The 68733-nt window shown below is 56.5% G+C and overlaps 2 protein-coding genes across 18 annotated transcripts in view; both read right to left on the reverse strand.

Moving 5' to 3' along the window:
• Window positions 1–2022: 2022 nt before the first annotated feature.
• Window positions 2023–50182, reverse strand: CPNE2 (copine 2). 11 transcript variants are annotated; one of them, XM_073880256.1, is made up of 15 exons: window positions 36163–36377; window positions 32872–33051; window positions 31090–31164; window positions 29175–29246; window positions 27706–27789; window positions 27319–27408; window positions 26208–26306; window positions 25574–25660; window positions 24069–24128; window positions 22190–22323; window positions 20078–20132; window positions 15120–15171; window positions 13546–13679; window positions 6297–6533; window positions 2394–2575 (listed from the first exon to the last, which is right to left on the reverse strand). In XM_073880256.1, the coding sequence occupies exons 1-15, from the start codon at window positions 36340–36342 to the stop codon at window positions 2498–2500; spliced, it is 1617 nt and encodes a 538-aa protein (XP_073736357.1). In that variant the 5' UTR covers window positions 36343–36377; the 3' UTR covers window positions 2394–2497. The 11 variants fall into 11 exon arrangements, 10 of the variants coding, with proteins under 10 accessions (XP_073736354.1, XP_073736357.1, XP_025744964.1 ...); XM_025889179.2 differs by lacking the exons at window positions 2394–2575; window positions 20078–20132 and adding exons at window positions 4471–5027; window positions 49969–50182; XM_025889180.2 differs by lacking the exons at window positions 2394–2575; window positions 20078–20132 and adding exons at window positions 4471–5027; window positions 45255–45412.
• A 7306-nt stretch (window positions 50183–57488) lies between these two features.
• NLRC5 (NLR family CARD domain containing 5) overlaps window positions 57489–68733 on the reverse strand; it is an 85458-nt gene continuing 74213 nt past the window's right edge. For 6 of the 7 annotated variants that reach the window (XM_073880247.1, XM_073880249.1, XM_073880251.1 and 3 more), the window contains 13 exons: window positions 68730–68733; window positions 67971–68054; window positions 65397–65480; window positions 64058–64141; window positions 63583–63666; window positions 63219–63302; window positions 63002–63079; window positions 62672–62755; window positions 62515–62586; window positions 62167–62250; window positions 59770–59853; window positions 59381–59464; window positions 57489–58580 (listed from right to left, as the gene is read on the reverse strand). The exon at window positions 68730–68733 is cut by the window's right edge and continues 80 nt beyond it. In XM_073880247.1, coding sequence (XP_073736348.1) covers window positions 58469–58580; window positions 59381–59464; window positions 59770–59853; window positions 62167–62250; window positions 62515–62586; window positions 62672–62755; window positions 63002–63079; window positions 63219–63302; window positions 63583–63666; window positions 64058–64141; window positions 65397–65480; window positions 67971–68054; window positions 68730–68733 — 1022 coding nt within the window. In that variant the 3' untranslated portion in view covers window positions 57489–58468. The remainder of the gene's footprint in view (window positions 58581–59380; window positions 59465–59769; window positions 59854–62166; window positions 62251–62514; window positions 62587–62671; window positions 62756–63001; window positions 63080–63218; window positions 63303–63582; window positions 63667–64057; window positions 64142–65396; window positions 65481–67970; window positions 68055–68729) is intronic. The other variant, XM_073880250.1, reaches the window with a different exon arrangement.

Raw genomic sequence — 68733 nt, forward strand, 5'->3', positions numbered from 1 at the left:
AGAGTCAGTGGTGATCATCTCATCGTGTTCATTGTACCTGTTGGTGTAGAGTCCTGGAATGGAGACACACGTGCCGTAGAACCGTAACTAGCAGAGCAGGACCTGGTCTCCCCGGTAGAGGAAGCAGCCTTGAAAAGCATCTAGTGTAGACAGTGTGGTTCCAACCCAAAGAAGGATAGAAAAAACAGGGACTGCTTTAATCCATAAAGTGCAGCCCTCGGGCCTGAATAAATAATTGGGGTTTTATAACTAGGTAATAAGGGCTAAAGACAAAGTGTGTGGTGGGGTTTCTTTAAACCTGCTTACATTGTCCTGAGTGGTAGTATTCTTGCAATTCTTGAACCAGGCAAGGGAGAAAGCCTGTTTGCCAGTTCTGTCTGGATTTTCTAGCCTGTGTCATACCACGCCCTCTCAACCACTTCTGATTTTGGACCCTGTTACCCGCTCGGGTGGGGAGAAAGTGTGAAATTGAAAGCATCCATTTTTCCAAGTATAAAAAGGGGGGACTGATGTGACTGGATCCAGAGACGACCTGGCAGTCTTACAGATGCCTTCCCTGGTCTCAGGACCCAGGAGGAGAGAAGAGCTGGCTTCAGGTGCATCTTAGACTGGAAGTTGGGCCCCTAACTAGGGGTGACCTGGGCCAGCTCTTTGCATCCTTGTTCGTTCCACTCTCCACCTGGGGTTCTTCCCTTCCGGCTACCTCCTTTCTACCCAGGACAAGCTGCTTTTGCTTCAGACTTCTGCCCATTGCTTCTGCTTCTCCCTGGGAACTAAGCCTAGTTCCCCCTTCCCTGGATATGCTGCAGTGATTAGGAGCTTAGAGCCAGACATTTCCTAGCTGGGTCAGTGGGGCAAGGTCCTTAACCTCTCGGGGCTTCAGTTTCATCCTTGGTCAGTAGAAATAATGATACCAACTTTCTAGTGAGGGTGAAAGCTAGTCTGGATTAGGTACTTGGTGTGGGATCTGGCTCAGAGTGTTCAGTAAATGGTAGCCATCCTCAATAGCCCTGATACTGCTGGCCTCTCCTGTAACATTCTGGGTAGGGTGTCCAGAGCTTCTGTTAGTGGTGATGTATGGTAGGTCTTCCCGTCCTACTGGCATTCCTCAGTTGCAGCTAGAACGTCGACATGATGAAGGGTCTGGTCTGGTCGTCAGAGCTCCAACCACCAGCTTCTGCTGTATGCTTCCCTCTCAGCTAAATGTTAATTGCTTAGGCACACCCGGTTCCTTGGCTCGGGTGTCCTACTCGTGGGTATATGGCTCAGCTGTTGTCTTAAGCCCCTTCCAGAAAAACAAAAAGGAGAGCTTAATGGCAGTGCACCATCATTTGGACTTGAGTGTTGTCTTGATTTTCTGGCGTGCCCAGCCTACTTACGCGTAATGGTGTGGAATGTAGGTTCTGCTTGGTGGGAGGCTAGAATCTTGGCAACATCCTTGTAGTCACAGGGTGAACACAAGCCAGTTGCACATTCATGCCTTAGTGACGCTGGCAGGGGCTGACATTTTGCTCCCTTACGTGCTGGAGCTATGGTTTAAGGAGAATGGGAGTGTCACAGCAGTGACAGGCAGAATGTGTCCAGCCTTACAGCTTTGTAGAGAAGGGCAGCAAAACCCAGAGACAGCCACCACTCTGAGCTGCTGGCGGGGCTTCACCCTTGCTATTTCAGTAACAGGCACATCATTATGCCTTCTGTGGATTTGTTTCAGTCATTCGATACTGAGGCTTGCTATGTGTGTGCCAGGCACTGTCTGGGACATTTGTTTGTTTTTTTAAGATTTTATTTATTTGAGAGAGAGAGAGCACACAAGCAGGGGAGGGGTAGAGGGACAAGCAGATTCCCCGCTGAGCAGGGAGCCCGACTCGGGGCTCGATCCCAGAACGCTGAGATCATGACCTGAGCCACACACGTGCCCCGGTTTGGGACATTTGTGGACCATTTTTATGGCCTGTAGTGTCTTTCATCCTAAAAAAAAAGCCCTGTGAAGCAGCCCTTCTCTACATTTGATAGAGAAAATCAAAATTCATAGTGGTTCAGTGACTTGCGTGAGGTTGCAGTTAGTTGACAGAACCAGAATTTTATTTGAGCCTTTAACTCTTTTAAGTTTGGCTTTCTGTGGTTTCAATGAAATTTTTAAACAAATGCTAGTGCCCAGGCCTCAGCAGCAGTGATGGAAGGGTGAAGGGATCTTTCCGATTTCCAAGTTCACTTTTCAGCTTGCTATCCATGTACCAAGAACCAAGTATCAGCATCACCAAGGCTCTGTTTGTTTTTATTGAGATATTATTGATAATAGTTTCAAGTGACAATTCAGTATGTATACATATTGCAGAATGGTCCATCCATTTTTCTTGTGATGAGAGCTTTTAAGATCTACGCTCTTGGCAGCTTTCTGATACACAATACAGTATTAACTATAGTCACCAGGCTGTATATTACATCCCCAGGACTTATTTTGGTTTGTTTGTTTTTTTTAAGTGGTGATTTGGCCTGGTCAGGAGTTTGGGTGCATTCCTTTCCCCTGTGAACTTGAGCCAGCTGGGAGAGGGCTTGCTTGACTGATCCACTCAACCTGGGCAGAGAAGGGGGAAGAAAGCAGAGATGTCGGGGTCTGCTCCCATGAAGCTTGGAGGTGAGGGCCATGGCCACCACACCTGAGGTAGGTGGTCCGTAAGAGTTTGAGCATTTGGGATGGACACCAGCATAAGGCAGGGACTCGACGGTAACATGGCCCAATAGATGTCTATCTTTCCGGTTTTACCAGTGTGGTAAATTCCTCCCGGGGCCGGGGGGGAGTGTAAGGGAGAAGTCTGTATGAGAAGTGGTCCCCCCAATACACCTGTCCCCTGAGGGCTAAGAAGGGGATGTGGGGCTAGGAGGAGAGGCTGCTCCCCTTTAGAGACTTCTGGTCCATCATAGCTTGACAGATTAGGGGGTATGGCTCAGGGATAAAGCATTTGACTGCAGAACTTGACAGATTATTCCAGGCTTGGATGGGTACAAACTTCCCTGGATGTGACATCCAGCTAGACTCACTTCAGCTGCTGAACAGGTGGGCAAACAAGCAGACTTGTGCTGTTGTTCTAACACCCAGTCTTATAGCTGGCCCAAGCAAGGGTTAGGGACGAACCTAACCTGGATGGGATTCCATCCATGTTGCCAGCTGGCCCCATGGGCCACTGTGCTGTGATTTCCCAGAGGTCCTTGGGGGAAATGGGGCGCCATGCAGTCCTGCAGCCCTCTCAGAAGTGAAGGAGTCTCTAAAGGATATTTCAACTCACTTTTGGTGGCTGCAGAACCATCAGGGCATTGGAAGCTGAGGATAAAGATCTCCCTCATTTGCTGTCAGCATGTAGACAGGGGTCCTTGAGGCTACCAGGCACCTGGAGGTGGGAACCTTCCTGGTGGTGCCCAGCTCTAGAGGGCCCCAGTGACAACGACTGACCTGGGAGAGTGGGTCAGGGTAATAGACCTCCCAGATTGAGTGCAGAGAAAGGATGAATTCATTAGCAACTTGAGCAGACTCCCTTGCAGAGTCAGAGGAAGATGCTGTGTAGTAAGCATAGGCTCTGGAATCGGGCAGATCTGGATGTAAGTTCTGGCTCTGCCTCTGTGAGATTTGATTAGCTTCTCTGCTCATTTCCTCATCTCTGAAATGGTCATAGGCATAGGCTCTAGGCTATTGGATGTGTTCGTCAAGATTATGCCTGCAAAGCTCTTAATGTGGAGCCGGAACCAGCGCTTAGTAGAACCGTTATTGGTTGCACAGAAGCCTGGGGCACACAACTCCAATGGGGAGGTAGATAAGACAAAAGGAAGGGGAGAAAGGGGAGAACTGGGAGGACCCCGAGAGTGGGCCCCTGGCTGGCTTCATGAAATGGGGCCTAGAAAGGAACAGCTTAGCATCGTGCAGGCAAAGAAGCTCTCACACACTGCAGACCACAGGGCGTACCCCGAGGCCCGGGAGGCTTGAGAGAGGAGCAAACAGGTGGCGGCGACGGCTACCGTGTGTGTGTGTGTGTGTGTGTGTGTGTGTGTGTGTGTGTGTGTGTGTGTGTGTGTGTGTGTGTGTGTGTGTGCGTGTGTGTGTGTGCGCGCGCGTGTGTGTGTGTGTGCGCGCGCGCGCGTGTGTGTGTGCGCGTGTGTGCGCGCGCGCGCGTGCGTGCAGGACAGTGTGTAGATTAAGAGGAGGGCGGGTACCACATGGTAGTGGCTGGGCCTGGGGACCCCGGGATTGGTGTAGGCTCCGCAGAGGCTACGGTTGCTGGTGGGGGCCCAGGGCATTTTATCTGTCCACAGATATCTACTAAGCCTGTACTCTGGGCCAAGTCCTGTGCCAATTTAACAGGGTGAGTACTATGCGCATGGAACGCTGCCCCACCTTGCTGGGGGAAAGAGCTTTTTATGTTTCCTTCCCCAGATCACTGACCCATCAGGTCCCAGCTGAGGGAGGCGCTGACACAGGGACATTGGAAACTGCTTTTATTACCCTGAGTATAACAAATAGAACACAGTCACAGTATTAAAAAACAGAGCAGGAAGTAGGTGCAGGCAATGACACAAAGTATGCACTGGGGACACGCTCCTTTCAGGGTCTGCAGCTAGTTACTTGGAAAAAGCCAGTTAGGATTGTAAAAATTTTCTCTTTAATAACAATAATTTCACTAAAATTATACAAAGTACATTCAATACTTAAGGGGAGGGAGGAAGCCAGTTTGGCCTGGAAGCATCATCTGTTGACTCCAACAAAGGAAGCCCAGCTGGGCTGGGAGGGTGGAGGTCTGGTTGTAAAAAATAAAAACGTGGATGGGTTAAAAACAAGGCCCCCCCCCCCACCAGGAAGCAGGGTGAGCGTGCACGTTCCTGGGAGGGCGGGAGGCCCAGCCGGCATGCTGCTGCTGGGCCTGGGCTGGTGCTCAGGCGGGCTCCGAGTGGGTGGGGGGCAGGTTTTTATGCTTGAAATACTGCACGACTTGTTGGGGCAGTTCCGCCAGCACAGCTTTGGCCAAGGTCTCTTTCGCTGCCTGCGGGGCCGAGGGGGAGATAGGGTCAGTGGAAGACCGTGGTGAGGGGCGGGCTCTATGCCCAGACTGCTGTAAGAGAAGGTGTCTCTGGAGGACACAATCAGGGCTAAGGGCCAGGGCTGTCTAGAGCTCACGTCCCTTGTCCCAGCCAAGGTCTGAAACCCCACTGCTAGCAGTGCTTTGCCTTTACATGAAGTCTCTTTTCCTTGAGCACTTGAGATGCCCGGGGATCGCGTTTTAAGATGAATATGCCTGTGGGAGGCTTTTCAGGGAAAGAGACAGTGGAGGTGAGCTGCACAGCCTACTCACCTGACATTTCCTGAGCACCTTCTTGGCCCATATAAATGGGCCAGGACTGTCTGGCTCACTGCTGAATGCTCAGCCACAGGCCAGCCATGGGGAGGTGCTCAGTCAGTGTCCTGTGCATGAATGGGGGCCCGAGGCCCAGCATATGTCCTCAGGAAGCTAAGGCTCCAGAGGAAGGAGTCGGACCACCTCAGGCAAACCCAGAGGGCACTGGCTAGAGGTGTGAGCACCACTGGGTATAAAAGTGGTAAGTTCTTGCTAGGACTGGCTTGTAGGATCTGTACCACAAAACACCAAGAGTCCCTATGGCTGAGGGCACCAAGGTCTGGAGAGGTCAGGGACTTGCCCAAGGCCACAGAGTAAGCATCTAGTTAAATAAGAGTTGGGCCCCCAGGTGATGGGACATGGGTGGCATCTGAGACTGCTCCCCCTGGGATCCTGGTGGGTCCAGCTGCTAGTGCAGTGACCTTGTGGGCAGACCTGGGGTCACCTGCAGATAGGCCCAGAGCCACCTCCAGGAACAAGGTGGGGCCACCAGTCCCCCTGCGGGGCAGGCCATCCTAAGATGCGTCTCGTTTTCTATCTGTGAAGGAGGCTGGTTGAGGTGCGACTACCCACAAAAACCTCTCTCACCCCTGGGCCTTTGCTCTCAGCCCCCCGTCTACCTGGAATGCTTTGCCCCACCTGGATAACTCCAACTTCTGGTTCAGGACCTTGGTCGGAGGGCCGGGCCTCCCTGAAACCCTGCTCTGGAGCCCCAGTGTGGGTTGGGCACCACTCCCTGGGTTCCATGAGCTTGCTGAAGCCGGTGCTCACATGGTCGTAGGGGCTCATGTGGGGGTGGGCCCTCGGGCGCAGCACACAATGGAGCAGAGGGCAGAGGAGCCCAAGACCTTCATCCTTATTAACGCTGGTTGCTGGGGTCCCCTAAGCACCCCCTCCCCAGCCTGGGCCCACACTCACATTGCGGAACTCTCGGAAGGGCACGAACTGCACGATATCACGGGCTGCCTCCTCCCCGGTGTGCGAGCGCAGTGTGCGGCTGTCCCCGTCCAGGAACTCCATGGCGGCGAAGTCAGCGTTGCCCACGCCCACGATGATGATGGACATGGGCAGCTTGGAAGCCTGCACCACGGCGTGGCGCGTCTCCTCCATGTCACTGATGACGCCGTCCGTGATGATGAGGAGGATGAAGTATTGCTGCAGGGAAGAGGCAGCCAGGTGCTCTGAGGCCTCTGTCCCCCCTTCCTCGGCCTCCCCCAAACCCTCTGACCCCTGGGAGGAAGGCAGCTCTCCATGCCCAGCTGCCGCCAAATCCCAGCCCCGGCCCGCAGCACCCCACCCCTGCAGGCCTCTCGCCATCCAACCCTGACCTGGTCCCAGCCCGAGGCACAAACTGCTCTCTTCCCCCTGCCCTGGCTGTGACCTTAGACGCCACAGCTCTGTGTCAGGGCCCCAAACTCCAGGCCTGGCCCTCCGGTTGCTCTGCTGTGGGACGCGGGGCAATTGGCTGACGCCATGCCTCAGCTTCATCATCTGCACGGTGGCAGCTGCTGTACCACAGTGGCACTCTGTGCCCGAGAACTGCATCCCTGGCGGGCAGGCCCATGGCCGGGGAGGGAGGCGCGTCCTGGCCGACCTGGACCAGCCTCGCCTTCTTCGCTCCACACCGATCCCTGCAAGCTGCTCCTTCCCCGGCTGCAGGGCTGGCCTCTGAGACAGGCAAGCTGCCTGGCACACAGGCCAGTGCTTCTGGGCTCACACAGCCTCAAGGCAGTGTTACTTCTGCAGTGGTCTTTCACTTCCGCAGACTGTACCCAGGAGGGAGTCTCGGGTCGGTTCTAGTGGGCCTTTAACGCCTCTCATTTGCTCACCTTCCTTATTAACAGAGGCGGGAAGCGCAGAGCTTCAGGGGATGAGAGTTTCTAGCTAGACTTCAATACCAGGTACAATGTTTTTTACCGTTACTCTCTATATATGGCAAGTGGTAACTTTTCACTTAACAGTGGGCTATACAGTTTCCTTATAAAATTACTTAAAACACTGAATAATTAGCATGGGCATGCATGGCCATAGCACGGACTGTGAACGGGACACGGTGGGCACATGAGGTTCAGGAAGGCTCCCTAGATGGCCTGGGCAGAGGCCCCAGAATACCAAGCCAGCTGACACCTTAGTGTCAGCTCTGTTCTTAGCACCCTCTGGCCCCTTTTTAAGGAACCTGGTTTGCCCCATCCGTAAAATAAACAGAAAAGCCCTAACTGGCCCTAATATTCTTTGAGGCTTTTGCCTTCTAGTCTGATCCTTTTGGTTCTCAGGAGAGGAAAAAGGGGGCCAGACTAGTCCAGGTCATAGAGGGCAGAACTGAGCCAGACCCTAGGTCAGCACCTGGCCACCTTCTCACCCAGCAAACCATTTGCTCACTGGGAACCATACAGAGGCTACAAGTTCAGGCCCCTAGGATGCCCTACTCTCCTGCTTGTCCCCCACGCACAGCCCTAGAAGGAGCGGGTGAGCCGCTCGGAGGTGTAGACCCACCATCCTAACCCACCTCCTGCACTGTGCCTTTAAGAGACCGAGCCCTGGATGCTGGGGATACCTGTTGCCATGGAGATGGCAGCCTGGATCCCTGTAGTGGAGGGCAGCAGCTGCCAGCCCCCCATGCCTGTGGTTGGAGGGCCTTATAAGCCCATCTACACCCTTGTCCCCCCACAGCCCACCGTTGTTCCAGCACCCCTTCTGTAAATGGCCCTCTAACCCCACTCCCCTCCCGCCAGAAAGTCCAGGGCAAGATTTCCAGGGCACCTAAGCTGGCAGGAGGGAAGGCACGGAAGGTCCTGGTGAGGAGGAGGGAGGATGCCTGGCCTCAATCAACAGGTTCACCACTCAGGGTGGGACTGGCCTCCCACCCTCCCCACCCCCCATGCGGCCCTCAGCTTTCTCCTTTCACTCAGCCGCACATCTATGCCAGAAGATTGGAGCCTCAGGCCTGGGCCTCCCCCAGGACTTGGATCCTCCTTCCCAGGGAGGCGGGCGCAACCTGGGGCTGGGTTCCTGCAGGACCCTGGGCACCACCTGACAGGGCGAGAAAGTCCCTGCTAATGCACCACAGTGCACAGACCCTTCCTGCCATCCTCACACTGGGATTCTGTTTTAGAGATGAGGAAAGGGGCTGAGAAGGGGGTCCAGTGACTGCTGGGAACCGGCACATTCTAGATCCATACACAAGCCTGGCCGACTCCAGAGCTGGGGCTCTTTCCACAGCGTCCCCCCTCTGCCACCCCCCTCCTGTTTTGGTGGTGCGGCCTCACCAGTAATGGGCCCCAGCAGGAGGAGCTTTCCGCACCCTCTCGCCCCCCTGTCAGACGGTCTCAATGTCTAGGACAGCAGCCCAGGGAAGAGCCAGCCCCATGGCCCTGGCCACGAACCCTCACTCCTTTGCGTGCCAGCCAGCCGTAATACCCACAGCCGTGGGCCTAGCTCAGCTTTGGGCCAGCTGGGCCAGCCTTGGCAAGGGACCTGCAGCTAACACACCCTGTGCTGCTCACCCACCCCAGGCGGAGCCTCTACCTTCCACTACAACCCCAAGGCTCTACAGCCCCACCCCCAAGACAGAAATGGGAGGGGGCCGTAGACGAGAATGAAAGGCAAAACTGGGCAGGAGGAGGTGGGAAAGGGCGCTGCTGTCCCCACAGACAACCCTGGTCTGGTCTCCCCTGCCCCCAAACTTTCCCACCTCCACACCCTTCCTGGTACCCTTCTTCCTGCCTGGCATACCCTTCCAGCCACAGTTCCAAGACCCATCAGAGCATCTATGCCTCCATCCCAAGCAGGTGGAAGGCCATCCCCAGCCCGGAGCTCCACTTGCCCTGCTGGCATTACCCCTTGGCGGGGGGGTGGGGGTGGGGGAGGTCTCCTCTGGAGATTCCTCTCCCCGCCACATACCCCAAGTGCTCCTCCAGGCAGCCCCTTGTAACCCTCTTCTGCATCGCCCAGCTCCGGTCCCCCGTCCCTGCCCCAGAACCACAGCCAGTCACCATCAGGTCCAACCAAAAATCAAAGCACCCAACACCATTCAAAGACGGAGTAGCTTTTGCCTTTACCCAGAGGTTCTTCAGCCTTCTGGGGCTGTAAATAGCCACTTCCCCTAAAGCGTTTAACATATCAGATTTATAAGAAACCAACCACAATTCCAGTCAGAGTCTGGGGAAACTGCTCCCTGGCTTATTTCTGAAGTTGGCTGCCAAAGACCCTTGTTGGGGGGGGGGGATTCCAGGGTCCTGTGCCCCAGCTCCCCCTCCATTAGGACACCAGATACCTAGGTAACCAAGTAGGAATGGGCCGTGGGCAGCAAGACCCAGGGCTTATGGGCAGAGAGAAGGATGGGGGCCCCATAATTGGGATCATCTAGCCCTTTCTGACCCTTTTAATACCCTCAGTGGCTCCCCATGGCCCTCAAGAGAAAATCCAGGGTCCTCATTGCCTTCCAAGGCCCTGTGGTAGCTGGCATTTCCCTACCCCAACTCACCCCTCTCACATCAAGACTTCTTTCTTCAGTTAGGTCCAAACACCCTGCCTCCTGGGCTTTGCATATCCTGTTCCCTCCACCTGGGGCACTCCACGCCCACGTGCGCGCATGATTTTCACGTGGCTAACTCTTAAGCATCCTCCACGTCTCAGCCTGGACGTCACTTTTCCAAGAAGCCTTCCCTCAGCCCTCTGGGTTAGGTGCCACCTTTAGGAGGCTGGGCCTCTGTCAGCACAGGTTTAATCACTGCATCACAGCTGCTGTTTCCCCAGCCAGGTTCCCCACTAGACTGCAGGCCCTGGGAGGACAGAGGCCACGCATCACGGTCTCCCTAGTGCCGCACAGAAATATGCTCCGGAAAGACGGGTGGTGTGTGTGAACGGGAGAGTGCAGGCCTGCCTAGAGCAATGCCTCCTACCATCTGCTCTCGAGTTCCTGTACGTGGGTGTGCACGCGTGTGCATATGTCTATGGCCAGGGAAGGTGAAGCCACACCGAGTATTGTCCACCACCACCACCCCCCCACCGCCAAGCGGCTGTATAAAAGTAGCGCTTAATCCACAAATTATTTCCCTTTGCCTTGGGTCTAACTGTCCTCAGGGGCATCCCCAGAAGTGCTTACTGTGTGCCAGGCACTGTGCTGAGCAATTCACGTGCCAATCTGGTTGAATCCTCAGTGTTTCTAGCAGGCAGCCACTGTTCAGCACCTCCACGGTACAGGTGAGGAAACAGGTTCACAGAGCTTCAGCAAGCTGCCCTGGGTCACACAGCCAGGCAGTGGAGAAGCTGGGGTCTGAATGGGGTCGATGGGCCTCGGGAGCTCAAGGCTGAACCATCAGGCAGCACCACCTCTGGTGCATGGTGAGCTGCATGCAGGCTAGAGCCCGGCCGGAGGTGGAGAAGTGGATCTGCTTGGACATCAGGGTGAGAGGGGCTGATAGACTCTCCGGTCCCACTCCTGCTGGGGGATGGCCCAAGTCACACAGGGATGGGGGCGCTGCATCCTGGAGGGTGAGGGTGCCCAGAGAAGGCTGCCTCCCCAGGTTGGAAGGACCGGGTCATGAACAAAGTGGCTGGGGTACTGAGACCACCAGGGTGCTGCCTAAAAGTGGCTGGGGTATTGAGAGGATCAGGACTGGGCAGAGAAAGGGCCAAGTTTCCCGCTCCAGGGAGCCCTCAGCATTTGTTCCCCAGAACACCAAGATCCCCTTCCTGGCCTGCCCCAGGGCCCCAGGACCCCAGGCCCCTTTCTGCCCGGAGTACACCTCCTGCGCCATCCCACCCTGGTTCCGCCTGGCAAGAACACCGGCCTTACTCCTGTTACCACACCGCCGTTCTTCCTTTTCAACAAGGATGCAGGCCGTTTCTGCCATCCCTTTCAAAACTGGCTCAGGCTGCTAACAGGCTGGGCAGGAAACGGCCTGGCTGACCACAGGCATCCAAGTGGTGCAAGCCCAGGGGCTGTCTCGCCAACCAATTCCAGCCCTGCGCCCCCAGGAATTAAAAACCAGCCCCTCCCAGGCCTTGCCCTGGTCGCTGTCCCATTCAGGTGGCCCCAGATCCTCCCAACACCCCGGGGGGGGGTGCTTTCCTTTGCCCTTTCATATAGGAAACGGGCTCCGAGCAGGAGGGGGCCTGTCCCGGGCCCTCAGCGGCAGGTGCACCTGGCACTACAGCAGATCCTGCTCCCGGAGGCAGAAGAGACCCAGACCGCCTTCCTTCCCCCCCAGCGCTTGCGCCATGACCGCCTTCCTGCCGGCCCTGGCCTCTGCAGTCTGCTCTGCCTGTCCTTCCTCATCCTCCAGGTCTCTCTGGGGCAGGTGCTGTGTGATCTTGCTTAATCTCAACACCTCCTCCTCAGAGTAGGTTTTACTTGTTTCCCATCGTACAGACAGCGACACGGAGGCTCAGGGAGGTTCCGTGCTTTGCCCAAGCTACAGGGAGGAAGGGGTGGGGCCCGGATTCAGACTCTGGCAGCCTGACCGGAGAGCCCCCTTCCACCTCCCAACCAACCAGGCCGGGTCCTGCTGTCCTGCCCTCCCCAGGGCGACCCTGGTGTCCTCTTCTCTTGCTTAACCTCTACGGCCTCCATCTTTGCTGCCATGCCCAGAAGCCAACCTCTGCCTCCCTAGGAATCAGGGAGGGGTCTCGCTCCTCTGGGGGCCCAGTGGAGCAAGGTCCTTTTCCCTCTGGGAGGGGCGCTGGCGGGGGTCCCCGCCCCCTGCCTCCCGAGCCTTGCACAGCACTCCCATGGCGGGGCCCACGGATTCATCCACCCCCCGGCATGGTAAGTGCCTGCCGTAGGCCGGATGGTGGCAAACACGCAACAGCCTGGCCAGTGGGGCTGGCAGTCGGGGGGGGGGGGGACACACCGCGGATGAGGAGACGTGGACAAGGTAAACTAGATGCTGCTGCCATCCTGAGAGTCCAGATGAGAATCGACAGAGAAGGCAGGAGATCAGCCTCAGAGGGGTGGTCGAGAAAGGCCATGGGTGGGGGGAGGGTGGCATCTGAGGGTGACACTGAGGAATGGGTAGAACCAGCCAGGCAGAGTCAGCAGGGCAGAGGGTCTGCAAGGGGTACAAGCTTGTGTGTTTGAGGGACAGGAAGAGGGTAGGATCAGAAGGGGAGGCAGGCGGGGGGGGGGGTAGGAGAGGAGGTCTCTGTGGAAGGGAGCGGCTAGGGAGTGGCAGGCTCGGACCGGACCCCTGCAGGAGAATGGATTGTAGAGGCCAGAGACAGAAGCTGGTGGCCTTGGTGCTGGGAAGGACAATCTGAGATACCATCTTGGGAGGTAGAGTGAAAAGGACAGTCTAGAAGGGACATCAGCCTGGGTGCAGAGACTCTTCCTTTCCAAGGGGGAAGCCCAGAGCGGGCCACAGGCTTGGGAAGGTCTCCCAGCAGGGAGCGGCCAGGCAGGAGGCAGACCTAAGTCTCCTTGGTGGCAGCCCAGGCTCCGCCACCCAGAGCTAGGAGCTGGGTTTCCCGCTTTGGCTGGAACCTGACAAGGTGGCCTGGGGACAGGGCCTGGGAAGGGCTACTTGTGGCGCCGCCCCTGGGGCTGGGGTTGACGGCTTCAGGCTACATAGTCAAGTCAGGGCAAATCCTGGTAGGTGCAGGGGTAAGTGGACAAGGTGACCCTTGGTGACCCCAACACCGGCATTAGGCCTGAAGCTAGAGGGCAGAGAGAAGACCAGGGATGCAGATGCTATCGATGGCCGTCTGCCATGTATTCCAAATGCCACACAGTTGCCCTGGCAACCTCCCGCCAGGCCTGCCTCTAGCCTCATCACTGAGCACTGGGCCAGGGCCAGACAGTGGCCCAGAGGGTCAGCTTTAAGGCTGCAGGGACCACCGTCTCTTGGTTTCCATGTGTCCCAGGAATAACGAACACCGCACCTCCCACTGATTACAGTCCGATGTCCTACTAAGCATGAACGGAATCACTGTGTCTTTTTCAAGTCTGTGCTCCGGAAAGCCAGGACCAAGCGAGTTGAGCTTGGTCCAACCCCCTTACCATACTTGCAGGTAAACCGAGGCAGAGAAAGCCAAACATCCAGTTCACCAGCCCCATGGGGGTGGGCGGATTAGGGATGGACCTCAGTCTGGCCCTCCTGTCAGGCAAGGAGGGCCCAGCCAGGGCCAGCCCTCTCCCACACACCCACGGCGGTGGCTGCCTACTCACCGTGGCCGTCTGCTGCTGTGTGGCCTGGGCCGCAAACCGCGCCACGTGGTTGACGATGGGAGAGAAGTTGGTGGGACCATAGAAACGGATATGGGGCAGGCAAGCCGAGTATGCCTGGGCGATGCCATCCACACCTGCCTCGCGGGGTGGGGGGGGAAAGACTGCATCAGCCTCGGTCCCCCTGACCCTTCACCCACCCTCATCCCATTTGCAGACCCTGCCTCTACTTCATGCTCGCCCCAAATGCCCCTACGGTGGCCAGCGTGGGTCCCGTGAGACCAGAAGCTCCCAGAGGGCAGGGCCAAGATGGTATAAAGCGAAGACCCCTGAATATGGAGTCAGGCAGACCCGAGTTCGAATCCTGCCTTTGCCACTTCCTAGCTGTGGGACCTGAGGCAAGTTGTTTAATCTTTCTGAGCCTGTTTCCCTGTCTGGCAATGGGACTGATAATCTTCGCTCAGGCAGCTGGCCAGAGGAGGGCTCAGCAGGCTCTTCCCAGGGAAGGGACTTGGCAGCCGGCCATCTTGAGGTCCATTCTGGCCATGCTACAGCTTTTGCCGAGGGTTGCTGAGGGTGTGGGGGGGGGGGCGGGACGGAGATGCTTGTATAGCCCCAGCACACAGTAGGTGCTCCGTAAATGGCCACCATTATGAGAAGACTATCCCACAGCCCCGTGGTCCTATCCAGGAGGCCTCTAGCTGGGGAGGAGGTTGACCGACCTCATTTTGGACAAAGTCTCTGGAGACCTGCTCCAAACTAGACAGAGCCCAGGCGTAGTACCGGCTACATTTCTGGCCAACAGATGCCCATGGCTTCTGAGTCATGGCATCGTTCCCAAGCTGGTGACTTGATGCATTTCCCTTCCAAGTACAAACTGGGCCCAGCTTTGGGAATCCCCAGGGAAGGCAGAGGCTCTATCCAAGCCAAATCCTAGGCTGGAAGGTCTCATGAGGGCGGGGCCCACCCTCCTCCATATCCACCTGGAGCCCCCTTCCTCCTCCAGTAGTCTCTTAACGGATTCTGGAGGCTCAGAAATCCTCTGAGGCCGAGGGGGCGGGGGTGAGCACAGGCACTACTCACTGCCTGCCCCTTTCTCCCCCCCACTCCCACACCAGCAACCCTCAGTCCTCGGTTGCCAAGGCTCTTTGTGGAAGGCAAGAGGGAGCAGCGTGGGGCAGAGCTGGGCCCTTCAGCAAGGGCGGGTGGGAGGTGAGAGACAGGTATATTATATCTGCTGCCCTTGACCACCTCCTGTCCTACACGGGGCTTCCTGTCAACGCTTCCCTTAATTCTCACCTGACCCACCCCTTCAGGTGAGCTAAGCAGGTATCACACTCCCCGTGGCAGGTGAGGAGGCAAAGGCCCAGAGAGAGGCAGTGATCTCTCCCAAGGTCACACAACCAGGAAAGGGCAGCGGCTGGCCTTGCATCCAGGACCACCTGACTCCAACCTCCAGCTCTGCCCCATCTGTCATTAGGAGCAAGCATGAGGGAGAGGGAATGGGAGCACGAGACAAAACCTATATGCTGCCCCTCCCTCCGCCCAGGGCAGGTGCAGGCGGGCTTGGCACTCACCTGAGCAGAAGGGGTTGGTGGGGTTGAAGTTGATGGCAAACTCATGGGAGACCTGAAATGTAGAGAAAATGCTGGGCTGGCAGCCTTCTGGGCCCAGGCCCCACCCATGGCCCGGCCAAAGCTCCCTCTGGGGCACCTGGCTTTTCATGCCCCATCCCCACCCCCAGGTCAAGGCTACTGATCCCCTCCCCATCTGCTTTCACCTCCACTGCTGGGGCTGAGCCACACAGAGAGGTCTGACTACTCTCACTCCATAGTGGGTGCACATCACCCCAATCTCTTCTGGGCAGGGGGTCAGTGCTGCCTGTGCCTCCTCATCCCCCTAAGAGAGTCCGGAGTGGGACAGAGGGGCCTCTGGGGGCATCCAGGTGGGCTCCAGGAGCACCTAGACTGCTCCTTTGTCACACACTATCACTGAGGTTCCACTTCTTTGGGCCCCAAGGGCTTTCCCCAACTTCACAGTTGGCACAGCTGCTAGCAAAGGAGCCCACAGTATGCCAGCGAGCCAAACCGGGGGTCAGCGGACAGCCTGCTCAGCCAGCCTGGGGGTCAGGAAGCATCATGGGGCCAGACGGGGCTGCCTCCAGCCCCAGCCCTGTGGATCATCCTGCGCACTCCCCGATTGGGGAACACAGAGGAACACTAACTAGACGCTGGGGCTGCAGTAGGACTGCGGTGGCTACAGAACCCAGGGCCTCGGGGGGCTGGAGCTCAGATGGGGGCCTCCCCGCTCTCCCTCCTGCTGCGGTCTCACAGCCAAAATCCCCACTCAGCCCCCCTCCCTACTGCGCGCCAAACCCCACTTTCAGAGCTTTGCAGGCATCCCCTCGCTCCCGGTCATGACTCAGTGGGGAAAGGCCTCTTCCTACCCCATTTCCAGATGATGAGACGGAGACACAGAATGATCTAGAATGTTCCCAGGGTCTCACATTTACTGAAGGACAACGTTGGGACCAGAACCGAGGTCAGGCTGCCTCCTGAGCCCACGTTCCCTGAACTCACTAACCTCAGAAGGTGTTCCTCTCCGTAGGAGGGCTGACTCCATCTTGTGTCTGCACAATGACCTCCTTCGGGGGCTACGTGTTCTAGGCCCCGGGAGGTTAATGTGTGCCCACGTGGGAGTGCAGGTGGGCTTGTTCTCATCTTCTCTGAAGTGGTGCACACAAGGCCCTACTTGAGCTAACCAGCAAAGATGGCAGGCACACAGGGGGCGCCACTTTAGAGCACCACCCTGTGGCCTCACCACCATGCCCCTTGCTCTCTAAAAGTTGTGGCTGGAGGTCCCGCTTGGGTGGGGGAGGGCTGGCCCCCAGTAAATTACCCTGAATTAAATTGTGTCAATGGAGTGGCTGGCTTCATTTTTTGGTCTGAAAGTGGCTTCTTAGTCTGGAGGACATTTACTGACCCTCCTCCATCTTCTCACACTCTCCCATGGGTTTTAAATTAGGAAGATGAAGAGGTTTAGGGGAATGTCTGCCAGGTGAGAGCTTTATTCTGCGCGCAAACACTCCCAGACATTACAATGTGTGTGCTGGAAGGCCCCACCAACTCCAACGTGCCCATTTCACAAGCAAACAAACTGAGGCCCAGAGAGGGAAAGCCAGGTGCCAAGGCCACACAGCAGAACAGGCCTAAGACCTGAGCCCCCCCGTGCCTTGAGAGGGTGTTGGGGTCCTGGCCTTGCTGAACCCTCCTGGGCCAAGAGAGGTGAACTCTCCAGCACAGGGAGTTCACCCCAGCAGGGCCCTAGGGGTGGGGGGGATGGCCTGAGAAGACCCTTCCCTGTTCGGGGCGGGGGGGGGGATAGCTTTTCTGTTCTTTGCTCCCTCAGCCCTAAGGGCTGGCATGGAGCCGGTCCCCTGATGTCCTTCTTGGGTGCTCTCCCTGCCCTGGGGCCCTCTTCACCCTGTTCCCAGTCTGGGCTCCAGGGGGGTGAGGAGGCACAGGCAGCGCTGACCCCCCCCCCAGAAGAGATTGGGGTGATGTGCACCCACTGTGGGGGCTGGAGGTCCTCACTGCCATGACAACTTGATGAGCCTCTATAGAGACTAAGAGGGGGGCTTGTACCGAGGGGCTGAGAGAGGAAAATGGTTGCCAAGGAAACCGGCCTCCCTGGGCCAATGACTTCCTGCAAAATCAGGTTTTCAGAGATTTTAGAGACCACGGGGGAAAGCCCCCTCCTGGTAAGGATGGAGCAATATTCTGCTTTCTGGGCCACCCAACCTCTTCATTCCTCACTCCTTCCCCCACCCCCCGCCTTCTCTGCGGGAAGGCCTGGTGGTCCAAGCGTATGGGGCTGTGAAGGTCACGCATCCAGCCCAGAGGCCCCTCGGGTCATATGCTCCAGCAGCTCCACTGCACAGGTGGAAAGACAGGCTCAGAAGAGGCCAGGGAATGCCCGGGTGACACCAGTGAGCCACAGCAGAGCCAGGCCCAGATCTGGGAGACACGGGCGTGTGCCTTACAGCAGCCCAGCCCGCTCCCACGCCTGCTGCCCTGGTTTGCCTGAGAAATGCCAGTAAACAGGACAAGCTTCCTAGGGGCCATAAGCCAGATTAGGGGGCCGCTGGGGACCTGCTGGCCACAGGTCTTTGTCCTGGGACTCCCTGCTGCCTTCTGACAGTCAGTGCTTCCGGTCACCTAGCCGGGCCCCTGGCCTCTGGGTTACTTAAGACGCTGCTCCCTGTGGCCCTGGTGGGGGAGGGCAGGAGGGAGGAAGCTGAAGGGACCCCAGAGGGACTGTCCTCTCCGAGTCTCAGTTACCCCAACCTTACGGTGGGGAGAGTCACAGCCTGTGCTGTGGGCCCAGACCTTTCCTCCCATCCGACCCCTCTCTTCATCAGACCGACTCGGGCTCATTCTGAACGTCCAAGGCTTCATGCCATCTCCTCAAGGAAATGCTTTCTGAGTCCCTCAGCCACTGACCAGGGCAGGGGTCCTTTTTGGGTGCACCTGGCCCAGCCCCAGGGAGGAACGACGGTCCCGAGGGCAAGCAGCTGAGTCGCATGTTCCTTCCGGGTTCCCACCCTCAGAGAACCAACACCTCTGTCTCCTCAGGCTGCTAGGCCCCAAATTCACTCTGTCAACAAACAAGTACACACCCAGTGTGTGCCAGGAGCCAGGACACACACAGGAGGAAACCAGGGGCCCTCCCGGACTGCTGAGCTCTGGAGGGAGGCGACAAATGAGCAAACCCACATATACAGAGGGGACCGTAAAGTTCTGTGAGGACAGAGCCCAGGACGGGAAGAGGGGCCCCCCATGAGCTCCCTCGGGGAAGGCCTCCCAGAGGGAATGCCCTTGTGGCCTCTAGAGTGGGGGGAAAAAAGTGAAAAGGAGTAACAGGCCAGGGGAAGGCCATGTGCAAAGGCCCTGAGGCGGGACTGAATGAGAGAAGGTTCAAGTGGCAGGAGCCAGGCAAGTTAGAAGGGGAGGGAGATGAGGGGCCATGAGGGGCCGGGCGTGGCAGGGGAGGTGGGATGCACCATCCGCCCTCGCCTGGCCTGGCAGCCCTCCTGGCACCACCGGGCACTCCAGCCTGGCCAAGCCCTGTGTTGCCCTGTGACATTTCCAAGGAGGCTTTGAGCAAGAAAACATCTCATTCAGCCAGAGTTCTTTCAAAGCTGGCGGTGTCCTAGCAACGGGTTCCTGCTGGGCCTGGCCGCACCAGCCTGCCCCGCCCCCATTGGCATCGCCGTCTGCCCAGAGGCCCAGCTCTGGTCCTGCAGGGTCCCGCCCCCCCCCCCCCCCCCCCCGCCCCACCATCCGACAGCCGGCAGGCCACAGAGCCACTCCCTGAAATTCGAGGTGAAGATCGTCCCTCCCCAGCTCACTCTGGAGAACAGCATGGGGCACAGCAGGGCAGACGAGAGGGGGCACTAGCTGAGACGCACATGCAGGCTTAGGAGCCCTCTGTGCCCATCCCCAGGCTTCTCACTGGAGGCGGAGCAGATTCTGAGAATAAACTTAAGGGTCCGCTTGCCCAGCTGGAATTAAACATGGCCTTGGGCAAGTCCTGTGAGCCTCTGTTTTTCCGCCCGTAGAATGGACATCACTCCTTCTCTTCATCCCTCCGTCCTGCCCACCCTCACCCCAGCCAGTCCCCACACAGCAGTCAGAGCGGCCCTTCAAAATGGCAGCTGGCTGAGAACACCCCACCCGGACCCCGCCGTGGCCGCCCTTTGCTGTTTAACATGCATTTGAGGCCCCTGCATGGCTGGCCTCCCAGCCCGCTAGTCGTGGCTCTCTCTATCTTCCCTAGGGAGGCCAGCACGCCCTCTCTCAGTTCCTACACCTGGCCCTGGCCCTGGCCCTCTTCCTCGCAGGCTTTGCCCGGGTTCTCTCTGCTTTGAACACCCTCCCTGCCCCATCACCACCTCTAGTCATTCTGCAAACTTCTCCTTTCCCTTCCCTTCTTGACTTAGACCATGCCTCCTCCAGGAAGCCTTCTCTGCTACCCCCAGGCCGGGTTGGGGCCCTCCTCTGGGCTCCTCCCAGGCCCACGCTGCCCCATCTCTGCACTGATGACCCTGCCTGTCTTTGGGGTTGCCGGACAGAATATAGGATGCCCCGTTACATGTGAATTCCAGATAAACAATGGGTAACTTTTTAATGTAAGTATATCCCAGGCAGTCCTTAGGATATACTTATACTTAAGAAATTCGTTCGTCTGAAATTCAAACTTCACTGGGTGTCCTGGACTTTTGTTGGCCAAATCTGGCACCCTACTTGTCTTCCGCACCTGACTTGAATACCAGGGGACAGAGCCATAACTGTCCCGCTCGTTCTTACGGCCCCAGGGCAGGCGTGAGGTTCAGGCTGAGCCATGAGTGTGGGTTTGGGGTAAATGCAGAGAAGGCAGGGAGGCTGGGCCCCCAGCCTCTTCCAAAGCAGATTCAAGAGAGGCCATACACAGAAATCTCATCTCGACCAAAAGGAAAGAGCCCAGCTCCACTCACCTTCCAGTCTGGGGGTAACTGGGCCCCAAAGCCCAGAGCCGGAAACATCTTATCACTAATACAGAGAGAGGAGAAGAAAACCACTATGAGACAGCAGGGCAGAGGCCTCACCCGCCCACACTCACCCCTCCCAGCCCCCACTCAGGGCTGGGCCCACTCGGCCTCGCACACCTCCAAGGACAGCAGGAAAAAGCTCACCACCTCTGGAAAGAGCTCTCTTTGAATGATCTACTGAGCTCACACCCACCTCTGCGTACCTGGTGAATGTGAGGCTTGACCCCATCTGCACCTGTGGCATACATGGCTAATCAATCACAGCACTTTTAACCAGTGGGCCTGGGTGCAGCAGCATCTAGATCCTTCTCACACTGGGACCTCGGGCATCCACTAAACCACAGTCTTTATGGAAATATACCGCCTGTCTCTCAACCTCCCTTTTGTGGCTGGGAAAAATTTTGAGAACCCTGGCTTAGCTTGAAGACACTTCATCATCCAGCCCTAGAGCCTACTCTCGTCTGCTTCCACACCCTGCCCTCCCTCACAACCCACTGCCCCAGCCCTGGCAACAGACCACTAGCTGTGGCCCAAACACACAGGGCACCCTCACGCTCCAATTTCAATCATGTTGTGCCCTCTCTTAAACTACCTGTCCCCAGTCTGTTCCCTGTGGTAAACTGCTACCCGTCCCCTATGGCCCAATTCAAACGGCCCCTTCTCTCTGTAGGTCTGTCTGAGACCCGAGAATCCCTCTCTCTCTGGTGGTCCTGTAGCTCCTGCTGTACAGGTGAGCTGGTCTCTCAGAACTCCAGGGACTTCTCCCGTCTTCCTCCTCGAGTGGGAGCTCCTGAGGGCGGGGATCGCGTCTCACCTGTTTGTTCCCTCAAGGTGTACCCTGAGGAACCCCCTGGCTGTTGTGCGGAGGACAAACTGCCAGGGGCTAGGACAGACGCATGGAGACCAGTGAGGAGCTCCAGAAGTGATCTGGAGAGGAGGGGAAGGTGGTCTGAACAGGCTGGTAGCAGCGGCGGTGGGAGAAGGGGTGCGACTCCAGTGTTTTGAGAGCGGGGGAGATGAGGGAAGGAGAAAGGGAAGGGTTTGGGGTGAGTGGTGGTGCCTCTCACTGAGATGGGGACGAGCACTCACTGGGGCCTTCCTTGCTAGGTCTGAATGCCCGTGAGAAGGCTCAGTGAGGGACCGAGTGGGCAGCTGGATACAAGGGACTCCTGGAGCGGCCACAGGAGGCTCCTCCACCCAACCATGCAGATGGGGGCTTTCACCTCCCTTCCCCCGTGTGCTGTACCTCTCTTAATGTGACCAGGGATCCCAGCCACACCCCTCAGGCCCTGGGAGTCAGACCCTGCTCGTCAGGCTGCCTCTCTTAAGGAGGCCAAGTGCGCAGGATTCGTGAGCCTGCTGTTCCTGCCAAATCTCTGGCCCCTGTACCTTCCTTCCTGGTCTCCCGATCCTTTCACCCGCTGGCCTAGGAGTCCCAGTAAGCTCCACCCGTGGCAATGATGCCAAAACCTTCAAGTGACTTTGGATCCTCCCGGGCCATACCCCCTACACAGCCTTCCGCCACTGACCTTCCGCTGCGCCCCCGACCCCCAACCCAAAGACCTCCAGGAAGCAGGGTCATGGGAAGCGGGCCCACACCTGCCGGCTGCTCCCTCCACGTTCCCAGCGGGAGTGAGGCTATTGGGACACTGGGTGTCGGGCCCAGGCATCAGAATGCCTGCAGACTAGTCCCCCTGATCTGTTTGACTTTGGATCACTTCTCTACCTGCATCCCCGGCCTACACTTCCCCAGCTCTAAAAGGGAAAGTTGCAATGATAGCAAACAAGTTTCATTTTCCGTCTTGATTCGTTTTTCTTACTGGCTACTTGGTGTATCATGTGGAGGAGAATTCCAGCGTGGACCCAGCTCAGTAGGGAAGAGGTCAGCAATCGACTAGCAATGTCTGCCACAGGTGTAGGAGGGGGCAATAAGGCACATGTACCATGTGTCGGCCATTCCCAGGTTTGAGGATCTTTGGGTCCCTTCCAGCTCCGACAAGCTGAGCTTCCCGGTTGGATGGAGCCGGAGCTGGTTCCAGAGTCCCCCCTCAGGCTTACCTGTCGTAGTCCTGAATGATCTGCCCGACAGCCCAGATGGCCGACAGATACTCGTTGGTGCCCATGGGGTTGATATAGTGCAAAGAGGAAGGGTCAAGGGGATTCCCGTTGGAGGCTGTGAAGTCTATGCCAACCTGTAGAGTGGGGAGAGAAAGGCCACCCAGGGTGGCCAGAGAGGCTCCAGCTCCCCAGCTCATCCCAGGGAACAAATGGGACATGGGAAGTCACTCATCTCCCAGTGCCAACCCACCCTTCCATAAGATGGTCTGAAACCAAGAAACTGACCGTGTCACTCCTTTGGCTCCAACGCCATCAGTGGGTCCCTACTGCCCCAGCATGAAGTCTACTGACAAAGTCAACGCACACTCCCAAATTCCTTTGTCCCCCTCACTGTCATGACCCACACACTCCTCTGTTTCCATTTCCAGGCCTTTATTCATGAGGTTCCCTCTACCTCAAGAGCCAGGCCATCTCTTCTCCCTCTCTCATTCTCCTCTAACATTCAGGCCCAATTCAGAGGTCCCTGCCCCACTGAAGCCTTCCCAGACACCTCAACCTCACCCCAAGCCACACTGTCCCTCAGGCCCCCAAGGGGCTCTGGGACCTGGGGCTGCCTGGTAGGCCAGTGCCCATCTGCCCAGAGTGTGTGCTCACTGTAGGCAAGACACGTGCCCCCAGAGCCAGGTCCAGGGCGAGGCAGAGAGCACCAGAGAAGGTGCTCCACAGGGCCTGAAGCTGAGATCTGCTCTCTCAGACCCCAGAAAACTCCAGCCCAGCCCCTGGAGGGGTAGCACCGGCGGGTAGGGGGGCAAGCCTGCCCAGCAGGGGAGGGTTAGGAGACGGATCTAGGGAGACAGATGGCCACCTTGGAACTTGGTCATGTGGGGTGGGTCTGGCACAGAGGAGGTGCTCGGTATCCGTTTGTTAAATGAACATGCACACACATGCAGAAGGAACGGGAGAGCCCAGCCTCTCGGAGTGAGGGGGGAGTGGTGACCAGTGGGGTTAGAGGTCAACAAGGCCAATCCCCTGACTCCGTAGAGTCGCGCAGGTGACCTCCAGTCCCATGGGATCTAAAAGTGGTGGCAAGGCGGGGAGGTGGGCAGAGCACGGGACCCAGCACCTCCTTCCCCTGGGCCGGAGGTCCCCTTCAAGTGAGGAGCATCAGACCAGATGAGCGGCTCGAGTCTGGGGGGCATACACTCCAGGCCATGGACAGAGGGACAATTCGTTTACCCAACACTTACTATGTGCCAGGCACTGAGTGATTTGCTGAGGTTGGCACACAAACAAAACAAAGTCCCCGCACTTGGGGCACTCACAGTCCTCGGGGTGGGACAAACAGGGACAATAGAAAGATACTTAAATAACTTCAGAGTGGTCAAGTGTTCTGAAGACCACAAAGTAGGGGAAGTGACAAGGACGGACAGGAGGGTGTCAGGGGAGGTGTCCCTGAGGAGGTGACCTCTATGCCATGGCCCGAAGGGATGGCAGGGCAGCAGCTGTGAGAAGGTTCTGGAAGGAGCGTTCCAGATAAAGGAAACAGCAGATGCAAAGCGCTCAGACAGAAAGGCGCTTGGCATCTTGGGGCAACAGTGAGGACCCGTGTGGATGGAACTGAGTGAGCAAACAGGAGGGGTAGCAGAGGACACAGGAAGGCCTTCTGACGGGCAGGGAGGAATTTTGGCTTTTTTTTCTCTCTGCAGGGGTGTAGCCAGCAACACTCTGAGGGCTGGGCAGCCAGGCCCCGACCTACAGCTAAGCCCTGACTCAGGCTCAGCCACCTATGCCCTCTCCTCTGGGCCAGACACTCCCCTTGCCCTCGGGAAGTCCTTCCTGAAGTTTATCCCCCAGTCCGTCCGGAGGGAGGGAGCCTTACAGTGAACATGAGCTGGCAGCCTCCCAGGATGTAGTCCAGGAAGGAGTAGTCCCGGTTTATCTGGAAGGAATCAGAATCAGGGGAGTCAGTGGGTCCCTGGCCTGCACCTGAGGGCCGGCCCTCCACCTGGCCATAGTTCCCAGGGGGAGCTGGGGGGCTGACTGCTCTGTGCCCCGAAGCCCGAGTAGAGTCAAGGAGGCCAAGGGAAGACCCGGGCTGATTACAACCAAACCCGAATCTCTCTATAACAAAGCGCTCAGAGCAACAGTTCCAGTGGGACACGCATACACGCGCGCGCGCACGCGTGCTCCTTCCAGGCAGGGTCCCTGGGCCTAGTGTCCGTTGTACCTACCAATTACACAGCAGAGAAAGTCTCAATTTGTTGCTGTTCAGTCCTTAAGCCCTCTTTGGCCCTGACGGACCTCCGCCCTGAGCAGAGAAAGACCAGGCCTCCGGCCCAAGGCCTTCTGCTATAATCAAGCTGCTAACACCCCGTGTTTGTTTTGATGGCCTTTTGCTCCTCTGGCGAAGGTAGTTACTGGCCTTCCTATTTGGGTGGAGTTATAAGGGGGTTCCTTTCAAAATAAATGTATTGAAGAAAAAAAAAAAAAGAAAAAAACCAAGAATGGGGGGTAAAGAAGGGCTGATCACAAAAAGTAGTAAGCAAGGCGGGTGGCAAAAATCATGGAGGGGAGTACGAGTGACAGAAGTTTCAGGAACAAGGACCCCATGCCACCAGCTGCCAGCTTAGCTTTCCCAGGGCGCTTTGGTGTCGTGACCTCACAGAGCAAGGAGTCGTGGAAGCCCCCGCCAGACTGCGCAGTCTCCAGACCAGGCCACAGAGGCCCGGGGGCCGGGGCGCTGCCAGGCTGCACAGGGAGGATGCCGGGACTTACCCGGACCTTCAGGCCCAGTGTCCAGGCCGTTCGCTGCCTGGGCCTAGGCTGCCTTCCTGAGCACCCTGCCCGATTCCAGCAGATGCCGGCTCCTGGGCATCCAGGGGCGGCCCTGACCACCGCTGCTGTGAACTTCATTCCCTTTCCGAGCCTCAGAGGCCCCAGCGGCCCCAGCTGCACCACGGGAGTCACAGTGACCTGAGCCCTCGATGATGTTGCTGGGCCCCCGCCAGATGTCCCTCTGCCCGTAGGGTGCCAGACACGCAACGGGCAAGCCGCCAGCACGGGAAGCAGGTACCTTCCAACCAGGAGAGGCCCTGGAAGGTCATCTCATGCCCTCCTGGACCTCCTTATATCCCAGGAATATGATATGAGACGAACCCTTCACCTTTGTTTTTTACCTTGTTAACATCCCCATTCTACAGACGAGGGGACTGAGGCCCAGAGAGGTTAAGCTCAGCAGATCCCAGAGTCAGGATGCGGCAGAACCAGGATTTGAATCCAGGCCCTGCTGGCTCCAAACCCAGTGCTCTGTCTATCCCTTCTGCAGTGATGGGATATGATCCCTCCAACTGGGCCCCTGCTCTGGGCCCACCCCCGCTGGCTCACCTCGCAGGAACGCAGGATAATGATGCCCGAGTTTTTATAGTTCTTCTTCTTCCTTTGCTTCTTGGGGTTGATGCACTCAAACTCCAGCTGGACAACGTAAGAGAAAGAGAAGCTCAGCCTGGGGCTTCCCTGGGGGACTGACCCTCTCTTGAGCCCCAGGATTCCCTCCACAGTCCTGATCGGGGGGTAGCATGCCTCCTCCAGGAAGCCTTCCTAGATGTCCACACCCAGACAGTTTCTGGTTACCTCAGGCTCACACCAAGCTGTGCTTGCCCAAGGTAGGAGGACCTGCATCTGTTTCCCACCCCAGATGTTGACTCATCTACACCATGTCCACTCATATACCCAGAACCATCACCCAGGGCCCAGCTTCTTGTGGTAAGTTCATTTAACAGCTCTTGAGTGCTCCCCACGTGCTAGGCACTTTACCAGGATCATCTCATTCATTTCCCAGTCTCCCCCTCTGCCCCATTTGACAGATGGAGAAGCTGAGGCTCAGAGAAACTAGATGTCTTACTGAAGGTCATAGAGCCAGAGAGGTGGGATCTGAGCCCCAGCCTGGCCAATTCTAAGCCCGTGTCCCTCACCCGTCCCCTGCTGAGGTTTCAGGGTCACACACACAGGCCCATCTCACCGGGACGCCATCACGAGCCTCACACATCTGCGACACCGACGTCTGGAACTCGCCGATGAAGTCATGGCCCCCGTCATTGTCATAGTCGTAGCACATGACCTGGGGTGGGTCCACTGAGGTCACCCCAGAGCAGCCCCCAAGGAGGTGCTCTCTGGCCCCTCTCAGCCACCTGAGCAAACCCCAGGTCTTCCTTTTGCTGGTGCCTCCCCCTGTTCTCCAGCATCTGCCTTGCTGGCCTGGGACGATGCCGTGAGCTCCTGAACCGCCTCCCGCAGGAAGCCTTCCATGATTACTGGAAAAAGGAGCACCCCAGCAATGGAGGCTGTACACTCTGGAGCAGGAAGCTCGACCCCCACATCCCTGTCACTCGGCTTCTCAGCTGTCTGGGGCTGTGGCCCACCTCTCTTGGCGGGCCATGGCCTGGGGCCCTCCCCAGGGGCATTCCCTAGGGCGACCCTGGACATGCCTCTTGTCTCCCTAGACTGTTCCTTTCCTTGAGATAGGCACAAAAAATCCCAGCTTTCCATGCTCGCTCATCTAGCTGCCAGTCCTAGGAAGAAGGCAGGAATTATCATACCCATTCCACTGACGGATAAGCTGAGGCCTCGAGAGGGAAGCCCTTGTCCGAAGTCTCACAGCTGCAGCAGCAGACCCAGAACTAGAATTTAGGTTTCCTAGTACCCTGTTCAGGGATCCCTGCCCCGGCCTCGCTCATTCCGTCTCCCCCATCTGCTCTCAGTCACCGCGCCTGGGGACTGAGGTTCTGTAGCGCCCAGTAGTCACTGTCCTCATCACAGTGACAACCCTCGGTCGCTTGCACACCTGCTGTCCCAGGTGGCAGTGCTGCAGCCCTCTGGCAAGAGCCGGGCAGTCATTCTGTTCCTGTTTCAGGAAGGGCTCACGGAGACGGGGGCCTTGCCCAGATGGCTCAGAGGGTCAGGCACATGTGAGACCAGAGCCGAGGTTCCCTGTCTCTCCCCCTACCTAGGCTTGCTTTTCCATCTTAATAAGAAAGAGCTTGGCCAGGGCATCCCCAGCAAGGCTGGGGGGACCTAGGAGGCTGGACCTGGCAGGGTGGGGCACAGGGCTCCCCGAGCCCGAGCCCCCTCACCTGGATGGGCTTCTCCACGTCCCCATCACACAGGGATACCAATGGTACAGTGAATGGTTTCCACACAGGGTCCAGCGTGTACTTGATCACCTGCAGCACAGGGAGGGCCAAGGCTGAGTGTAGGTCCAGGGCAGCAGTGCTCTGGGCTTGGGCCAGTCTGATGGGGGTGGCAAGGCAGAAAGGCCCACAGCCACGCTCCTGGGGATGGCGTGAGCATCCCTGTGGCAGGAAGGGAGCAAGTCCTTGAGGCGCCACGGTGGCTTTTCCCATTCCCTGCACGGCAGTGACCTCACAGCCCTGTCCTGAGGGGGGGGGGGGGGGGAGGGAGAGGGATGGCCGGACTACAGACCCACTGGCTTAGAGACCCCCAGAGCCCCGTGCACCCACCTCAGTCCTGTGAACCAGCATCCACTTGCCATCATCTCCTGGTTTATAAAACTCAAGAAATGGGTCTGACTTTCCGAAGAGGTCCTGGAGGAAGCAGGCGGATGCAGGTGAGGGAAGCATGGCTCTACCAGATTCAGAGGAGGCAGTGGCGGGGGCTGGGGGGGGGGAGCTGCCTCCTCCAACCCCGCATCAGGGGTGGGAGCTGTGGGCAGAGCCAGCCCCCTGGGGCCAACCAGCTCCCGCAGGAGAAACTGCCCCATCCTGGGGTTACCAAAGGCTGTGCTCAGAGACCCTGAGACCTGGAGCCTGCAGGCACTACAACTTAGATGGGACAGGGCTTCAAAAGGGTGATCGATGCCCGCAGCAGGATGTGATTTTATTTTAGTGGGGATTTGAAAAACTGAAATTATCCCAGCACGTCACAGAAGGGATAGGATGTCCTTAATTTTATTATTATTTTTAAAGATTTTATTTATTCATTTGACAGACGGAGAGCGTGCGCAAGCAGGGGGAGTGGCAGGCAGAGGGAGCGGGAGAAGCAGGCTCCCTGCTAAGCAGGGAGCCCAATATGGCGCTCGGTCCCAGGACCCCGGGATCATGACCTGAGCCAAAGGCAGATGCTTAATGACTGAGCCACCGAGGAGCCCCGCATGTCCTTTAAAAATCCATTTATTTAAGTTAAAAAAAAAAGTGTCAGGAGGGGCTGCCAGGTGGCTCAGTCGGTTAGGTGTCTGCCTTTGGCTCGGGTCATGATCCCAGGGTCCTGGGATCGAGTCCCGCATCAGGCTCCTTGCTCAGTGGGGAGCCTGCTTCTCCTTCTCCCTGTGCCCCTCCCCCTGCTTGTGCTCGTTCTCAAATAAATAAAAATAAAATCTTAAAAAAAAAAAAAGAGTGTCGGGCGCCTGGGTGGCTCAGATGGTTAAGCCTCTGCCTTCAGCTCAGGTCATGATCCCAGGGTCCTGGGATCAAGTCCCGCATCGGGCTCCCTGCTCCTTGGGAGCCTGCTTCTCCCTCTGCCTCTCTCTCTCCCTCTGTCTCTCATGAATAAATAAATAAAATCTTAAAAAAAAAAAAAAAAAGAGTGTCAGGGAATATTCAGGGAAAAGAACATCCCAGGCAGAGGGAATAGCAAGTGCAAAGGTCCTGAGGCAGGAGGGTGCCTGGTGCAATCCTGAGACAATGAGGAAGCTGATTTGGCTGAGGCAGAATGAAGGTGGGAAGAGCAGAGGGGGTGAGGTCTGAGACAGGGAGTCCCCAGGAGTGGTTTCCAGTTATGTCTTGAACACCTCTAAATAATGGCAAACTCATTACCTCAGTGGTAAGGAGGTCCGAATTTGCTATGGACTTGTGCCTGGGGGGGGGCGGTGATGAAGGTGCTGGCCGGAAGCACCAGGACTAGGCCCCACAACCCTGGGCTGGGGGAGGGATACTGCTCCCTGATGGAGAACCCCCCTTCTCGCCTGCCTCACCTTCTTGTCCAGCTTCCTGCCCGCCAGACTCAGTGTGATGACCTGGTTGTCCGACAGCTCCTGGGCGGCGACCTGCGAGGCCGGGGGAAGTGAGGGTTGGGACCTGCCCCTGTGACTCCCCCTGGCGTCCTGCCAGGCAGTGAGCACGGGTACCCAGGGCTCAGCTCTCCGGGCCGGGAGGGGGGAAAGGAGAGGAGGGATAGTGCCGGGCGACCCTGGACGTGCCTCTCGTCTTCTCAAAACCTCCATGTCTAGCTTCTGGAAAATGGGGTAACCCATGTGAATCTGAGGGATCAGAAGTGACCCCATGTGGCTCGAGAGGGGAGGCCCTGTGAAACAGTTACCAGATATGAGGGGTGGTCTCGAGCCCAGGGCAGAGCTTCTGGCCAGGGAGCAGCTCGATAGGGCCCCTTGGGCCCCCACTGCAGACCCCGGGAGCATAGCCACCTCAAAACGCCAAGGCATGGGGGCATTCCAGGAACTTCACTGTGCAGCCAAGGAAACTGAGGCCCAGGGCAGGGACAGGAGTCACCTGAGCTCCCTGTGCTGTTGTCAGCTCATACTGTCATCTGTCTTCCGTGCCTTCGCCCTCAGCCATGGCCCTCTGGCTCCAACCCAGCCAGCGATGGACCAGCTGAGCGACCTTGGGGCCACCTTTGCCCTCTCCGGGTCTCTGTCTCCCCCTCCCCACAGAGGGGCAGGGAAAGCCCTCGGGCCAACAGCAACACAAGTGGGCTGGGGCCTCTCTCTGCTAGGGCTACCTCTTCCCTCACACCTGTAGGACAGCCTCACCTACAAGCTAATGGACCCTCTAAAACCCCACACAGAGCTAGGCGGGATGCTAGGCTTCCTTTCCTTTCCTTTCCTCCAGCAGAGACTTGCTCAACAACCTTGCAAGGTAGATCCTATTATTGCCCCCATTCCACAGAAGGACCTGAGATCTGGAGTGGCACCGTGGCAATGCTGAGGGGGACAGTCTCCCAGTTCGGCGGGGGGGGAGAAGCGGGAGCCGCTGGGTTGGCTTCCAGGTGGAGGGGAGCTGGCTAGTGAAGGTATACAGATGGTACATAGATGGGGAGGTTCTGAACCCCAAGAGGTGGCGGGGGGTAGGTTGGGAGGGAACATTCCAGGTGGCAGAACAGTAGATGAAGATCTGGGATATGTGTGGTATGCTAAGAATTCAGTTTGCCTGGAACCCAGAGTATGTACACAAAGGAAAGCAAGGTGGGGTTCGTCACAGCCTTGAAAGCAAAGCTCCAGGGGCAGTGGGGAGCGGGGGAGGCTCCAGAGCAGGGGGGTGACTACATATGAGCACATACAGCTTCGGCCTCCTCCGTCCAGCCGGCCATCAGGCCAGTTCCTCCTGCAGCACACGGGCTCTGAACGGGGACAATCCGGGGGGGGGGGGCTCACTAGCCTAACTGCCCCAGGGCATTGCCTCTCTGGGCTCCAAGTCCCTCCTCTGTAAAATGGGTTTCCCTGCCTTGGAGGAGTCTTCGAGGACCCAGGACTCGTCCGCACAAAGGGCCTGCGTCAGGCTGGGATCACTGCGCACTGTAACCCTGTAACGGTAAACAGAGCTCCGCGGGCAAGGCGCTTCTCAAAGACCCCCTAGCGAGGGCAGGCAGGGGCCAGGCGGGGAGGGCATGCTGGGAGGGCTGCGGTGACCTTCGGGGACTGGGAGGAGGAGGCCACCAGGGCCTCTGGCAAGCCCCCTACTACCAGCTTGGCGGCCCCCAACGCATCATATGTGGTGCCAAGAGCCCGTTGCTAAGAGACCTGTTGCTAAGTTGTAAGTTGGGCCTTTTTACTCCAAACAAAGCTGGTGATTATCTGCCAGGGAAACAGCCCATTGATGGGGGAGGGACTCGGGCAGAGGCGGAGGGGTGCGGGAGAGCAGGGAGGGGGCTGGTACCGTAATCAAGCCCTTTCCTGCAGGCTTGTCATTCATTAGCAGCAGAGGCCGAGTGATCTTCTTGCTGGAGACGATCTGGGGGGGCGGGAGAGAGGAGAGTGGTGCTCCTGAGGGTTGGTGGGGAGGAGAAATGCCCAACAGCCACCACTCACAGCACGCGGCTCCATGCGGGTGCTGGCTACACCCCCCCCCCCCCCCCCCCCCCCCCCCCCCCCCCCCCCGCGTGACTGTCCTCCCAGGGAGCAGCCAGCAACCGTCGTTAACCCCACTGGGCAGCGAAGGAGACAGAGGCCCAGAGGGGTTAAGACACTTGCCCGAGGGCCCACAGCTGGTGTGGAATCCCGCCAGTCGTACCCCCACTGACCTGCTTGCCCCCAGGCAAAGGCTCTTGCCAAGGGTCACCTTCCGAGGCACCTGCAGGGAGTCTGCAGGGAGTCGAGCCCCCTCACAGCCTCCCCTAAAGCCATCTACAGATACCGCCCCCACCCACAGGGTGTGATCCCTGATGGAGAGGATCAAATCCTGACTCCTCTTCTATTTTCATGCTCTGAATAGGGAAGACGTTCACACAGCGCTCAGCCATCAAGACCATATAGACAGGGAAAGCAGAACACACTGTAAAGCTGCCCTCCACCATCTCTGTACACCCCATTCCCACGCTTTTCGGGGGCCACCCTGGTTCTCGGCCTCTTGGGGGAAATGCCAGTGTTTGTGCTCATCTGTGCACGGTCCTATCCACCCCCATGCTGGTTTTCCTCCCTAGCCCACTTTCGCCCTTCACCACCTGCTCTGGGCCCTGGTGGCCTTCACCGCCGGCACCCCTGTCCTGCCGGTGCAGCCACTGGGGGCGTCCAAGGTCACCGGAAGACCAGGAGCAGAGAAAGGCCGTTTGGCACACGCGACCCTCCGCGGGGGGCCTTCGCTCTGGTCCAGAGGCCTCCCCACCCCCACCCTGTGGCCGCAGCTCTCCCCAGGCCCTGGCCACCGGCTGCCAGCCCTGCCCCTCTCTCCTGGCCAGGGGCGGTCGCTCACCCTGCAGCTCCCTTCCGTTACCCCTGGAAGGAGGGGACCCCAGGCCGGAATCCCAAGACATGCCCTGCTTCTCTCACAGCAGCGGGCCCAGGCTTGGTCCATCCCTTCTCCTGGAAAGTCCAGGCCATTTCGGTGTGCACACTTCCTCCACCATCACTGTGGCCAGGCGGTCATCATTAGCCCCCAGTGAGATGGGGGGAGGGGAGGCAGAGGCCCAGGAGGGGGCGGGGCTCGGCCAAGGGCACACAGCCATAAGGGTGGTTGGAACTGGTGCGAGGGCCTCCATATGCTCACCAAGGACGAGCTGGATGGGGGGAGTGTGGCCCGAAGTGGGAAAGGAAGTTGCCCAAGTTTACACAGTAAGCCAGCCACCAAAACGGACTCCCATGGGTGCCCTGTTTGCTGGTCAGATGCTCCTGCACCAGAAGTGAAGACCACATCTGATTTACTTCTAACAGTCAGAAGTTCTGGCCACACAGTGTCCCCATTCCTCTGTGGCAACAGCTTGCTGACACTGCTGTGGGAACTCTCCAGCCTGCCCCCAAAGGCTACTCACCCCCTTTTGTACCTGCTGGCCCCCAAGGCTATCTGCATTTTCAACGCTACCTTGGAAGCCAGCCAGGAAGACGAACTAGGGAAAGCAAGCCGCAGAAGAGACTTGCTCCAAGGCACTGCCCCGTCCTTGGGAGCAGCGTGATGGCGGGCGTGGGGACTGCCTTGCCCTTGGCCCCCTGGAGGGGCCCAGCTTACCGTGCCCAGGCTGCAGGAGAACTGGCCCAGGAAATCATGCTCTTCCAGCTGTGTGCTGGACTTGTCCTGGTCGAACAGGGCGAACTTGAGCTTCTGCACTTCCTCGAAGTGGTAGTCAAGGACGAACTTCTTGGAGAACGCGGGGTTGAGGTTGTTGACCGCGGTTTCCGTCCTGTCATACTAGCAGAGGGTCAGGGAGACAGGACCCGGGGTCAGGCAGCTGGTTCAAGCCTTGTCAGGCTGCCTGGAATCATTCTGCGAACTGGCTGAACACCTACTCATGGCCAGTTACCACTCCCAGCTCACAGATGAGGACGCTGATGCACAGAGAGGTTAAGGGACTTACCCAGGGTTGAACAGTTAGAGGGGCAGTGTCAAGACCTGAACCCAGGTCTGACTCTAGCGCTGACACTCTGAACTCTTTGGCCGGGGCGCCATACCAGGAGCCAGGGCAAGAGCTCGAGGTGTGTCTCTGCCTAGGTAAGTGACAGACAGCAAGTCCCTTTTCCTCTCAGGGCCTCAGTTTCCAGTTCCGTAAAACGACGGGATTTGACTATCAGTGGTTTCCATCCTTTTTCTCTTGGAAGAACCCTTTTTCCAAACCACATTTCACATGGAAGCTGAGAGAACAGAAAAAAGGAGGGGTCCGTGGGGGCAGGTGGGGGCAGATGTTTGTAGCTGGGCCTTGTGCAGCCCAACACCCCCCACCTACTATGGAAACCAAGGCCGGGGGAAAGGCTGGGCCTCGTATTGTGGGTCAGGGCTGGGGCTGGGACAGGAACCCCGCCTCCTGGCCTCTCTGCACGGGGCCCCAAACCGCGGAGTCCGGGTCATGGTCTATTTTGGGGCCCGGGTTATGTTGATTTTTCCTCCCACCCAGTCCATTTCCAAAGGCTGGAGGAGCAGGGATGGAAGAGGTCTTGGCCCTGGGCTATTTTTAGCAAGGGTGGCCAGCCTGGGTGAGAGAGAGATTGTCTGGGGGGTGGGGGTGGGGGTGTGTGTGTGCCGTGAGTGAGGGTGGGGTGTAGTGGGGAGGACACTGTTCCCTGAGGGGTAGGTGGGGGCTCCAGAGACCTGGCAGAGGGGACCAGGATGCTCCAGGCACACTGGCTTCAGTCCCTGGCTGACCCCACGTCCCACCTCCCGCTTCTGGCTGGGCACTGAGTGACACAGAGGAGTCTCTACCCATTCCGGGGCCCTAGCTTTCCCTCCGTAAAATGGGTCAACAACCTCAGCACCATTTCCTTGGCATCATAAGAAGGAGCCAACACCTGTGGAAACTCTTTGTAAACCACAGTATGTTCAGTGGTCTGTCCACTGTGGCTCAGTTGAAGAACTATTAAAAATAGATACATAGTTTGGAAATTTTACTTGCATATAAAACCACCTCAAAGGGGACGCCTGGGTGGCTCAGTCGTTAAGCGTCTGCCTTCGGCTCAGGTCATGATCCCAGGGTTCTGGGATTGAGCCCCGCGTCAGGCTCCCTGCTCTGCGGGAGGCCTGCTTCTCCCTCTCCTGCTCCCCCTGCTTGTGTTCCCTCTCTCGCTGTGTCTCTCTCTGTCAAATAAATAAAATCTTAAAAAAAAAAAAAAAAAAAAACCTCAAAGGCCGGATACCAAACCGTTAACAGTGGTTCTCCCTGACACGCAGGTTTCCCACTGTTGTTTTCTTTAGGTTTCTCTTTTCTAAATATACTACAATGAACACAGACCCCTTTTAAAGTAAAAACAAAGCAACTTATAGAACTTGAAAGTGTTAATAGTTTGGATTTCTCAAAATCCTTCCTCAAGCTGCATCTCTCCCTAGCCCTCAGGCTCAGAAGTCCTTGGCACCGTCCACATCCCTAGTTCTGGGGCTCTGCAAGGGAGACAGGGGGAAAAAAATCCTCATTTCAGAGATAAGGAGACAGGTTCAGAGAAGGACAGCCACTTGCCCAAGGCCACACAGCAGGGAGTGACAGACCTGGGTCTTGCTCCAGCTCTGGGACCAAAGCCTGAGTTCCCCATTTCTCTGTCTGCTCCTCACTGACTGTGCGTTCATTTAGGAGTAAATGTGGAAAGTTATTTTAAAAATGGAAGCAGGCATTTTGTAAAACTCTAAGGTTTTAACTATATATTATAGTAATTAAAAATATTGCAATATATGGGGTGCCTGGGTGGCTCAGTCATTAAGCGTCTGCCTTCGGCTCAGGTCATGGTCCCAGGGTCCTGGGATCGAGCCCCGCATCAGGCTCCCTGCTCAGTGGGGAGTCTGCTTCTCCCTCTCCCACTCCCCCTGCTTGTGTTCCTTCTCTCACCGTGTCTCTCTCTGTCAAATAAATAAAAATAAAATAAAATATATTGCAATATAAAACAATATAATTATAAATCTCGTAATCATAATAGCTTAAACACAAATATTATTTTAAGTAGTTATATACATACATTTTATTTATTTTTTAAAAATTTTATTTATTGGGGCGCCTGGGTGGCTCAGATGGTTGGGCGTCTGCCTTTGGCTCGGGTCATGATCCCAGGGTCCTGGGATCAAGGCCCGCATTGGGCTCCCTGCTTGGTGGGGAGCCTGCTTCTCCCTCTGCCTGCCGCTGCCCCTGCTTGTGGTCGCTCTCTCTCTCTCTTTCTCTGACAAATAAATCAGTAAAATCTTTAAAAAATAATAATAAAATAAAATTTTATTTATTTAAATAATTTCTACACCCCATGGGGGGCTTGAACTCATGACCTTTCCAAGATCAAGAGCCGCATGCTCCTCTGACTGCGCCAGCCAGGTGCCCCTAAATACATTTTAAATAAAATTTAATTTTCTTTTTTAAGTAGGCTCCATGTCCAACGTGGTGCTTGAACTCACGACCCCGAGATCAAGAGTCACATGCTCCACCGACTGAGCCAGCCAGGTGCGCTCTAAAATTTTATTTTAAAAGCTAACATCTTCGGGCGCCTGGGTGGCTCAGTCGTTAAGCGTCTGCCTTCGGCTCAGGTCATGATCCCAGGGTCCTGGGATCGAGTCCCACATCGGGCTCCCTGCTCAGCGGGAAGCCTGCTTCTCCCTCTCCCACTCCCCCTGCTTGTGTTCCTGCTCTCGCTGTCTCTCTCTCTCTGTCAAATAAATAAATAAAATCTTTAAAAAATAAATAAATAAATAAATAAAAGCTAACATCTTCTAAGTAATCCCTGTCGCACCCTCCAACTCCCTCCAAGGGCATAACCTGGAGGTCCCAGGATCCAGTGGGAGTCCCTCCCCAGCAACCTAGCCACGCCACACCTACCCCAGACGCACAAGGAGGGCTCTCACCTCAATCCACCTGCCGTCGCTCTCTGTAAAGAGGACACAGAAGGGGTCAGACTTGGAGGTCACATCCCGGTCCAGCAGGTTCTGGCCACTCACTGACAGCTCCACCTTGCACACGCAATACTGAGAGCCCACGGGTGCCACCCCCGCGGCCGGGGCGCCCCCACTAGGGATGTAGGCCATGGGGGTTGGTGGTGGTGGCAGCAGTTCCTGGCGGTCTAGGGGGATAGAAGTGGGGGTCAGAGAGGGTACAGACATGGGGCTGTACCACCCCACCCTGAGGAGGTGTCACCCCCTGACCTTCGAGATGGGGGTAGAGAGATGGAAGGACAGGTGTGTTGATGCCAGGATGACAAAGGCACAAGCTTGACAAGAGGAGAATGAAGAAAAATGAGTCTCTGGTGGGCATGTTTAGTCCGAAGTTATTATCTGTGTTGGTCAATCTTTACCTATGAGACACGCACAAGGCCAAGTCGCCCCTGTCAGATTAGTGACAGATCACAGTGGACATGCGCATCTAAGACACTCATTTTGCCAGGAAAACCTGGGCTTCTCCTGGGCGATTAATATTTTGGGATCTTGTGGCTAGAGTGGAGCTTATGATAGCTCGGGTTTCCCTCTTTGCTTTGGCCACTAGGAAGCTCAATCTTGATAACTTATCCGAAATTTGACCTTGTTCATTGCAGCCTCGTTCATCTTGTGCGTCCTGGGCCTAAGCACAGTGACTGATGCACAAGGTGTATGCTTGCTGAATCAAAAAGATGAGCGTAGAAATCAGTGAATGGACAGACCCTCCACATTGCTCAGATCCTGCCTGAGTTGGTCCTTATCGTCAACATAGAATTTACACTTTCATTCGCATATGACTTCCCCCACCTTATGTACCCCTTCCACTGTCATGGCTAATTACTGGCATTTGCTTCCTCTAAAGCAGTTCAGTTTTCCTCCAAGTTCATCTGAAGCAAGTGTGGAGAGACCCATCTCAGGGCATGGAGGGGAGCTCTGGGCTCCACCCATAATAAGGCCCCACGGACAAGCCCTCTGGCTCTCTGTGCCTTAGCTTCCTCATCTGCCCACAAGACTTCACGACACAGCCCTCCCAGACTCCGGTGGTCGGGTCTTATTTCCAGCAGCTCGTGCATAGTTCACAGAGGCCCCATCACCGTGTGCATGAGTCCAGCTCCCACTTACCCACATAGGCCTTGACTAATATGTCACCCCCTCACTGCTGAGTGGGTGACCGGCCCTGCACTGCCCCAGAGCGGGGGATGCGAATCCAACTGGCTGTGCTTCTGAGCATTGACTATGAGCTGAGCATGTGACCTGCTCATCCTCATTCATTCACTCTAGAGTGTTTACTGAGCATCTACTAGGTCCCAGGCCCCGGGCTGGGACTGGGACCCAGGGCCTGGGATCCTATAGCAAGAAGGCCGCCCAGCCCAGTCTCAACTCTCACAGGCTAGCTGACAGCGCGGGGAGAGCCGCCAGGTCCTGGGGGGCACTGGGGCTTTATGCTGAAAGTGATGGAAGTCTCGGAGGGTTTTAAGCAGAGAGGTGACAAGATCTGATTTGTGTTTTGAGCAGCTGACTCGCTCCTGTCGGCAGAAGGGTATGTTAGTATGGAGAGGCAGCCTCTGGCGAGGAGGTGGCTGTCAGCCAGGGAGGAGGGACCAAGCCGCAGTGGCCATGCTGGGCCCAGCTTTCTCCCTCGGACCCGGGCCATGGCCCGCATCCTGAGTGCCAGCCCGCCTCTGGCTGGGCAGATGGAGGCCCCGGTCTGCACAAAGCCTGGGCGAGGGTGGGGCTGGCGCCAGAGGGCCCTCTTGCTCTCCAGACACAGTGCACCTCAGGGCATGCCTGACAGGGGAGGATCGGGGACACTGACAAAGCCAGTCCTCAGCCCCCTCCCTCCCACCGTCTGTCCCTACAACCTCATCATCATCATGCGAACCCAGAGCATCAGGACAGCACTGCAATTTGCCTGCAGGATTCATTCCTGTTGTGTAAAAATTAGTTTCCACTGAAAGGGCTGGGGAGACTGCATTCACTCTCCCTGTGTACAGCTGGGTGGCCCTCCATGTCGGGGAGGGGGAAGCAAGTCCTCAACCCAGTCTGGAGGGCAGGCGGGGGGGAGGGGCGGGGGGGGGTTGGGATGTCCAAAACGGACACCTTGCCATGTGGCTGAGGGAATCGCCTGTTTATGCTCACAACCACCCGGAAGTGGGGTGGCCCCCAACAGGGACCCCCATTTTACAGATGAGGGAACAGGTCCAGAGAGTACAAGTCACCTGCCCAAGGTCTCAGGGCCAGGAAGCCACAGAGGCAGGGTATGAGCCGGGTCTCCAGGCCCCCCAGGCCCATCTGCGACCTCTGGCCAGGGCTGGGGCACGGCTGAGGACGGTGAAGGAACTAGGACCTAGGCGGGGACGAAGGGGAGGCAGCATGGCCAAAGGGAACCCCACTTCCTCGGGACTCTCACTGCCCCCATCATCTGGGGTCATCCCTGATGGGTTGGGTTCCATCCAGGCTACCTGCCTCCTCTCCACCTGATGGGCCCCCTTCATGACACACTGGATGCTACACCGTTCCCCCTGCTGCCAAGTCAGAGGCATCTGCTTTCATCCCGAGGGGCGTCAGGGACTCCCCTGTGCATGCACACACAGTGTATGGTCACATATACACACGCGTATGCGTGCTCCCGGTGACCAGCGGCAAAGGCACGCACGCATATGAACACCCAGGGCGGCTTCTCCCCTGCCCCTGCCCTCCCCCACGTCCAAGCCACCGCCATCCCTCTGCTGTCCTCCCACCCGACACTGGCTCCGGCCTGGCTGAGGGCATGGCCGGAAGGGCCAGGTCCCAGGGGAGGGTCAGGCTGGGCCGAGCTCCTTGGAGCCCGTGGCAACTCCACCTGCTTTAGCCGGCAGGCCCCAGCTAGAGTGAACAAGAGGTGGGCAGGGGAGGGGTACTTCTCCCCCAGCTCGGGGCGGGCAGGTTCCCCATCCCCAACTCACCCTCTGGGAGGAAGCTTCTGGATCCCCGAAATGGGGAGCACATGATGTCCAGAGTTGGGGCAGGCGAGGGTGAGAGTGGGCCCCTCTGTGCCAGCCCGGCAGCGGGCAGGCGGGCCGGACCCTGAGGCCTGACGCAACGGAAAAAGAAATCACAGCTTATGCCGGGCCGGGCCCCCTCCCCTCCTACTCCAGCAGGAGGGCAGGCGGACAAGGTGTCATTAAGGGAGGGTTGGGCCTGCCATGCGCATCTGGGCCAAATGGAAACCTCCTTAATGCAGCATCCGCCCCACAGGTAATTTGAGGTTATGGGCTGCAGAGGGGGCATGGGGAGCCAGGGCCTGCTCGCAGATCGTCCTGACTCTTGGCCCAGGTGGGCACGGGTCTTCTAGGGTGGCCAGATCCTCAGGGAAGGGGCTGGAAGGGGGAGATACAAAACTAGTAGTCTCTCTTACAGATGAGGCAGAGAGGGCAGGGCTTGGGAATTCCCATTCATTCCTTCCACAAACACTCCCCGAGTGCCCTGCAATGAAGAGCAATGAACAAGACACAGAGGCTTCAGCCCCCCACAGGGTCCACTGGCCCTCGCTCCTAATACATCTTGCCCTTCAGGTGGACAGAACAGGATCTGGAGACTTGGGTGCTGAGCCATGGGCGTAGAGGGTTGTAGAGGGAGGGAGAAAACCCACCATGCATGCTCTTTAATCTCAGAGAAATGACAACCACCTCTTCCTGACACACATCACAAAGATCACAAAGTCGTGACTCAAACCCTGGACCCTCATGATTGCTCCAAGAGACCAGAAGGGGAGGGTTTCACATCCCCCTTCACAAGGGTGGAAACTGAGGCCCCGGAGGGGGCAGTGGTTTCTCCAAAACAGGGAAGTATGATGCTGAGGCCAAAGGCCTGGTTGCTTAACTCCATCCTTCCGCCCACTATTGGCCCCAGTGGCTCAGGACCCAGGAGCTTGGCTGTGCACCCTACTCACTAAGGGGAGGAGATGCCGAGGCCTGGAGGGCTCCCAACTCAGAGATGGGCAGTGTCAGGGAGGCACCAAGAAAGGCAAGCAGAGGGAGATGGGCAGTGGAGCGGGGGGAGGCAGACGGCTGAGCTGGGGGAGCCCGCTGGGGAAAAGAGGGGATGGAAGGTGAAGGGCAGGGCTGAGGTGCCCAGGGAGGCAGCAAGTCCCTACTCCGGAGAGTCTCAACTGGTGGAGAGTATGGGGCAAGTGTAACAACAGGACAGCCTGTCAGGACTTCTGGTGGAGGTCAGCAATGTGCCCCTTGAAAAAGCGTGTTTAACTTGATATTTAGAAGATGCAAAAAAGAAATGCCGTTTTCAGTGCCCACTATGGAAAATAACACTCCACAAAGTCTGGTCGGTGGCAGTAACAAGGAGGGGCTCAGTCTTCTGATCGGTGCCGGCGACAGTGAAGACCACAGGCTCTGGACTCAGAAGGCCTGACTTTGAATCCCTGGTTCTGCTATTTACCCGCTGTGCGTCTTTGGGCGAGTTACTTAATATCTCTGGCCTCAGTTTCCTCCCTCTACAAAATGATGACAGTGAGAGAGCTCTCACTGGGTAGGGTGAGGATTAAGCACTTAGAATGACAGCTTGTAGCTGGTGCTATTATCAGCAATTCTTGATGGCTGCGGGCAGGCGGAGCAGATAGAAAGTTCGGGAGATGCATGAAGTGTACGGATTACGTAAAAGGGGCCGAGAGTTGAAACTGGTTGAGAAATATGGCTCTAGGCTCCCCTTTTCAACCGGAAGACACCGGGCTGGGATGCCAGTGGCCAGCAACATGGTGGCTGGGGGGCCAGGGAGGGGATAACGGATTGAGGCCCCACCAGGGGCATGCCTCAGGGCCTTTGGGTCCTCACGCATGCAGAGAATCTCGCTCCGTGGGGTCTCGTCATTGACAGCAGAGACTCCAGCGGTGGTGGCCCCAGGCTCTCGCAGTTCCACGTGTGTTTCCCAGGTGGGCCACCTCAGCATCTCCCGGGAGCTTGTCAGGAATGCAGCATCCTGGGCCCCACCAGACCTGCTCAGTCAGAACCCCTAGAGTGGCACTTAGCAACCTGTGTTTTAACAAACCCTCCTGGTGATTCTGCGGTGGGCTAAAGTATACACAAGGGCCAGTGGGGTGGCTAGGTGGGGCATCGTGCTAAAATGCAGATTCTGATTCAGCAGGTCTGGGAAGGGACCTCAATGTCTGCGTTTCTAACCAGCCCCCAGCATGCTGAGGCTGCCCATCTGGGACCATGCTTTGAGCACTGAGCTCCTAGATCCAAGGTTGCAATACGGCCACCTCATGGCTGGCCACGTCCCAGGGAGGGCTCTGAGTTAGCCCGCACTTGGTGTAATTAGGCAGATGTCATATTTGGTCCTCATACCAGAACTGTTCCCAGCCAGGTCTCTGCAGATCTCTGAGTTTGCGATGTCCCGTCTAGAGGGTGACACTGTTGGCCAGAGCCCTCGGAGAACGAGATGCCTGGTCCCCACTGGCCCTGATGGCTACACTGGCAGAATTTCTGGGGTCGGATTGTGTCTTGACTGTGTCCAGATCTAAGTCACCTCCTTTGCCCCATTTCCTAGACACGATGATCCAGGAAGACAAATGGCAACTGTATGAGTCTTCCCCAGAGAAAACAGAACCAATAGGATAGCTATATATAGAGAAAGAGATTTTAAAGAATTGGCTCATGCAGTTGTGGGGGCTGACAAATTCTAAATCTGTAAGACAAGACGGAAAGCTGGAAATTCAGGTCAGAGGTGACATGGCAGTCCTAAGTCCAAAATCCACAGGGCAGGCGAGGCAGGCGGGAAACTCAGCAAGATTTCTATGTTGCAGTATATATATATATATATATATAAATATATATATTTTAATATTTATATATATATATTTTTTTTTTTTTTTAAATAAAGTCTGCCCCTGACGTGGGGCTCGAACTCACGACCCAAGATCAAGAGTCGCATGCTCTACCAACAGAGACGGCTGCCAGGTGGGTGCCCCTCTATGTTGTAGTCTTGGGGCAGAATTCCTTCTTCTTGGAGAAAGTCTTTGCTTTTCTAAAAGGCCTTCAATTGATTGGATGAGGCCCACCCACATCACGGAGGGTAATCTGCTTTAATAAAAGTCTACTGCTTTAAATGTTAATCATATCTAAAAAATACCTATACAGCGACATCAGACTGGTGTCACCATAACCTCGCCACGGTGACACATAAAATTCACCATCACTACAAACTTCAGCTCCTAGGAGACCCGCACGGGACAGGAAAACAGGGTGCTGGGGCTGGAGTTCTGGGCCAGCCCTTCCTAAATATGGAAGCTAGGTGGGCCTACCCCTATCTGTCAGCTGGAAGGGAAAAGAGGAGGCTGCTGTGGTTTTTCTGACGGAGAAATAGTAATAAACTGAGAGTCATCATAACGCTTGCCCCAGGCCCTGTGCTGAGTCCAGTATGGACTTTAACTTCTACAGCTCCACAACATCCTTGAGCGAGGTGTTAGCACCACTCCTGTTCTCCAGATAAGCAAACTGACGCTTGGAAGGTTTTGCATTCCAGAGCCTCTGCTAAGATGACTCCGGATAAGTCCTTTGGTCCTTCTGGATCTTAGTTTTTCTTAGCCATCGACTAGAAAGTACAAAAGGCCTGACACACTGTAGGTGCTGGCTCAAGATGAGAAAAACCTCTCCGTGGCTCCAGGCTGTTCTCAGGACAACACCCAAGCTCCCTGACAGAGCCCTCACACTTCTGTCTCCAGCTACAAGCTGTCCACGACGTGGAGTTCCAGCCCCACGTCCACGTGCCTCTGTCATTTTGCATACGCTTTTCCACCTGCCTGGAGTGCCCTTCCACCTCGTTCACTGCACTCTTTCATTCTTCAAACTGAGCTCGGCAAAACCGAATGCCGTCGGTACCACGGTGTCCCCCTCACCCCCCTCTGCCACCCCCAGGCCGACAATACCAAGAGGGTGACAAGGGTCCCTGGAAGTCTCAGGCTGCCAGTGCGAGTGTGGACTGCTGCAACCACTTTGGAGGAAGATTCAGCAGGTCTACAGAAGCTACATCACAGGGGATGCCCCGGCAATGCCTGGCAGAAACATCATGCACGTAAGTTCACCAAAGGCCCCTCGCAATGACTCTCGCGGCAACACTATTTCTAGGAGCCCCAGGCTGGATATGCCCCGAACGCCCACCATCAGGAGGCAGGCCAAGGAAACGGGAACGCCCACACCGTGGATTATACTGCGGGTCTCCTGGACATGCCGAGCACACAGGGCCAGACATAAAGGAGTACACGGTCCTGTCTGATTTCCTTTATAGGGAGTGAAACAGGCAATACAGGTCTATGCTGCTGGGAATCGGAAGAGTGGTGGGACGGGTAGGGGGCGGGGTGCTTGTGACCGGAAGGGGGCACTGGGCCGGGGAGAGGGGGGTTCCGGAGACGGTCGTGTTTCCATGCCTGGGTCTCAGGCGCCGCTGACAGATGCTTTGGTTTGTGGACCGTCCCTGAGTCGTACCGTGGGACGTCTGCTCCATTTTTGGACGTTTTATACTTCAGGGAAATGTCGTAAAACCAAAAACTCAGGGACTCCTCTACAAAGCCCCTCCCGAGCCCCTGTCCTTGGCGGGAGGCAGTGACATTGTCACCGTACTGTCACCACTGGCTTAGGAAATGTCACCGTCCTTTGCTGACGGTGAGGAAAGGGGAAGGGGACTACAGGTTCTCAGAACACCAGGGTTGGCGAATTCTGGGACCTCAGAATCATGATCTGTGTCTGAATCTCCCAGCTGAAAGGCTTTAGAGCGTGTCTGGTCTCACCTTCCAGGCACACCCCAACCCCAGCCACAGCCCCAGCTCTCTGGGGACGGGGGTCCAGCCCTGAGCTGCTCGCACCCCTAGGCCCTCCCTGCAAGCCCGGGGCTGCACCAGCTCCCACCAGGTGGCACGCAGCCCCCAGAGAGTGGGTCCGGGCTCTCGCCAAGGCGGGGGGGGGGGTGGCATCTCGACACCAATCACTTCTCTACCTTGGCTAAGGCTCCGCACTCCCGACAGGCAGCCGGGCCATTATGGGTATAAATATAACCACAGACGCACAGCGAGGGAGCTGCAGCAGGGGTCTGACACCCCCGCCCCCAGGCCCCCAGCTTCCACCAGACTACACCCAGAGGGAGGCTGTTCTCTGCAGCGCCCCTGCCACCGCCGCCGCCAATCACCAAAGCTCTGGTCCCTGGGGAAGGGGGCCTCCCCGCTTCAGCTCAACCTTGGTCCCAAGGCCTTGGCCCGTGTCTCCCCAGCCTATCACCAGGCTGCCAGGTGGCCCCCATCCTCCCCACTCACCCCTCTGGGAATCCAGGCACTGGGTTAAGTCCTGCTTCTGCCGCCTCCTCCTTCCTTGGCCTCAGCTCCTTGGTCTGCAGAGGAGCAGGGGCCTGCCTGCCCTGCCGCCTCCCGGGAAGCGCGACAGGGGATGGGTGTGGATGTACTCTGGGATGCAGAAAGTACTTCAGGGAACTTGGGGGTGGGCCTGGTAACGAGCTCGGAGGCTGGACCAAGCTCATAATGGAGGCGGGAGGGCATGGTGATGGTGGCCACCGGCCAGAGCCATTCCAACCTGGCTTCATTCGAAGGGGGCAGTTTCAGGCACGGAAGCAGCCCTGGGCCCCCCTTCCCTGTGGTGCCCATGCTCACCCGGGGACTACCATGGGGAGACTAGAGACAGGGGCTCCCCAAAAGTGTGTTAACTCTTGGAAGTCCCTTGCCCACTCCGTGCCTCAGTTTCCCTGCCTGTGAAGGGCTTGGGCTCCTTCCGGCCTTGAGGAGTCTACACACACCCCTCAGTCTTCCCTGGGCTGCTCTGGGCCTCAGCCCCAAGCTCCCACCCAGAGTCTCTGGGCTGACGGACCCTGAAAGTCACCTGGGCTCAGCCAGTACCGAGTCCCCTCATGGGTTCCTGCACGGGTGGCTAGGCACGGCTGCTCACAGCCCTCCACATGTGGGGCTCTCCCCGCTCCACGTGGACGGCTTCCTCCTGCTCTGTAGTTTTCATGCTGCCCAGCCCACACGCTACCTCGCTGCAGGGCCACCCTCAGCTCGACAGCGGGGACGGGTCTCTCTGAGCCAGAGAGCAGGTGCTCTCTCAGGCCCACGCCTCCTCAGCGAGTCCCTCTGGTCAAGGACATCACCCTCTGCTCTTGGGCTCTGGGTCCCAGCTCCCGGAAGTCCTCCCTGAGGAGAAGGAGAAAGTAGCACGGGCTCAGTGTGCCTGGTCCTGTGCAGAGCTGACAGCATTCCACTGAGGCCTCCCTGCGGTCCCAGGACAGGTGCCCTCTTACTAGCACCCCATTTTACAGATCGGAGAACTGACGCACGGAGCGGTTACGTAAACCGCCTATTAGAGGTTGAATTATGTTCCCCTAAAAGCTAAGTTGAAATCCTAACCCCCCAGGACCTCAGAATATGATCTTTTCTGGAAAGACAGTGGCTACAGATGTAATTAGCTAAGATGAGGTCAGACGGGAGTAGGAGGGGCTCTTAATCCACTATGACTGGGGTCAGGGCCCCGAGGGAAGGAGACAGTGGAGGGAGTGATGTTGCCACAGCTCCCAGGAGCTGGAAGAGGCAAGGAAACACCCTCCCCTAGAGCCTTTAGAGGAGCAAGACCCTGCCAACACCTTGAATTTGGACTTCTGGCCTCCAAAACGGAATATATTTCTGTTGTTGTGAGCCGCCCGGTTTCGGGTCCTGTGTTACTGCAGCCCTAGAAAACTAATACACTACCCAAGGTCATCCGGCTAGTCCATGGCAAACCAGAGCGTGACACCAGGCAGCTGGGCTCCCTGCGTCCACGGTGCAAGGCACACCCTTCTCCGAGGAGCCACAGGGGTGATTTGGAGAGATGGCTGCGGGCCCCAAAGGAGGGAGGGGTCAGATGGTGTCATCTGCTGGGAGCTGAGCATGCTCTCTCCTGCATCATGAGGAGGGGACAGCCAGGTCACAGCGGGCAAGGCAGACGCCCCCAGCAAGATACAAGGACCACCAAGGCAGAAAGAGGGCTCTTGGAATACACTAAGCATGTTCCTACCTTAGGGCCTTTGCATGTGCTGTCTCCTCGGTCTGCGGCCCACCTCCCTCTTTCATTCCTTCAAAAATATCCACTGAGCACCTGCTGGGCACCAGGCACAGCTGGGACACAGCCATGAACCAGAGACCACTGCCATGGATCAGCATGCCCGCTCCAACGTCACGGCCTCCTCCTTGAGACGCCTCCCTGATGCCTCCCACAGCGCCCCCCCCCACCCCACCCCCCTCACTTCATCTTCCTTTATTCTCTTTGAGGCATTTTCTGCTATCTGAAGTCTTCCTGCCTCCTTGCCATTTGCAGGACCCTCTCTGTCCCCCCATTCCACTCTGAGCTCCATGGCGGTGCCCTAGCTTCAGCACCGTCCCTGGCCCAGAGCTGCTCAATAAACCCTTGCTGAGTGACAACCAGGTGGCGCACAATGAACGGAAGGTGGGGCCCAAAGCCACGGTGGAAGAAGAATCACGGCCCTCTCTGGTTTACAAGCCCTTTCAAAGCTGCCTGAAGAACCCCATGAAGAAAGCAGTGGGGAGAGCTCCTGGTAAGGAGCCCCATTTCCTAGACAAAGAAACTGAGGTCAGAGGGGTTAAGAGCCGTGGCCCAGGTCACGCGGGGAGTGGGTGACCCTCCCCAGCGCACCTCAGTCCCCTGGGGAGGCAGCGCACGGCATCAGCAGCCACCTCCGCCTCCTCCAGCCCCCAGTCCCTCGGTGCCAGGCAAATCCCACCCTCTCCGGACGCAACGTGGGCGGCCCCAGCCATTCATCTTATATTTACCGGGCACCTCTCTAAGGGCAGGGAAAGGGCCCTGAACAAGATGGGCACCGTCCTGGCCCGTCCATGGGGCTGCCCCTCTTTGGGAAGAGGGGCAGATAATAAGCTGATACACAAATGAATAAATCAGGTGAGCGCAGAAGGCGGCTAACGCCCTGAGAAAAATTAAGCAAGGTGATATCCAGTGAGTGAGCAATTAGCAGCTAATTAGCCTCATCTCAGACCCTGGAGGAAGAAGGTGAGGACAGAGCTAGTGGGGAAACTCTCCAGAACACCAAACAGCACCGAACAGCACAGTCCACTTGACTCCCACCCCGGAAGCAGGGGCTGAGTGGCTCAAAGAGGGGTGAGGGCACTGGGCTGAGAACGAGGAGGCGCCTCAGACCCCCACCCTGTTCTTAGGCAGTACAGGACCTCAGGAAGCCGTGACTCCCCTTAGGGCCCCAGAGTCTCCCTCTGGACAGTGGGTGTGGGACATGGCCATCCTCTTCTCCAGCCGCTGCCTGCCAAGATCCTAGGGTGACCCAGCCTCCGGGCTCCCAAGGAGCCCATCCTGTGTCCTACAGGGGGGCTGGGCAGGACAGGAGGGGATCCTGCCCCCTTTCTGAGGCCAATTCTCCAAAGGAGAGGGAGCTGGATTCCTGAAATGACTGCCCCTGATCCAGCAGCCCCTGTAAGGGTTGGGGGTTGGGGGGGAGAAAAAGGGGGGAGTTCCATCGGGCAGCTGGGACCCTGGCCCTGGGCTGAGGGCTTCTCAGTAGGAGACCTTGCCTGGGGACAATGCTCCCGGCTTTGACAGGAGTGAAGGAATTCTTAGAGAATGTTCTTCTGTTCTTCCGTCACTCCTTAGAGCCCTGTGAGGCCAGCCCAAGGTGCAGGGAATGGGAAGACAGTCGGATCTACCATCCCTCATGGTGTCCTCCTCACTGGGGTGGAACATTCCCACTCAGGACACTGCACTTTGAACAGTCTAGAAGGCTTCTGAGGCTCTTCTCTCCAAGGAGGATGCAGGAGAGGGAGCAGCAGCCTGGCCTGAGAAAACCCCAGAAGGAATCCTAAATGCCCTCATCGGGCTGATGGGTATTCCCAGGAACAACGATACTGACAGTTAACAGTGACCGAGTGCTTGTCACCAGACCAGTCCCAGTGCTGGCACGTGAGCCCTTTGTTGCCTAATTTAATCCTCACAACTCCCTTGAAATAAATACACAATTACCCTAAAAGATTACAAAGGTATACAGAGTATTGTTCTTACTACTTTACACGTATAGAAACTGAGGCTCTATCCCTGGCCCTCTGTCCCTGAGTTTTTAAATTTTCATGGCCCCTGGGAGGGGGGGTACCTTGAAACACCACACATGCCATTCATGAAGCGCGCCCCACTTTGCAGAACCCCTGTGCCCGGCTGCAGCCTCCCAGCAGCCCTATAAACTGTAATGTGTCATAGTTTGCTTCATTTTACAGATGGAAAAACCCCCGAGCCCAGTGAGTGAGAAGGCACACAAACAGGAAGTAGCAGAGGGCAAGGAGAATCCAAGTGTCAACATTCTCAGTCCCTGGTTCTTTCCATGGCCAGACCTGCGGGGGGGGGGGGGGGGGTCAAGGGGGACCCCTCCCACCGCCGCCAGCGAGGCTGCCTGCCTGGGGCAACATCAGAGCACACTGGGCCCTACATCAGAGGGATTGCAATAAAACCACTCCTTTATGTTTGCACCCAGCCTCCAGGCGCACAGGTCCTTGACCATCAGCCCATTTTACAGCTAAGCACGGGGAGGCTGGGGGCGGGGGAAGAGTGGCCCCGCAGCTCACTGCTGGGTGAACATTCAGACCCAGGTCTCCCAAGGCTGCCCAGCAAGACTGGCCACAGGCAGGCTGCAGCTGCTGAAGGTTACAAAGGGGTTCCTCCCCCCAGTTACTGAAGCTGTGGGTACCCCAAGGAACAGAAAAAGCACTCCACCCATGGGTGACAGCCCACACCCCTAAGGCAAGCAAAAACTAAGGGCAGACAAAACAAAGGGCCGCTCATAATTCTCCCAGATCCTTCGCCGGTGTCACTCTCCCCAAATACAGAACAGGGCTGGGAGAATCACAGGCAGCCGGATGAGCCCTCAACTGGCTACCAGAGCCCCGGGGTCCAGTTCCCACTTGTGATCTTGGGCAAATCACAGCCCCCTTCCAAGGAGCCCCTCTCCAAGGAGCTTGTCCAAGAAGGGGGGGGGGCAGAGGGCGGGGCTGAGGGATGGGATGGGATGCCAAGAGCGGAGTAAGACACCTCTAGTCTCAGAAAAGCAGGGCTGCAGGGAAACGGAAAGGAATCAGGAGCTTAGCTCTTTCTCTCTCCCCATGTCCCCCCACCCCACCCCCTTAACCACAAAGGTGCCAGACAGCTTTTGCGAAAAAACTAGTTTGCAAACACACTTCGACTTCTGGGAAGCTGCCCAGCTCCACTCCCTCCCTTCATTCCCTCTTCCTGGGCTGGGAGCTGGCTCTCCGGCAGGGCGCTGGGGCGGGGGGACTGGGGGTTGACAGCAGGGTGCGGGGGGCCAGGGGCCATCCCGACCCCAAGGCTTCGGCAGCTGCGACGGTGTCGAGGACTCTACCTTCCCGACGCCCCCAGGCTCCCGGGGAAGGTAGGAGAGTCCCTAAACAGCTGGGCTCGAACCCTGAGGGGCGCCACCGTCCCGCACCCTCCCCACTTTGCCCCGGGACGCAGCCGGAGCGCCCCCGCGTGGCCGGGTCGCAGCTGAGTCACCCAAGCGCCCGAGCGTGGGTGCGCGCGGGTGGCGGGGGCTCGGGGCGCTACGGCCCGCGAGGCGGAACCCAGCTTCCTTCCAGCCCGCCACCGGCGCCAGAAGCCGAGCCCCAAGGCCGAACTTAGCGCTCGCGCCAGGGCGCCCCGCCCGCCCCTGGGCCGCCCGGGCCCCACTCACCGCGGGTCCCGCGGGCGCCGCCGCCCTCACGGCGCGGCCGCCGCTGCCGCTGCCCGCGCTCCGGGCCGCCGGGGCATCCCGGGGCGCTCCCCTGCTCGGCGGGGCCCGCAGGCGCGGGACGGACTCACGGCGCTGTCCGCGCGGCCCTGGCCAGCTCGCGTGCGCTCGCAGCCGCTCGGGGTCCCGCGCTCCTCCGGGGCGGGCGGCGGCGGCGGCGGCTCGGGCTCCTCCCTCCGGCCGAGAAGGGGCGGGGGTGGGGAGGGAGGTGGGGAGGCGAGGCGGGCGCTTCCTGGAGGGGCGAGCGCTCCCCACGGGCGGACCGGGGGCGCTGTCCCGCCCGCCGCCCGCGGCTCCGAGTCCGTGGCCGGCGCGCCCTAGCGCTCCGGGCTCTCGGCGCCGCGGGGGCCGAACACCCGGGGTCGGAACCCGAGGGTCCGAACGCTCGAGGCCGGAATCCGAGGGTCCGAACGTTCGAGGCTGGGACTCCGCGGATCGGAGCGCCGCTGGTTCGCACCCTCCCTGGCCGGCCTCGCCGGAGCCGCGGGCACCTCCGAGTTCCGAGCACCGTGCGCTCACGGCCGCGGATGCGGGAACCGAGGGGTGGGCTCAGCCCGGGGCCTCGACCCCCAGGACCCCGCTCTGCGCCCTCGGGGGGTACACCGCAGGGCTAGGTTCTGGGCCGCATTGAGCAGCACTAGGACCGCAGTGTCTCTCTCCCGCCCCCCCCCCCCCGCCCCTTCCGTAGTAAAAGAGCTCGGCATTTTCTTGTCGCCAGACACTGAGAAGATGACACATATTTCTCTGGCAGAGACGGTAGGATAAAGACAGTTTCAACAGTGCCTGGGGCTAATTAGTGGAAGCATAATTAAGGGGGCCTTGAGGCCCTAGCACCGAGTCCCCCCTTTCTGAGAAGGCCTTCTTTTACCCTAGAAGAAGCTCCAATTCTTAAGAAATGCATCTGTCACCGGGCGCTCCTGCTGCAGACCACTCCCCACCCCCAATTCATGGCCTCGGTCGACTGAGCCTCATTTAACCAGATTGTGGGAGATCTGGCGGCCCCGTCCAAAGCCCTTGGCCCTGCGGCTCAAGGACCGGGCACTTGGGTTGTGGGTCTTCCATTCCAGGTAGGAGAGGGTTAACTAGGAGACTCAGGGCAGCCTGTGAACCTCCCTCCAGTCTGAGTCACAGGCATTTGGCAGCCTTAGAGGGGCGGCCACTAAGAAACCCCAGGGCTCTGAGCTTTGTTCTCTGCCTGTCTCCCATCCATCCTTCCTTTCTCCAAGCTCTCCTCACCTTTCCTCCACGGAAGTCTTCAAACCCTCAGCCCAGCTGCGGGGCAAACCAATCTATAGGCATACTTAGACCCAGCTCCAGCCCCACCTCCCCCAGGAAGCTTTCCTGATTGATCTGGCCCCCTGCATCCCTTTCCTCTCCTTGCTTCAGAGCCACAGGAGGGGCAGGTCCTGGGATGAACAATGGTGAACCCTAGCACAGTCCCTCCCCTCAAGTTCCTCGCCTCTCTGGAGCAAGCCCATGTCCCAGGTAATTGTATTATTTTGTGAAAAGTGCAAAAGGTGGAGGTGGGGTGGCACAGAAGACCTAACTCAGCCATGGAAGTCAGACTTACCCTGGGATCCCTGAAGGATGAGGTAGTTGGGCCTGCCTAGGGTGAAGAAGATCCTGGATCCCTGACCAAAGGGACAGAATATAATAAAGGTCAGGGATCAGAGCAATTCCGCTCCTAAGTAGCTGCCCAGGGGAAATGAAAGCCTATGTCCAAACAAAAACTCCTACACAAATGTTTGTTCATTGCAGCGCGGTTCAGAATAGCCAAAAAGTGGGGACAACTCAAATGCCCATTAAGCGATGAATGGATAAACAAAATGTGGTCTATCCATACCATGGAATATTATTCAGTCATGGAAAGGTGTGGCATGCATACGATCTGGACAAACTTTGAAACCATGATGCTAAGTGAAAGGAGCCAGTCACAAAAGACCACATATTGTCTGATTCCATTTCTATGAAATGTCCACAGTAGACAAGTCCACAGACACAGAAGGCAGCTTAGTGGCTCTCTTGGCCTGGGAGGAGAGATTGGGGAGTGATTGCTATTAATGTGGGGTTTTGAGCACCTGGGGGGCTCAGTCTGTTAAGCGTCTGCCTTCGGCTCAGGTCATGATCCCAGGGTCCTGGGATGGAGCCCCACATCGGGCTCCCTGCTCAGTGGGGAGTCTGCTTCTCCCTCTGCCCTCCCCCCTGCTCATGTGCTCTCTCTTTCTCGCAAAAATAAAATCTTTGAAAAAAATATGGGGTTTCTTGAGAGATGATTAAAAATGTCCTGAAAGTAGATGATAGTGGTGGTTGCGGACTGTAGGTACACTCAGCCCATTGACTTGTATACTTTAAAGGGGTGAATATTATATCTCAAGAAAGCTGTCTAAAACGAAGTCAGGGATCAGGAGAGGCCAGAGGTCAATTGATGAAGGCCAAGTGTCCATCATGTGTTGATTCTACACTCTGTCCTTGATCCACACACAATGCAAGGCTGTTACAGCAAAATGTTGAAGGGAGTCTTTCCTTGCCCTGGTAGAGGTCTCTCTGCAAAACCAGAAGGCCTCGATTTCCTGAAATAGGTCTATATTGTGTGTGTGTGTGTGTGTGTGTGTGTATAAAGCACCTGCTGTCTGGGTGTTTATGTCCACAGTTCAGGCTGTCTGGACAGACAGATGAGAATAACCAGGGTTGCCTATACACTTCAGTGTGCTTGTGAATTAAAGACACTCCAAAAGAGTGTGGTGTACCAGGCCCTGGCTGGCCTCAGGCATGCGTGAGGGGGTTGAGGATGGAGAGTGTCCTGGTTATTGATGCTGCATCCCACAAATCACCCCAAATCTTATTATCTATCTCTCAAGGCTCTGGGGCGGGGGGCGATCACCTGAGCTCAGCTGGGGTGGTTCCTGTTTAGGATTTCTCAAACAGTTGCAGTCAAACCCTGACAGAGGCTGGAGTTCTCTAGAAGGCCTACGTCTGGCCGTTGATGCTGACTGTCAGCTGGGACCTCAGCTGGAGTTGTCCACTGAACACCTATCCATGACCATTCAGGTGGCCTGGGCTTCCTCAGAATATGGCAGCTGGTTCCCAAGAGTGAGCAGCATCCCAAGAGAACCAGGTGGAAGTCTTGTTATCTTTTATAGAACCTTAGCCTTGGAAGTCATAATCCGTCACTTCTGCTGTAGTTACCAGCTCGCTCATGGGCCCGCCCCTCAGTGAGAGGACTGTCACTGTCATGGGAGATATGGTGGTGGCCATCTTCAGAGAATACCGTCTGCCACAGGGAGTTGATATGGAGATATATCCGTGATGGAGACATCCCCTCAAGAATCTCCAGATTTGAGGCATGGAGTCGTAGCTCTGGGTTTGAATCCCAGTCACTCTAGTTACTGCCTGGGTGAGATCACTCAATCCTCTGGGCCTCAGTCTCCTCCTCAGTAAAATGGAAGGATAGATTTAGTATCTCCTTCTTGGGATGCTTGTGGGAATTCAGCGAGACCCTTATGTGGTTGGAATAGTACCAAGCATGCCTAGACACCGGGACTATCTTTAAGTTCCAGAGTTGTGGTCGCTGTAATGCAGGGATGCCCCCTTCTAGGGTCAGGATGCCCAGGCACCCCCTGCCCTTCCAGTCAGCCCCAGACACCTCCATCTGCCCCAACCTTGCGCTGAAATATTCGCGGAGGGGGGTGGGGACCCCGGTTGGCCTTTGTTCTCTAGTGAAAGCACCTTTTCTGTTGCCTCCTCCTCAGGGCAAAGGTCACTTTCTGGGCAGCCAGGGCAGGGCTGGAATTTGTGTGGGATGAGCCACAAGGTACAGTTTCCCAGGGCCAGGGCCAGGGAGGACTCCAGTTCTAGAGGCTGGAAGTCACTTGGGCTGGGGGCGGGGTGCTTCACTGGCTGGGGAGGTTGCCGGGCCTGGGAGGCAGACCAGTTGTCCCCAGAACTTCCTGAGCCCAGCCCAGGGAGGATCTTTACCAAAGCAGCTGTGCAAGGTCTTTTCCTGGAAGCTCAGGGATGTGTCCAGAGGGTGTGTCCAGCTCCGGCTGGGGTGGGGCCACTGCCCTCTGGCCTGGTCTTGGCCTTTGCAGGGGGGTTGGGGGCAAGAGCAGCTCTAGGTAGAATGCACAGCCCTCCAGACTTGGGTGGGGGGCTCTCTGAAGAACACACAGACCTGCAGACCAGTTAAACCCCCAGCCAGGACCACCTCAACTCTCTTCCCGTTCCATGACTGGAATTGCAGCTCCACGGAATACCGGCTGTGTGACCTTGGCAAGTCTTCTTCCTCTCTGGGCCTCGGTTTTCTCCTTTGTAAAAACAGGAGTAGACTCTTGCTCCGATGATGGCTATGGGTCTGCAGCAGGTCACGGATGGTGGAAGCCCTACAGAACAATAACCAGGCAAGGCAGGTGACAGAGGATTCAAAACCCTCCCCGAGGGAGTATTAACCAGAAGGTCACCTTTGCAGCACTGATAAAAATGGGTCCTTGTGCCTTGTTTCAGTTTGCTCATCCCCTCACTGTACAGATGAGAAAACTGGGTCTTCCCCTGTGGGACTGAGTCGCAAAATTTGCAAGTGGTTACGAGAGTAGATCCTAAGAGTTTTCTCAAGGTAAAAACCGGTTTTTTTCTTTCTCACTTTTTTTTTTTTTTTTTTGGTAACTCTAGGAGATCCTGGATGTTAATTAACTTACTGTGGCCATCATTTCACGATATACGCGAGTCGAGTCCTTAGCCTGTACACTCGAACGCCTACAGCGCAGTATGTCAGGTAAATCTCGCTGAAACTGGAGAGAAAAATGAGCGAACATAAAAAGTCATGAAACACAGGCTTGCTTCCTGGTGCGAGCCCTTACTAGCTATGTGCCTTCGGAGAAGTCAGGAAAAATCTCTGGGTCTCAGTGTCCTCCTCTGGAAAGAGAGGGTCACCAGGAGCCTCGGGACAAAAGAAGGGGACGGGGTCGAGCCTTCCCGAGCTTTCTCAAGAGGCCTCACATTCCACGCCTGTGAGTCTCCACCTCTGGCTGCACATCCGCTTTGCCTGGGGCGGGGGCGGTTCAAAATACTCTGGTTTTTTAAAAAGGCGTTTGAAAAAGCTCCCCGGGTGATTCTAACCTGCAGGCAGGGGTGAGCCCCACTCCCTGGTCAACAGCCTTGCCATGCTAAGTGTGGTCCAGCAGGACAGCTATCACTTGGGCGGGCTGGGGAGTTGGGGGGGGGGGCTTCTTAGAAATGCAGAATCCTAGGCCCTGCCCGACACCTGCTGAACCTGCATCTGCGTGTTAACAAGATGCCCGGATGATTGCATGCATGTGACAGTTTCCATAACTGTGATTTTATAGTTCAAGAAGTATCAGCCTGGGCAGTGGATTTCAGATGGGTGTGTTTGGGGACAAGATGGAAGGGGCAATCTGGGAGGATTTGAGGCCTGTGGGGACAAGCAGGGAGACTGTGACTCCCATCATAAAGGACAGAGGCCAAGTGACAAAGTAGCAAAATGAGCTTCTCCCAGCCTTGCAGACGGACATGGGCACTTACTGGCCCAATCACATTCCCGGGGAGAAGACTCTTGTCCAGAACCTGGGAATGCCATTTTCATTACACTGCTCACTTGGCCACAGCCTTACTTTTTTCTTTGAATTGCGTTTGTTTCATGTAGATATTTAAACAGCTTACTGTTCAGAGGAAGGGGGCGGGGACACTGGACCTCATCTGTGTTGGCGAGAAACAGTCCAGGCCTCCCAGCAAGCAGGTGGCAAAAGAGGAAGATGAATAAAATGAGCAAGGTGAGTGGGCCCAGCCGGCTCTGCAGTGCTGAAGAAACCGTTTATCTCAAGGCAGCTGCTGAAAGTTTCTTGGGCTTTAGAACCTGGGCAGAGCAGAAGGGGAAAGAAAGAGGAACAAGTAAAACGAACAAACAGCAAATGGAGAGTGTCCCTGAGCTTGAGGCTCTCCCGGTGTGCATTTCACCTGGCCTAGGGCTTCTGCTTGGTGCTCTGTTCCTTCCTCAGCCATGACTTCCTTGGGCAAGTCATCTTCGGGCTTGGAGGGACTCATACTCCAGCGCTGGATAAAGAGACAAGACAGCACAGGGCCCCCTCGGTAGGAAGGTGCACCCCGAGGGCCCATGGTCACCTCGGCATTATTTCCTGGGGAGGCAAGACAGAATCTGGGGCTCGAGTTTTCCGGGAACACTTGTTAGAACCTCTGCCTGCCTCTCCCCTCCCCCACAACCAGGCGGATGACACCATTTGGTGCCAGGTGTGCCCTGACCTGGGCCTGATAAGAGTGTCCTCCTGCGGGGTGTGGGTGCTTGGCACTTGGCCGGAGGACTTTCTCCTCTCCTCGTGCTTGCCGGGGGACTGGGGACAATGTGGAGGGCAGCAAAGGTCAGGGCTGAGCCATCCAGGTAAGCCACCAGCAGGCAGGACATCCCAGGCTCCTGGGCCAGGTGGGAACAGCTCCTAGCATCACCTCTTAACCTCATTCTGGGCCCAATGGCCAAGGAAGCCATCTCAGGAATCACCAGTGGGGCAACCTGCCCTCTAGTGGTGGTAGGCCAGAACTGCACCCTGCCTGCCTGCTTTTCACAATGGGGTGTGGCTCTGGAATAAAGCTTGGCCAGGGATCTACTTGTTCAGTCCACAGGCGGGTGACAGGCAGTGGGTGCTGTTCTCCTGCCATTTCAAGCATCTCTTCACCTCATATGATATTCAACCCTGAAAGGGGAAGGGAACTAGCATGGAACCGGTACCTGCTGCCCACTAGGGACTTTGTATACTGTGCTTCCTGGACACCTCCGAAGGTCCTGGGGGCCAAGGGACATTCCTAACCCATGTCCAGAAGTAGTTTCTGTCTTCGAAGACAGGCAGCAAGGAGTCAAGTCACAGTCCACTTCATGCCCATCTGACTTCCCAAGCCATGTTTTTTATGTACCACCCACCAGTGGCCCCCTCCAGGTCAGGAGATTTCCAGGCCTTCACAAGGACCAGGCAAGCAGCAAAAGGGAGGGGGGTACGTTAGGGAGTGGTGGGGACTGTGGCAAACGGAGATGTGTGCCACATCTAAAGAGCACGGTCAGACGACTCCACAGATTCCCCGATTCCCTAACACCTAACGAAAGCTGAAAATCTGGATTTTCATGTAAAAGCTCTCACTTTTAAATACTGACGACTGATTCAGAAAAGAGTTTCAATATCATGCAAGTCAAACAAAGAATGTTTCTAACACTTTAAGCTTCTGTAATACCCTCATGGTGCCACTGACTCCGGAGTGGGGAGGCAACTTGTCCACGAGCCTGTGACCATGCAGAGACAGGGTCTGGACTTGACCCCATGTCTCCTGACCCCCAGGCCAGTGTTCCTCTCAGGTCATCTCTCTGTGGTCTGTCCTGCTCTCCAGGCTCTGGGGCAGGGGGTGAAACACTCCTGACCTTAGTGAGTTAGCAAGACACGTCAGACTCGGGGTAGAGGCTGGGATACCATCCACATTTATTGGTCACATTTGGCTTCAAGTGTGGCAGGGCCATCCTCGGGCCTTTTTGGAAATAACAAGAACATCAGGTAGCACATGCAGCCCCTGCTGGGAGCTCACCCGGATCCTGCTGAGGTAGTGTCTAGACCCAGTGGCCTTCCCTGATTATCTTGGGAGTGCCTACCTCCACACCCTTAGACCTGGCTTTTTCCGTGACACAGGTCAGACTGGGCCCGTCCATTCCCGAGGACCATACCTAGATCTGGGCCCAACGTCTTTGGAAGCTCGGGTTTAAGAGGAGGGAGCCATCCCACTTACAAATGGGAAAACTGAGGCTTGAGGCAAGACAGGACTCATCCAAAAGCCTCATGGCTGAGTCCTGGCTTGGCCCTCAGGCCACTGGGTTAGTCAGTGCTTGGATACTCTCCCTATCCCATTTCTGGATGGAGAACACTCCCTGGCCATGCTGCTCTGAAAATGCAACGTATAAATACTTACTTGGCTTTAAAAAGTAATAAATTAGATTTTATACCAGCCTGAGGGTATCTGGCCAGCCACATGTTGTATGATATGAGCATCTGTCACATGTCCTCTGTGAACCACAGATCATATGCCCTGCCACGGTGTGGTGCCAGGACCCATGCCACTGACCCCCAGGCCACGCCGAAAGTTCCACAGAACGTCACATAGAATTCTGCCGTGTGTGACCTCCTGTGTCACATATCACATCATGACACTTTCATTGTGTGACATGTCCCCAACTGGGCACACCTGTCACATGCAATACAGGATAGTCTTTTGGCCATATGAGGCTCCTAGTCCCTTCCTGAAGACCTTGGCAGGACAAATAGGCCCCTCCTTCTTGGGGCAGCACGCAGGGGCACCCAGCTGAGGCTCTTTTCCTGAGCCCTCTGTCCTGGTGAGCGGAAGTTGGCTTCACTTGGCTGAATTCGAAGGATCTCGAGGGGGGCCATCAACTACCCCGAGGGGGTTGGGGCTGCTTGTCGAAGAAAGCGAAGTCCAGCCTGGGCTCCTGGCTCTGCAGACGCTGGGCCATGTCGGGGGAGATGGGGTTGTTCCAGAGGCTGCAGGGCACAGAGACAGGCACTCAGCTCTGGGAGTGGCTTGCTCATCCTCTTGTCTCCATCCCTTGTCCCATCTACAGATGCAGAGACCCAGGCCCAAGAGGGGAAGAGCCATGCATGCCCAGAGCTACCTGGCAGAGGCAGCTTAGACCAGCATGGCTCCCCTAGGGGGATGGTGTCCTCCACACCCAGCTCCTGACTTCTCCCACTCAGTCTTCATCCCTAGGAGCTCGTGATCCCAGCCAGGACCGTGCTCATATGACATGTTTGTGCAAATAAGGAAAACGCTCCCCTTCTTCCCGACACTCTACTTCCATCATTTGAAATTGTCATGAAATATTGATTTCTCTTAAACAAGCCACTTCACTACATTTATTAGAACTCCAGCATATCTACTATGTGAATGATGTCCCGTAGAGGCAATGACCTTGTGCAGTGCACAACCTATACGGCTGTATGTGGTAGCTCTGATTATACCATTTTTAAGTGCTTACTATGTGCTAGGCATTGGGCTCAGTGCTTTATATAATCGTTTAGTCCTCACAGAAACTTTCTGAGGTAGACACTATCGTTGAGCCCACTTTACAGAGGAGGAAACTGAGGTCAAGAGAGATCGAGTTACTGACATAAAGTTCCATAACTGGCAAATGGCAGAGCTGGGATTTGATCCAGGTCTGCATGCTGTCAGATTCTTGGTGGAGAGATTCAGGTCTCCTCTGATAATCCCCAAGCCAGGTCTTGTCTCTCCTACAGGGAGTCCCCTCCCACCCATCATCCCTGCTCCTCTGAGCCCCTTTTACCGAATGACTTGGATGCCAGACCCTTGTGCCAGCCCTTCGACCAGAAGCCAGGCTCCACAAGCTGTGATCTGGTTCTTCTCCAGGCTTCCCAACAGACAGCAGAGAAAGGGGAAAGAGAAACTGGCATGAGTGTGGGGGATGGGCTCCCCTATATGCCCTGCCCCCAGGCCAAGATGCTTACAGAACCCAGCAGACAACCCAGGAAGGCTGAAGGCTGGGACCCAGGGAGAGCTAAGGTTGGCAGGGGCTTGGACCAGAATGTGTAACTCAGTGAGGGCTCTCTGGCAGGCAGGGGCCTGACCCAGTGGCCTCTTGGCTTTCCCCAAGGATGGGAGGTCCCCCTTCACGTCCTCCCCCAGTTCTGGTTTCCCAGGATGTGCCCCTCATACTCCATTCTCTTCAGCCGGCTCATCTGTGGCAGGACCTGGGCCAGCTCCGCAGCCGCCTCATCCCCGAGCAGATTCCAGGACAGCCTGCAGGGGAGGGGGCCTGAGGTCAGTAGTGGCAGAACGGTGAGGTCGAGGGGTAGAGACAAGGTGGCAGGTGGGGAGGGCTGGGGGCCGATGGCTGAGGCTGCCATGCAGGTGCAAGAAAGGCCACTCGACGGGGGTGCTTGTGCGCCCTCCCCGAAGACTTTTCAGGACGGAGGTGTTCCCTTCCTCCCCCCAACTGCATTTTTGAGCTGGTCATCCCTCAAGAACCCAGACCGCTTGAGAGCTGGCTGTCCAGAGAATTCAGAGCACATGGTCTGCAGCAACAATGTCCTGATCCAAACTTCTACCTTGCATGTGTCTCTATCATAATGTTTCCCCTATCTGTGTACCCCATTTTCTTTAAAGCAGTCCTGCCCCTGCTTTTTTTTTTTTACTTTAAGAAATTAATCTTAGGAAATACTTATCACTACTATCAATGGGAAACCTGTGTTGACAACCCTAAATAGAAGGTAGTTACAAGGGTAAATATAGCACGGACAACAGCATTAACTTCTAGTTGGAACCTCTGTCCTTCCAAACGCGCTGAGCCTGTGGCCTGCCCCCTGCTGGTTACAAAGGGAGACTCGCAAAGAAAAACTGAAGCGGAAAAAATTCAAGCCCTCTCTGGCGTGGTAGTATTTCGAGACCATGACATTTAGGTTGCACTGGCTAATCTCTAATTTATCTTTGGTATGAAATAATTATCTGCTCCATGGTCATATACAATATTTCTTGGCTTTTCTTTCTTTTTTTTTTTTTTTAAAGATTTTATTTATTTATTTGAGAGAGAGAGAATGAGAGATAGAGAGCACGAGAGGGAAGAGGGTCAGAGGGAGAAGCAGACTCCCTGCCGAGCAGGGAGCCCGATGTGGGACTCGATCCCGGGACTCCAGGATCATGACCTGAGCCGAAGGCAGTCGCTTAACCAACTGAGCCACCCAGGCGCCCCTTTCTTGGCTTTTCAAGTAAAAAATAAATAAGGAGAATCACCAGTGTTAGGTGTTAAAGATGCCTTAGCATGGATCTGAGACTTTTTCTTTGGTGTCATGTAATGAGAAAGATTAAAACCTTTAAGATGGGGGACGCCTCGGTGGCTCAGTCGGTTAAGCGGCTGCCTTCGGCCCAGGTCATGATCCCAGGGTCCTGGGATCGAGTCCCACATCGGGCTCCTTGCTCAGCAGGGAGCCTGCTTCTCCCTCTCTCTCCCTCTGCTTGTGCTCTCTCTGTCAAATAAATAAAATCTTTAAAAAAAAAAAAATAAAACCTTTAAGATGGACAAACCATAAGAGACTCTTAATCAGAGGAAACAAACTGAGGGTTGCTGGAGGGGAGGGGCATGGAGGGAGGGGGTAACTGGGTGACGGACATTAAGGAGGGCATGTGATGTAACGAGCACTGGGTGTTATATAAACCTGATGAGTCACAAGCCTGTACCTCTGGAACCGATAATACGTTATATGTTAATTAATTGAATTTAAATTAAAAATGTTTTTAAAAAGCCCTTTAAGATGCAAACCTAGTATCTCTTAGAATCCCCTGCGTCCTGTACCCTAGGAAACAGTATTTTCTTCCATCGTGTGGTCAGGGTTGCAGACTGGTCCTGGCAGTGTGGTTTGCCCCTGTGGCTGCCCAAGGTCGGAGCGCCTCTGATTGCCAAGGGGGAGGTGGGCATGGCCAGGAGGCGGGTGGGGGGCATGCTGGTGTCAGCCATGTTTCACTATGAGCAGGTGGTTTATAAATTGAGGCTCCATAAACCGGGTGAGGTGATCTATCTAGCCGCCTCCCAAAGGGAAGGTCAGGGGCAAAGAGCTTTTACAGACCGGCTAGTCTACCTCCCCGCCTCCCCTCCGCCACTCCACAGGCGGGGAAACAGGCAGGAGGGGCTGAATGGATTTGCCCAACATTGCTCAATGGCCAAAAGGTTCAAACTTCCTCGAAAGGAGGTTTAAGTAAGAATGACCTTCCCTGGGGCGCCTGGGTGGCTCAGTCGATTGAGCGGCTGCCTTCAGCTCAGGTCATGATCCCGGGCGTCCTGGGATCGAGCCCCGCGTGGGGCTCCCTGCTCAGTGGAGAGCCTGCTTCTCCCTCTCCCTCTGCCTGCCACTCTGCCTACTTGTGCTCTCTCTCTACCTCTCTGTCAAATAAATAAATAAAATCTTAAAAAAAAAAAAAAAAAGAATGACCTTCCCCATTTACAGATGGGGGACTGGTTGCAGAGGAAGGTGCCCAGTTTTAGGCCGGACAGCGGTGGGCAGCCAGGCCAGGCCCCCAGACACCTGCTTTTCCCAGCTCAGGCTTCGTCCAAGCACTCACAGGATTTCCTCCAGGGCCGGGCAGAGAGCCAGGCTGGCGGCAAGGGGCTTGGCAGCGTGGTTGTCAATCTCACACGAAACCAGGCTGGGGACAAACAAGAGGATGGGATGGAAGGGTATCTGAGTCAGGGGCATCCCCAGCCAGCTGGCGTGCTTCTGCCCCACTGTGCAGTCAGAGCAGGAGGAAGAGGAATGGCTGGGGCCGGGGAGACTTAGGAAGCTGCCCCTTTTTGCCCCAGGCTCCCTTATACCTGAGGCCTCTGTCACTTCAAAGGCCTTCCCCGGTGTCAGAGAAGGGCTGCCCCCCACCCCACCCCAGCTCCCCAGGTAGTCAGGAGAGGCTACTTACTCTATCTGCCTGAGCAGTGGGAGCCCCTGATGGAAATGTGGGACCTCTCTGGCCAGACAGTTCTGTGCCAAGCTGTAGGGCAGGGAGACACTTGTGAGAGGAGCCCCCAGACCCTCCCTGGCTGCTCCTCTGCCCGGGCTCCATGGCCCCCACTCACTTGATCTCCTCCACATATGGGAGTCCATCCAGGGCCCGGCTCAGAATCAGCACCCCCTCTTGATGCAGACCGCTAGATGGCAGGCTGGGGAAAGGGGAGTGGGTGAGGGGAGAGTGGGGGTGGGGGGACCGGGTGTGGGGATTGGGAGCCTTCCAGACTCCAGAAGCAGGGGAGCATTGGGCAGGGTGCGGGGAGGCAGCCCTACGACAACATACCACGGTTTGACCTAAGGCTGGGCAGCTTGGTCAGTGGGGGCCTTGATCCCCCAGCGCTCCCAGGGAACCCCACCCGGCCAGCCCAGCAGCAGCCCCCCAGCGGAGGGACACTCACTGCAGGACTCTCAGGTGCTGGGGCAGTCTCTGGGCCAGCTCCAGGGCTGTGCTATTGCCCAGGACATTGTAGCCAAGCCTGGAAGACAAGAGGGATGAGGCTGAGCACCGGGCAGGCTGGCTTCAGACCCCTGCACTGCCCTGGGCCCCCTGGGGACCACAAAGGCCAGGAGGGCAGTGGGGACCACAAAGGGCAGAGGGCAGTGGGACACACTCACATCAGCTCCTCCAAGTGCTTGCAAAGGGCGAGAGACTCTGCCAACCGCACTCCCCCAGCTGGGCCAATGCCATTCCCTGAGAGGCTGAGGGTGGGGTGGACATTAGACCCTTGGACACCCAGGTCCCCCCATCCCACCGCACCTGCTAGGGCTCAAGAGACCCTGTTGGGGCAGAAAGGGCCAGAGAGGAGCAGGGCGTGGGCTGGTTGAAGGTCTCAAAGTTGGCAGAACAGTTACACATAAGCCAGCCCCACCACTTGGACACTGAGGGTGGGGGAGGAATGTCAGCCTGAGCCGGGGCCAGTGTCTCCCCCGACCGCGGTGTGGCTACTGAGGGCCCCTGTCAGTAGGACTGACCACTCACTCTATCTTCCTGAGCTCGGGCAGCCATGGTAGGACAGCAGCTAAGTGCTGGGCACCGATGTCTCTGATCTGGTTGTGGCTCAAGCTTGGGGAGAGAACAGTAGGAGAACTGGAACCATCCGCCCGCCACCCATGTCATTTTGTCCACATCCCCCTCCCAGAACAGAAGAGGAGGCTGAAATCTGGAGAGAGGCCCCCGCTCACACTGAGCAAGTCCCCTCACCCTGTGTTAGGTGAGGACTTCAAACCCTTGTCTTCTGTTTAGGATGTTCTCCCCGATGTCTGACCTGAATCCCTCTTGCTGCAGTCCACACTCTCACATCCTATCTTGGGGTCTCCTGAATTTCTAGGCCCGGGGTCATGCAGTGGGAAGTGGGACTAAGCTGGGCAGGGCATACTCCATCAGGGAGCCCCTTGCTTTCGTCATCTGACCCTGCCAAAGTGGTCTTGGGTGGCGGGAGGGCTAGGCAACTCACCCCAGCTCCTTCAAGCTGCTGGCCGCTCTGAGAGCCTTGAAAAGCTGGTACCAGCCGACATCACAAATACCGTTCCTGCTCAGACTGGAGGAGCAGAGGCCTTGGTCAGGAGCAGGGGCCTAGGCCTTTGCAGGTGCTGTGCTAAGAACTCTACAGTTTGCAAAGCTTTTACACATCCAGGAACCCACATGCCAATCACTAAACGTCAGGGGCTGGGGAGGGGGGACAGGCAAGGTGGGAATGACCCAGAGTCCAGATGAGAAAACTGAGCCCAGGGGGGCGCCATGCCTGGCCCAGGACCGCTTGTGACTCCCAGGTAAGGTGGAAATGCAAGTCCAGAGCTCCCCGCTCCCCTGCCCAGGAGCCGTGGCCATATTTTTTGGTCTGGCCAGGCTTTGCCTCAGCCTCTGTGTCAGGGAGCGCCGGGCCACCCTGGCTGAATGCCAATTTCACAGGGCTCTGCAATCCAGGCAAATCATTTCTCCACGGCATAGGTGTTCTAATGGATGCAAATGCTGGGCTTTTCCATAAAGCCAGTTTATTGCCCTTTCTGCACCCTGACCTTGCCCTGCCCCCTTGAATGGCGAAAACAAAACCCAACAAACCAGCGGAGAGGCCAAGTGTCTCAGCCCTGTGTTGAGAATTTGAAGATTGTTTTGTTTTCTTTCATTTCACAAACTAAACTTGAGGGAAGTGCCTTTCTAAAAATTAATTTTGGATGAAACGACCTAGTCCCAACTGATATGCTTCCCAGAACTCTCTGACCTCTTCTGTCGTGTACTCTACTCGGCCAGCATGGGGGTGTGGACTTGGGGAGACACAGAGCGATGCTTTGTGTTGTCTCTTGGGTTTATCTGTAGTCACCACATTTTATATTTTGCAAAATCCCAAGAAAAGAAGTGTTATGTCTGTGAATCAAGGTGGCCAGGGGCCCACGGGGAGAATGTCAAGGTCACCAGATTGGAGTCTAGACCCTCATTACTGGTCTGTGGCCCCCAGGATTGGTATTACTTGGGAGCTTGTTAGAAATGCAGAATCTAGGCAACACTGGTGCGTGGAATCAGACAGGCAAACGAGCACACAGAGGAATGTGTGCGCATCAAGGGCTGTTCCAGGACTTGGGCTCAACCCCTTCCGGTCACTTCTGTAGCTAGAGGGAGCTGGTGGCACCGGAAGGCAAGAGAGATGGGCGCCGACCTGAGAGGACAGCAACGTCCCCAGGATGGGAGCCACGGAGGGTCTTCAGGGAAATGGCCCTAGTGCTTCCCTGGGCGGGTGGTCGCCACAGAGCTGGGGCATGTCATCCCACTCATTCCCATGGGGTCCCTTGGCCACTCACCGGAGGCTCTGCAGAAGGGTCATGTGGCTTAGTCCTTGAGTGAGCATGGCCAGGGCGGAGCTGCCCAGCGGGAGATGGCTGAGGCTGGAGGAAAGGAGGCCAGAGGAGGACTCGGCGTCACCGGGGTTGGGTCCCAGGTGCAGACCGAGGCCCCATCCGGTCTTGAGGCCTCGGTGCTCAGCAATCCCAGGCGACCCCCAAGATAGCCACTTACATCCACACAGAGTAGACATATTGTACAAAACAAAACTGCACGAGACACCCAAAGGCTGTTTCTCTGCACGAGTAAGCCCACCCGGGCAGCAGGTCTGTGTTCCAAATCACACGGGACCCAGACTGCGGACCAGGCAACCTAGTGACCACAGAGTGGGCATACACTCGAGGCCACGCACTGCGTTCGGGGCCGTCCTGAGAGATAGAACTCTCTCGTCCCCATTTTGCGGATGAGGCACACTGAGGCTCCGAGCATTATTAGAGAGCTTGTTCAAGGCCACATGGAAAGTAGAAGCATTGGGAACAGAACCAAGGCCATAGGACTCCTGTTCCTGGACCCCAACCATGCATCACCCATGAGATCACACTCCTTCAGGCCCTCAGCCTGGGCAGGAGAGGGGAATAATAATAATAATAATAATAATAATAATAATAATAATAATAACAGCAGCAGCCAGTACTTGCAGAGTGTGAACTCTGTGTCAGGTTCTGTTCTAAGGACTTCATATGTATTATCTCATTTAATCCTTGCCACAACCCTAGGAGGTAGGTACAGCTATTATCCCCAAAGTTAAGATGGGGAGAAAAGCACAGAGAAGTTAAGTAACTTGCCCAGGCTCACACATTCAGAGGTGCCCTGGTCTGCCTAGACTTGAGGGGGGCTCCAGGATGCGGGACTCGGGGCCCCAGGGAAACTGGGACAGTCGTCACCCTGCGAGTTGAACCCAGGTGGTGTGGCTCCTAACCAGGATCCATGCCCCTGACCACTTGGCCACAGATGGACAGGTGGAAGAAGCCAACTGGTGGCAGGGAGGAAACACTCAGAAATGACAGATCTGAAATGGGCAGAGGTATCTGGGCAGTGGGGATCCATCCCCGTTCTTCATTATGCCCACTTCAGAGTTGGGGCAGCCAAGGAGGTGAGAGGTAAGGAGCCGCACTAGTAGCCTGGGAAGCCAGAAAAGGGTCACACATCTGTCCTGTTCTCTGCAGTACCTCCAGCCCCAGGCCCTGGCCCAGGTGCCCAGGCAAACATCTGTCAAAGGCATGCATGAGCCAGTCAATGATCTCACTGGGTCTCTAAGACTCCCTCCCACCCCCACACCCCTCCAGCAACAAAAGCTTCCAGAACGAAGGGAGGCTGAACAGAGGTGAAGGCACATGGGAGGGAGGCCAAAGAAACAGCCTGTGAGAAAGACATGTGGGTCCTCTGGCCAAAGGTCTCTCTGATACCATCCACACCCCAGTCCCCAGGACAAGCAAAAAGGGACAAAGTGGGAGAATTTTATTGTTAAGGGGCAAAAAGTCAGAAGGCTACTTTTAAACTCTATTCAACACATATGTTGAAAAAAATCTGGAGGAAAATTCACACACTGCTCATTCACAGCAGTTTCCCCAGGGGGTGTCACTGCCAGAGGATTTCGTGTCCTTTGTTACATATTTCTGTAATTACAGAACTTTTTATAAATAACTAGGGTGTCTTTTTGGTCATCAGAGAAACTTGGAGATTAACGGCAGACGATACAGATGATACCATGTAAAAGGTTCCATCTAGATGCTGTTATGTCTGGGCACGGGGTCGGGCGGGGGGAAGCTGTCCTTCACGCTAAGACTGATTCTGCTCTTGCTGGAACTTGGTGACTTCCAAATTATAGGTGAGAGTAAAAACGTTGCCAGTTGCTAAGGAAATGACTATAAGCAAAGAGCGGTGGGCAGCTGTGGGTCTTACCTGCCCATAGTTCATTTCCCCTCCTTCTGACAGCAGCACCCTGAAACACCACCAGCCCCCCAAGCCCAGAGAGTTGAGTGGGCATGTGACCCAGATCCGGCCACTCAGAAGACTGTGTGCTTAGATCCACAGTGCTTGGCTTAGGGGTGGGCATGTGACCTGAGCTAGCCCAGTGAGAATCATCTAGAGTCTTGTAACTACAGAGAGAAAGGTGCTCCCTTTCTGCGAAGCTGGTGGAAAGGAAGCCTGCCACTGCAGGGATGGCCTGCCTGAGAATGAAGTCAAGATGGGGTGGGATGGGGCGGAGGGAGAGAGAACAAATACAGAACCCCTGGATACAGCCATGCCTGAAGTTAGCTGCTTTGTAATTTTCTGTGACACAAGCCAGTCAATGTCTGGCTTGGGTCAGTGTGAGTGAGTATTTTATTTCCAGGGATTAAGCATTTTGATGGCACTCAGAGCCAGGTAAGGGAGTAAAAGGGAGGGCAATTGGCTCACCTGTATCTATCCTGTATCCATTCAGATATGTCACAGTTTGTGTTACAAGAGATGTAAAAGTTCCTAGGCCTGCTCCCAGCTCCTCCCCACCTCCCCGCCCCACCCCCCCCCTTCACACCACCACCACCACTTACTCGAGCCTCTTCAGCCGGCTCATCCCCTCAAGGACCCCCATCAGCACTTCGGTGTCCTCCTCACCAAACTGATTGTTGGACAAGCTGGAGGGGACCAAGTACGAGGTGAGTGTTAGACAAGCCTGCCCGGCTCCTGCCCGGCTCCTGCAGCTGAGCTGTCTCACTGGCTCCCTGTGTCTCTTAGTGCCCTCAGGAGGGCAGCTGGCGCTCTGCAGATCCTGGCCCACCCTCTTTGTCCAGGCCTCTCGGGGGCCCTGCTGGCTCCAAGGGCCGGGCTTTGGGGTCCCTGAGGAGGGGGCATGGCCATCTCACCTGGCCCAGCTGAGAAAGGATGTCCTGGATGAGGGCTTGAGAAAGAGGAAGCCAGGGACAGGGGACACGCGCGCGCGCACACGCACACACACACACACGTGCAGTGATCCCTTCAGCCCCACAGCCCTCCCTGTACCCTGATACCCATAACCACCCCAGGCAGAGAAGGGTGATGACCCCCACTTTACATTTTACATGAGGCAGCCCAAGCCCAGATAGGCACCGTTATTCGCCCTGGGGTCACTCCAAGCGACTGAAGCTGGGACCGAGAAGACAGTGCTCAGCCTTTCCAGGCCACACCCAAGGCTGCTGGGCTTCATCAGGGAGCCAAGCGGGAGGCTGAAGTCCCACCACCCACCTTGCCAAAGGCCCAGCTACCCTCCTCAGCCCTGCCCTGAGCTGGGCCATCCCTTCCCGTAGCCCCCCTCCGCCAACCCTGCGACTCACTCCA

This window comes from Callorhinus ursinus, unplaced genomic scaffold, assembly GCF_003265705.2.
Source record: "Callorhinus ursinus isolate GAN/ISIS: 27379988/994484 unplaced genomic scaffold, GSC_fseal_2.0 scaffold37, whole genome shotgun sequence".
In the NCBI taxonomy this organism is placed as follows: domain Eukaryota; kingdom Metazoa; phylum Chordata; class Mammalia; order Carnivora; family Otariidae; genus Callorhinus; species Callorhinus ursinus.

Excerpts from the sequence above, each read along its gene's own strand:
- CPNE2 (XM_025889179.2), bottom strand. The coding sequence starts at position 36,342 with ATGGCCTACATCCCTAGTGGGGGCGCCCCGGCCGCGGGGGTGGCACCC. Across the intron at positions 33,052-36,162 it reads GCGACGGCAGGTGGATTGAG|TATGACAGGACGGAAACCGC; the intron begins GTGAGAGCCCTC and ends ACCCTCTGCTAG. Across the intron at positions 22,324-24,068 it reads GCTGCCAGCTCATGTTCACT|GTTGGCATAGACTTCACAGC; the intron begins GTAAGGCTCCCT and ends CCCACTCTACAG.